Source organism: Acartia tonsa, chromosome 14, assembly GCF_053477335.1.
Source record: "Acartia tonsa isolate MP-2025a chromosome 14, ASM5347733v1, whole genome shotgun sequence".
Classification (NCBI taxonomy): Eukaryota; Metazoa; Arthropoda; class Copepoda; order Calanoida; family Acartiidae; genus Acartia; species Acartia tonsa.
The window spans coordinates 30050872-30122960 of record NC_137273.1 but is presented as its reverse complement, the minus strand read 5'-3'; the positions used below and the strand labels follow the sequence as shown (position 1 = coordinate 30122960).

At 32.9% G+C, this 72089-nt stretch overlaps 2 protein-coding genes and 1 long non-coding RNA gene across 3 annotated transcripts in view; 1 reads left to right on the top strand and 2 right to left on the bottom strand.

Moving 5' to 3' along the window:
• Positions 1–10710, top strand: part of LOC145306056 (uncharacterized) — a 14044-nt gene extending 3334 nt beyond the window's left edge. The window contains exons 6-19 of the mRNA XM_080147985.1: positions 92–242; positions 543–634; positions 1216–1299; positions 1555–1685; positions 3394–3431; positions 3598–3645; positions 4293–4393; positions 5137–5177; positions 5509–5614; positions 6073–6159; positions 6659–6718; positions 7273–7338; positions 7720–7773; positions 10517–10710. Of these exons, the coding sequence (XP_080004111.1) occupies positions 92–242; positions 543–634; positions 1216–1299; positions 1555–1685; positions 3394–3431; positions 3598–3645; positions 4293–4393; positions 5137–5177; positions 5509–5614; positions 6073–6159; positions 6659–6718; positions 7273–7338; positions 7720–7773; positions 10517–10633 (1176 nt within the window). The 3' untranslated portion in view covers positions 10634–10710. The remainder of the gene's footprint in view (positions 1–91; positions 243–542; positions 635–1215; positions 1300–1554; positions 1686–3393; positions 3432–3597; positions 3646–4292; positions 4394–5136; positions 5178–5508; positions 5615–6072; positions 6160–6658; positions 6719–7272; positions 7339–7719; positions 7774–10516) is intronic.
• Positions 10711–19923: 9213 nt separating this feature from the next.
• LOC145306002 (uncharacterized) lies at positions 19924–20954 on the bottom strand. The gene is made up of 3 exons (XR_013874865.1): positions 20828–20954; positions 20560–20666; positions 19924–20250 (listed from the first exon to the last, which is right to left on the bottom strand). It is a non-coding gene; the product is annotated as an uncharacterized LOC145306002 (long non-coding RNA).
• Positions 20955–21475: 521 nt separating this feature from the next.
• Positions 21476–59264, bottom strand: LOC145305404 (uncharacterized). Its single transcript, XM_080147022.1, has 16 exons — positions 59209–59264; positions 52566–52645; positions 52024–52086; positions 50277–50308; positions 47850–47903; positions 45972–46018; positions 45461–45530; positions 41528–41590; positions 40834–40889; positions 39686–39747; positions 37235–37294; positions 29942–29987; positions 28763–28810; positions 22604–22700; positions 22051–22146; positions 21476–21685 (listed from the first exon to the last, which is right to left on the bottom strand). The coding sequence occupies exons 2-16, from the start codon at positions 52642–52644 to the stop codon at positions 21476–21478; spliced, it is 1083 nt and encodes a 360-aa protein (XP_080003148.1). The 5' UTR covers position 52645; positions 59209–59264.
• Between the last annotated feature and the right edge of the window lie 12825 nt (positions 59265–72089).

The window sequence follows — 72089 nt, the reverse complement described above, 5'->3', positions numbered from 1 at the left end:
AAAAAATGAAATGACAATTGAAGATAAGGTTTAAAAAGATTATTATATACTTATTTTGTTAGGCATTTGTGGCATAAAATTAATTTTTCAGCCAAAATTTGTTGCCCTGCCTAAACATGAATCACCAATCAATGGCCACCATTCTAATACTAATAATGATCCCAGCAAAGCTGTTGCTGAGTGGATGGAGGCAACAAAGGGAGATCTTGTCTTCAATGCTCTGATTCAAAAATCTCTTGAAGGTCCAGGAAGCAACACATCATTGTACCAAGTTAAAATTAAAGCTTGAATAAGTACTATCAATAGTCTATGACATATTATCTAAGCAATGGTAAATAAGTAAATGAATATATTTGGAGACAAAGAAATAAAAAAATTAAAAACTAAAAGAGTTGGAGCTTTCAAAGACGAATAAGCCTTATTTGTTGGAGAGTAACATTTTTGAAGGAATGACAGACAGACAGAAGAACAATTATAAAAAAACTTTGTTCTACTTTCAAAAATTGTTTAACAATGAATGTATAGTGCCAATTTATAATCAGATGTTACAAGTCTTTATTTTACCCCAAGTCAATTTTTCTTCCAGTTTCATAAGAACAGGGGAACTACAGAGCTGGAAGCACCAGAGTGGCAGGTTCATATACTGGAGAGATTGTAACAACAACAATAAACTAATTTCTAGTATTCATTCGAATCCGGTGGATAGGAACCGGTTCTCATCCATACGAAAAACTATGTCTAGCATCGTATTATATCCAGCTTTCTACGAATATAAAAAAGTACAATCATAAGATTAAAATCAGATTTTATCTGGTGCCTTCGGCACCACCAGCTAAGGCTCTTGCAATCAGGGGCTCTATATTCATAGAGGGGGCATCAAATAGTCTAAGTCATCCCAAGACTTAAATTCAATTGCCTAAAACCATCCTGGGACCTGTGTGAAGCTTACCTAAAATGTATAATTTGATTTGTTCAGCAGATAGCAAAGCACAAATTTGTCCCAAAAGATCTCGAAAAAAGCTAAAACTCATTTTAGGATAACTTAACATTGGTCATATGCAGGATTTAATCTTCCCTTAATGTAAGGATAAATCCACACTTCTTCCCTCTTTTGACATAGCTTCTAGGGACTAGGAGTAAACATTTTCTAAACTAAAAAAAATAACATTATTTGTGTTACAATTGACTCCAGTACTTTTTCACTTTCATCATTAGAATTGTGGCTCGGGACAAGATAGAAAGAGAGATGTATCCTACAGGCTCAAAACAAATATTCCTGTTGGTCCCAAAACTAGCTTGGTGAGTCTCTATATAAGGATGACTAACATCTAAAATACTTGATTATAAATTCTTAATTGTATTTTACATATCAACATGATAACTGGCCAATGAGTTTTATTTCAGAATTATCTAAATACTAATAGTTTTAAATAAAAATATAAAAGATAAATTTTCTGTGTACTAAAAGTTGTAATAAAATAGGTATTAAATGAAAAGATGATGAGATAGCCCCGGGGTCTGACAATATTAAACTCTAAACTTATCATTGTTTAGGTGAAAGAAATCCAAACTGAACGAGCAAGTTCTAAGACAGGCGTGATCTATCTGACAGACATAGAAGCAACAAATCATGGATTTCCCTATGCTAATACATTCACTATCTTCTCTCATGTTTGTGCTCATAGGAATATTTATAACTTATCACAAATTTGATTCTTCTTATTTAAATTTTGTAGCAGAAAACTTGGGTTTTAACCCTTACAGATCGGGGGGGGGGGTCATATTGACCCCCCCCTCTAGTTTTTTCAATGTCATTTTTTTCGTAGATAAGATGGAGAGCTGTTACTTCATGACTTTTTAAGTTTAGTAATTATGCGTCGGCAAGAGTTGATTTTATTAGGATATCTGGTCTGTGTCGGTCGTGGTGTCCGGTCAAAGTCGGTTGGGTAGCACCAAAATTTAAAAAAAATTATAAATAAATCTTAATTTCTACATTATGACTTTTGTGTATAAGGTTGAAACTTAAAATTTTTTTGGTGAATACTGAGATATCAATGACCTTATGAGAAAAGTGGTGTTATGACCGTTTGACCGCACCCTGACCGACTTTATGACCGATTTTTGTCCGGCTTTTACCACAGACATATATCATGAATATCGTGGCTTCTATTACAGCTAGAGACCTATAAATTTTTTTGGTAAATTCTTGAGCAACAATAAACAGATAAAAATATTAATTGGCGCCGCCAACCGCCGTTTTACCGCCGTAACCGCCGAAAATGGCGGTTTCCGTTATTTGCCGTTTTTCGGCGATGATCAGAAAAAGTAATTTTTTTGTTATGGAAAATAAAAGTTCGTCCTAAAATTTGGTCATCCTAGCTGCAAAATTGGCCGCTCTACAGCTGTTTTAAAATTTAGCGGCTGGCCGCTAAAAAGCGGCTAAGGAGCGGCCTGACGGCTATGATTAGAAAAAGTAATTTTCTCTAAAAATACACATGAACCACCAGAAAAAAATTTTACGTCTTTATCTGTAACAGAAGCCGAGATAGAGGGGGGGGTCAATATGACCCCCCCCCCGATCTATTAAGGTGGGAATAGGGGCCCGATCTGTAAGGGTTAAAACCAAGAAAAGGGGGTAACAAATTGAACAAGGATGACAACATCCATAAGTAGCGAAGCTCAAATATTATGGATGGATATCCGAAAAAAATAACTATAGAGCAGTTTCATAAAAAAACATTAAACTAAAAAAAATACGAAACCTTGTACGATTTTTAACATGCAAACCTAGGAATCGATCTAGCACCTAATCCAATAAGCAAATCTTAATGAAAATTTGTGGGGATATGTAAATTGCGAACTTATTTAATCCCAAAAAATATCAGCCGTCTATCCCAAACAGGAAACAAGAAAACAAGAAAATAATGAAAACTTAAAAATCTAGGAATCGAACTAGCACCCCAACCAATTAGCAAATCTCGATCAAACTTTAAAAGTATGCAGAATATGAAAGTTTTAAATTCCTGAAAAATCCAGCCTTCTATCTAGAATAGGAGTTGAGAAAAATATGAAAACTTAAAAATGTAGGAATCGATCTAGCACCTCAACCAATTGACGAATCTTAATGAGACTTAGTGAAAATATGAAGAATGTTAACATTATTAATCCCTGAAAATTTCAACTCTATCTTTTATAGGCGCCGAGAAAATCGCGTTTCCCCCTTTCTGTCTCTGAGAGACGGACGGACGGACATAAAGACGGACATTTCGAATTATAAAGTAGCTTCGCTACTAAAAAAGGAATTGGATTGAAGGATTTCTTTATCAACATATCTCAACTTAGCCTCATAATAAGTAAAAGTTAATTTATCTGTTAAAAAGTAAATATTTTAAGAGAGACTATTACAAGCTGTAGACTTATGATCAAATTAGGTATTTTATATCTTAAATACAAAGTAGAATGATGTCTGCCTGTCTGTTTGTCTATTTGAAGCAAAATAAACTGAATCCACTGGATCAATTGAGCTTAGCTTTATTGGGAAGACTTTTTTGAAATGGAATGAAATTCATAATAAAATTTTACATGGTTTTTATTTAGAGATTGTTTACAAGAAGGATGTATGGGGATACATAAAAGGACAAATAGGTAAGAATTTATGTTATGTTTTAATTTATGGTAGATTTTTAAAACTCAAAGATATTCTTCAGATTTTTCTGAACTATTAATACGTAACAGTTCCAATATTGCGCTATGCAATATACTAATAAAGTTTCTATTCATTTAGAATTTTGCTACAAATCACAATAAATACAACTAGCGGCTACGCCCCCTAGAGGCCTCTAGGGGCACTTGAGGAAGGGGGAGTCGAATTAGATAACCCAATTTCTTATTTTAGATTTTAAAAGAGAAAGTAAAAAACAATTTTTGGGGGTGGAATTTTTTTTTAGGGGGGGGGGGGGTGCCCTCCCTCATTTTTTAAAATTTTAGTTAAAAAAATGCAATTTTTTTAGGGGGTAATTTTTCAATTTTCGGGGGGGTTTGGGGTGTCCCACCCTCCAAGAAAATAGTTATAAACCTTCCCGGGACCTATGAGAAGCTACCCTGTTAAGGAGAACCCGATAGGTTCAGCGGTTAGCGAGATCCTTCGGTACAAACAGACACACAAACACACAGACAAGCAGTCATCCTGTTACTTTAGTATATCCTTATACAATAATAGGTTTTGGGGAAAAATAATTATGGGCAGAAGTTTATTTTTGACATATTTTTGTACTATTTCTAAATAATTGTAGAGAGTAACACCGTGAATGGCACTAAAGGATTTTACACAGATGTATGTGATGCTCTCAACAAACATGGCAAAGAGAGTGACCAAAATTTGGAGCAGCATCAAGTAATGTTTTTACAATAGCTTCAATACAGACCCTATTATTAAAGTAACTGTGCTACTTATGGAACTTGGACAAAGTAGCCTCGGACAAAGTAGCCTCAGACAAATTAGCCTCGGACAAAGTAGCCTCCGGACATTTACTTAAGAAAAGTAGCCTCCTAAGGAAAATACATAGGTGTTTTAGAATTTCGTGGATTTTACAAAACTTTGTTGGTAGATTTTTACTATTTTTATTATTGTTTTTACAATGTTTAGGTGATGTCTGGTTAGGTTGTAGGCTAGGGGGCCGAGCGGCCGCGGCTAGGCAGTCCAGGTGGCCGAGCGCTGCGGCCATGACCTTTATTAACAGTGGGCCATGACCTTTATTAACAGTGGAGGCTACTTTCCTTAGAAGGCTTTTTTCCGTAGGAGGCTACTTTTCTTAAGTAAATGTCCTGAGGCTACTTTGTCCGAGGCTTCTTTGTCCGAGGCTACTTTGTCCAACATCCCTACTTATTACTCATAGGAGCCAAAGCCAAACTAAATAAGACTAAAATGACGATTTAAATATGTGGAAAAAAGGTTAAATAGTGATAAAAAATGAAGACTTATCATCAAAACAAAACTTTTTCAAAATCAAAATTTTAAAAAATTACAGATGTATTCATTAGAGAAATAACCCATTTGTAAATTTGGGATGGTTATTGTTAAGTGTTAGAAAAAGGCAATCTATGACTTATAAACAATTATATATAAATAAATTTTAGATTGCAATTTCTGATGGAGATCAAACTAAAGTTAGAGCAAGGTAAAATTTTTCTTTCAATGTAAGGAAGAATCATTTATCACAAATAAGAATAAAAAAGGGTGGGAGGGGATTCAGGTGAAGAAAAATAAAAAAAAAATAAATGGAGAGGCAAATAAAAGTTCTCTTACCAGAATTTGCATTTAATTGACAGTGCATCCCCCCTCATCCTTTTTTTATTTTTATTGTCACAGAATAATGGGGATGGAAGTTACAAGTGCTTCACTTGTCTATCAGAGGGGTATTAATTTTTATTAATTACTTATTTTATGTTTGATTTATACTTGTTGATTGTCAATGTATACTAACCAAATTAATTTTACTATTACCCTAGAAACAAAGCTGGCAAGAAGAACTTATCAAAGCCTGTGGAGCAAGATGGTGACAAAATGCAAATAAATTTTCGTGGGGTCCTATTTTTGCTAATTCTGCTTATGCTGGTGAGTTGAGGGTTTGGCCGGATACTTTTTTAGCCGGATACTGGATACCGAATCTATGATTTCTGTTGCCGGATATTGAAAATTACTGGTTATGTGGCCAGTTAACCGGATATCCAATATCTGAATAGTTCAAATAACCGGTATCTGGCCGGATATTGAAAATGGCCGGATATCCGGCCGAACCAAATATCCGGCCCAACCCTAGTTAAAATGTTCATACATGACTTGACACGCACACATGCCAAGACACAAAGGTGTCTAGACATTTGTATTTAGAGGATTAATGTTTCTGCAGTCCTGTTAGTCAGTAAGGGGTAAATGTGATTTTCTTGGCTGCTTTTCAATATAGATGCTAAAATGCCACCAACTATTCTGTATGATATCTTTGCAAATATAAAGCCGAGTTGTAGTTGAGAATCCATATTTTTCATTTCTAATTGAAATTCTTTAAATTTTAGTTTATAATGTGTGTAGTAAATGTTATCATTCTAACTAACATATTCTTGACCAAATCTTCCAACAATTATCAAGACGACATTTTAAAGGTAAAATATTAGACGCGGTAATTAATATTTGATTGAAGGCAGACATTAAACTGACTTAAATAAAGCAAAATTTCAAGTTGGTTTGTTTTTTTACTGTTAGTTTTCCAAAACTACTAAAAAAATTATCCGTTTTCTAATGAATTCCTACAGTTTTAAAGAGGTTGATAATGACTGTTTAGGGAAGGGGGGGAGGGGGTTCAAAAACACCGTTTGGATATTATAGCGAAAGTCTACTTCCAAATTTTTCTCTGTAAGATTTGTATTACTCGACCACAAAAAAACTCATCGACACGCCCCAAAGTTAAATTTTTCTCTTAGTGACTAGCGGGCACAGAACCCTACCCCTTCCTCCTATCTACAGTGCCCTAACCTAAATAAAAGAGACACATGAAAAAATACTTTAGAAATAGGGAGGGGGGGGGGGCGAGGGGAGGATTTATTGCTTAAACAAGCACTTTGAAGGAAACCGCTCAAACTTACCTACTATTGTTACTTTCAGGGAGTAAATGAGTACCCCAGCATAGACCAACTTTTAAGCATTGTGGATTCAGATCAGAAGGAAGTGTAATCATTAATCATTAAGTATTAATAAAGTAACAAGGATTAAACTGTAGGACAAACGATTATTAACACTTGTAGAGTGTCAGAACGGAATAATCAAAATATAAGTGTATAAAAATCGAAACAAATTGTATTTATATTGGTTGAAAAACTTGAAATACAGGATATTGTTTAAGGACATTCTTACATTTTCAGGACTTGATTATAGATATGCTTCGCTTATAACAGTGTGCTTTGTTGTCCTATAAATCAGTATTCCAAAAAACATTTAGAACAGATTATTATATCACATAAAAATTTGTTGTTAAAAAAGTTAAAATTCAACATGTTTGAAATAGAAGTACGGACATTCTGGTACCCATTTTAGAGTTGCTAAGGACTCTAAATTGTTCCTAGCTACTACAGGAATCTCCATGCTAAGTTTGACAAAAATAGGACAATTCTAACGTGACTAAATTAACGAAAAGAGCTAACTGTTCCGGACGGACGGACGGACGGACCGACCCAAATTATAGAAAAGCGTGGCTAATAAAAATGGTTACAAAATGATAGAATTCTGACCAGCAATACTTGGATCTTTTTCTCAAACATATGAACCAACAGCCTCAGGCTAGAAAGGTAAATACAATTTTTCAATTTACAAACTTTGGAATAGTTATTCATATTAGTGATAACAAGGATGACAACATATATAAAAGCGAAGCTCAGAAACAAACATTAACACTTGAAGAGTGTCAAACCTGAATAATAAGGATATAAAAGTATGATCAAAATTGTAAGTAAATTTGTTGCAAAACTGCTTAAATACCGGATATTGTTTAAAAACATACTTACATTTTTTGGACTTGATTGTAAAGATGCTTTGCTTATAACATCGTACTTTGTTGTCCTAGGAATCGTTATTTTAGCCCGCTATATAGAGGTCACTTTATTATAGAACATGATAATCTGGTGTAAGATCCAAGTAATAATACATCCATTATTTAATTTTGAATTTAGGAACTGGTCAACTCATTAACACTGATGATTTCATCACTCAAACAAACTGAACAAGTAAGCAGGGCCGGATCTTTAAATTATTTTAGTGGTGAGCCAGATCGGGGTGAGCCGAATCACAGCGCGGCACTTCATAAAATGCTGTGCTCTCATTGGTGAAAAGTTGGCTCACACCGATCTGGCTCACCACTAAAATGATTTAAAGATCAAGCTCAGAGATCTAAAGGAACAAGACAATGGACGATAAAATGATGTACATCTCCAATGATGATACACAAAATTACCCCTTCTGTACATTGAAATTAGTGTTTGAAACGTTAGAACACTCAACTTAATGCATCAGGCAATCAAATTCACTTAAGTCCCCAAATTTGCTGTGCTGACCAATAAGAAACATTATTATAAAATTTGGGGACTAGTGTAATAAACAGCCCATTGTCCCCTTTCTCTCTGACAAACACATAATCTTAAAATCTTACAAAAACATAATCATTAACTTTATATAAAAGTAACAGGTTGTCTCTTTGTAGCGAAGGATCTCGCTATTTGCTGAACCGATTTGGTTTACAGTGAAGCCTCTTGTAGGTCCAAGGAATATTTATAAATGGTTGGGGGTAAGATACCTCCAACCCCAAAGACATCCCCTAACCCTGCCCAAAGAAAAAAACGCTCTGATGTTTTTTGCTTTAACTTTTAAATTTAAAATTGAAAGTGGAATGTCAAATTATATCTCAAAAATAGATACAAAAACAAATTTTCTATTTTATTAGTTAAGTTTAGGATTGATTTTTTGCTAATTGGTGGGGTGTTAATTCAACCCCCTCTTATTTAGAACTAGCGGCTTCGCCCCTAGCCTCTAGGGGCTTTGCCCTAAGAGGTGATAAAAAAAGGACCAAGAAAATCTTTAGCAAAAAAACAAGTGGGGGGGGGGGATTTTTTTGTTTTTGGGAGTTGGGGTTGTCCCACCCCCCCAAAAAATAGACTAAAACCACCACAGGATCAGTAGGTATATTCCCTGAAGAGTAGAATCCAATCGGTTCAGTGGTTACCGAGATCTTAAGGGACGGACAGACGGACGGACAGACAGACGGACGGACAGACATCATTCTACTTTGTATTAAAGATATAGCCCTGTGAGAAAAAAAATAAAATTTGGAATACCCTGGGAGGAAAAACAAATTGAACTGTAAATTTTTCAGGTACCCAAAGGTTTATAAATATTTTCTCTCATTTGTTGGTTTTGGGTACTTTTTCATTAAAATCTTTAAGTACTATTATTTGATCTTGATTGGTTGGTTCAAACTTGCATTGTCTATGCTTATATACTATTTATCTACCTACTTGATGTACTGTCCAGGTCCTGGTCCAGCAATCCAGGAGACTAAGGATGACTGTTACGCACCCTTCTATGTCCAAACACCCATGGATATTAGATTAAGTAACATCCAACAGACAACCAACTCTCTGTGATGCACGACCTTTGTCTGAGAAGTCCCAACTGTGCATGGTAATGAGTTGCGCCTGTTTTGGGCCAAGGCATTCACCCTACTCTAACTATTTATGTCGCGCATCTGACATAGCAGCAGTAGGAATAAATTTAACGTCTTTAGTTATGACGATGTGTCGGCCCGAGATTCGAACCTATCACCTTCCAAACGACGAGCTGATGCGCTACATGTTGAGCCACGGTCGCGGGTTTATCCTGCTACTTACTTAACTATCTAATATACCTAGTGTGTTTTTTTTTATTGGAACAAAAGTATTGCTTTATTTAACCCACTTACCATTAACAGAAATTAATAATCAAAATCTTATTTTCTTCATTGACGTGGCACATTTTCTATAAGAAAAGAAAAACATTTCATTGTTTTTTTTGTTGACAAATTATGCCTTAAAAACCAAAGAGCATTTTTAGAGATCAATGGAAAATGACCAACTTAAAGGGTGTGCAAAAATGTGTTTATTTTAAGATTTCAAATTGCGCGGCTTGAGTTAATAGTTGAAAAATGTTATGCATATCGTTAGAATCATCGTAAACTTTAGTGCTACGTATTGTTTAGGAGCCAAGTGGTAAAATGTTACAACTAACGTAATTTTTTTTATCTTTCTCACATTTTTCAACGTAGCTCCTAAATTTCAAATAGCAAAAATATGATACACATATATTTCCAAAACCTATGACAATTCTAACGGTATGCATATCATTTTCTACTATTAAAATAAGCCGCGCAATTTAACTTTTAAAATGGTTCGCATTTTTGATCATGGTGAATTGATCTTCAAAAATTAGGCTAAATAAGGATGACAACATCCATAAAAGCGAAACTCTGAATCATTAACTCGTGTAGAGTGTCAGAACTGAATATACAAAATATAAATATGTAAGTTTTGACAAAATTATACGTAAATTTGTTGCAAAACTTCTTAAATACGGAGTACAGTTCAAGGACACACTGGCATTTTTAGGACTTAATTATATAGATGCTTCGCAAATAACATTATACCTTATTGTTTTAGGAATCAGTACACCAAAAATCAGATCAATTGGATAATTATATCACATAAAAAAATATTGTTAAAAACTAAAAATCAACATGTTTAAAATGGACGTACGGACATTCTTATGTTATAGATTTGCTACGCTTTCTAAATCGTACCAAACTACTACATGAATTATCATGCAAAGTTTAAAATCGATAGGACAAATACAATATTCTAAATTAACGGACGGACGTACGGACCAACCCTAATTATAGAAAAGCCTCGATTTTAAAAACACACTGTATTTATCCTTATCTAGATGTTAATGGAAGCTGGAGCAATATTCAGAGAATCAACAGAAGCTGAAAATTCAGAATCTATTGAATTTTTGCTAAGAAAAATTGCAGAGAGTAAACAAAATAATGTCAACTCATAATAAATTTTCACTTCGAAAATGATTTATATCCGGTGGATCAGAACCGGTTCTAATCCATACTAAAAAATTATATCTATTCTATTCACAACCTTTTCATACCCCCCCCCCCCCCCCCCACTCCTCCCACTTTTTTGTCTCCTCCCAGTTTTTTTCTGTCTCCGCCGTCAACCAAACTCACCATCCAAAACTCCGCCTATTTCCTAACCATCAAAAAAATTCCTTTAATAAAAACTATGCCCCGCCCCATAACTCAAACAAGGCCAAGAATTATTCCCTACTCCTCCTGTTTTAAAAAACTAATGTTTTAATCTTTTATTTCAAACTTTTTCAGTAGTCATCTGTATTCTATGGTGATACCTAAGATTCAAAATAATTTGTGACATTGTTCTATATAAATTTATGTTTAACATCTTTGATCATATTTGCTGTTATCTAATGTCTCATGCCTATATTTTTTAGACAAAATGAATTGAAAATGATTGCTAAAATCGAAATATATCTTCATGTCTTAGAATAGTGTAATTTTTTTAAAATAGGTTGAAAAACATACTAACTTTAAAATATTCTATTATTATCCAGTTTTCTACGAATTTAAAAATGTACAATCATAAGATTAAATCCATTTTTATAGCCCGTGACATCTCGGGGTAAAAAGAATTGTTTTAATCTTATGATTGTACCTTTTTATATCCACGGAAAGCTGTTTATGGTACAATGCGAGAAATAACTATTCTGATATGTTTTGTTTTCTGAATAAATGTATGTGTATGATAAATATGATTTAACATAAATAGAATGAATAACAAAAAGGTTATAAGTAAAACACTGTGGTTTTAGTTTTCTTATGATATTTTTCAGTAATCAAGTTTTAAATGGATTGTTAGAAAAAAGAATAAAAACTATATTTGATTTAAAAAGTACTTTTAATATCAAATTTGCATTAGGCCAGTAGTCAATTTAGCTATATCCTTTTCACAATAATAGTTATTTCTCGCATCGTATTATAAACGGCTTTCCGTGGATATAGAATGTACAATTATGAGATTAAAACTAGTTTTTTTTAGCCCCGAGGTGACGAAGTCACCGGCTAAAAAAACTAGTTTTAATCTTATGATTGTACATTTCTATATTCGTAGAAAGCTGGATATAATACGATGCTAGACATAGTTTTTTCGTATGGATGAGAACCGGTTCCTATCCACCGGATTCGAATGAATACGAGAAATATCTTTACTAAGGAACAATCCCCCCCCTCCCCCCCCCCTCTATTCTATAGTTTTACTCCTATGAGAAAATATATTTTAGAAATTTCTTTACCTTTCAAGCTAAAAAATCATATATTTAGCCTTCTACTTCTATAACTATTTCTATTGGATGCTGCCTATTTGATTTCTCAGACTCTTATCGAGGACTTAAAGTTTAAAATGTGTTCAAACATTATGTATTAGGATTTCGGGTATGTATGAAAATGAAAAAAGAGAAAGATTATTTACATGTAGAGTAAAGTTGTAATATAGTTAGACAAAGCTCGAATATTTTTCTTCTTGTAAAATGGTGATTCCTGAGTTAACAAGTACAATAAGAAGGGTGCTAAGTGATTTGCCAATTTGGAGTGGCCTACGAGGATTTTAAAGGGGAGTTTAGTTAATCAAATTCAGGAGGTAAATTGATATTTTGAGAGAAAATTTCACCAAAAATATTTTTAACCCCCAAAAAATCAGTTTTTTCCATTTTAACCAAAAACGGCCAGGAGGCCGCAGTTTTTGCAATAATGATATCAATATGTAACATGTATTGTGTATAAAACAGTTTTCACTATGTGAGGCATCCCGGCCGTTTTTGAGTAATTGAGCATTTTACATTGCAAGGTTTGAACAATTTTGTTCTTGTTAATTTCAAACTTTCCTCCGTTAGAGGGGGAGGGGTCATTTTAGAGCCCAAAGTCATGTCTGCAATATTTTAAAAATTTTGGAGGCGGATCTTTCTTTACTTCTGCATTATTTGCCTCCGGCGTGATTTTTAACTACTTTTGCTATTCTCGCGGTTTTAATGGACATTTAAGGGATAAATGAGTCATTAAATAAAGATGACTTATAAATACTTTTATTTTAGCAATTAAATTTGCTAAATATTTGCAAAAACCTTATATACAGGGTGGGGCACATAAATCCGGACTTTTTTTAAACGGCCATAGCGCCAAGACTACTCGACTAATCAGGACGTTTGACCCCACTATAAAAAGCTTAGGTAATAACCCTTTTACCCAGAAACATTTTTGAACGATGTAGGACGTGTACTCCAAGCTGGCCGCGCTTATGTTCAACAAGGTAAAATCGGACTGCGCCCGTTGCTCATGAAACTTGCTGAAGGTACTGTTAGATACATAAGTTAGGTACTAGAAATGACTAAAGCTCCCAATTCCAACTAGCTTGGCTTTTACCATACCAAATTTAAAGATTTTTTACAAAGTTTCAATTCTAGGTTGTTGATATAAACCTTAAATTTACCAAAACAATGGGGGCCGTCTTAACTATAACATATGAAGATTTCAGGTTTAAATCAACAACCTAGAATTAAAATTTTGTAAAAATCTTTAAAATTGGTATGGTACAAAAGCCTTAAATAAGCACTAAAAACAGGTCTTTTTGCAGATTTTTAAAACTTTGCAGTGCTTGTACCTTTGCAATTTTTGCATTACAGAAAAAATATTTTGCATGGGTCATTTTTTATATAAATCAACCATATTTTGGCTAAGGGCCAAAATTTTAACAAAATTTTTCATTACGGGACGGGGTAAATGCATTTTTATTTTCAACTTTTTTTTTTCAAATCAATAATAGGGCTAAAATCTACAAACAATGCATAACCTATTTTGACATTCAGGTACATTCATATCTTAACCTAACCTAATCTGCATAGAAATACTTAATTAAATTATATTGAACACTCCTGCGTTTGGGACTCCTGCGTTTCTCCTGGAACCATCTTTGCTGCTATTGTAGATAAACAGCTGAAATTTTCGGTAAAGATTCCTATGATATATGCACATATTTTGTCCGTCTGTATGTCTGAATGTCTGACTTCCATGCTTTAAAAGACATTAACCGTATTATTTTGAGGTTTGGTTATTTTCTTTCAGTTTTTGCATATCCCTCTTTCTTTTCTTTGTTATGACAACTGTACACCTGCATCATAACTCACTCTGGCCGTTTGTCATTCTTTGAGTTTTTGCGCTTCGCTACTGATGGATGTTGTCATTCTTGTTGAATATCTCTCTCTTACTCTCTTCCATTTATCACTTCTTTCTTTTTCTTAAAAATATCTATGAAAATAAATATAAGAAATAAGAAAATTTGCGAAAATATTTTGCTAAATTTGAAAATAAGTTTTCCCACAAACCCGCAAGATTATCGAGCAGTGGCGTGCGAAGCCCTTTGTCTAGGGGGGGGGGGCGTTTTGAAGATTTTGTAAAATTTTGCCCCCCCCCTAAATCAAAGTGCCCCGGGGGGGGGGGCACTTTGCTTTAGGGGGGGCATTTTGATTATATATACTAATTTTAAATAAGGGCGTTTTAAGGGGTGGGATTATTTGATTATGGGCCTTCTAGTCCTTATCCCTTCTTCCCCATCCCTTCCCCCCCCCCATCCCTTCTCCCCAATCTCTTCTCCCCACCCTGCAATGACCGAAGGGAAGGGAGCTAGAAAGCATCTTTGAAAAAAGTACAGAATATAATTTAACCTCCCCCCCCCCACCACAAAACATTTTTTATGGGTGGAAGGGGATGTTATAAAATCTCAGCAGGAAGGATGAATAACCCCATTAAAAAAAAATTTGGGGGGGAGGAGATAAAAACACTCATTGTGGAAATAATTTACCAAAAATTAACCTAATATGTAAAACTGATTTTAAATATTTCTTTATTGTATGACAACAAGGATGACAACATCTTTAAGTAGCAAAGCACAAAAAATCATTAATAAGAATACAGACAAGTAGATTTAAAGAGCATCTGTTGAAATAAATATATATTTTAGGTAGAAAAAGTCACAAATCCTTTTTCCTGCATATTTTGTGAAGACAGTCAAAGTAAATTACATACTGGATGCTCGAAACAGCGAGAAATTTTTTTTTTTTAATATTATAATCCACAAAAAATTTATTGTACCATAAAAACCAAAGATATAAAGAACTATGTAAAAAATAAGAAAAAATACTTGTCCTTTCATCTACAGATATAAAAATCTCTTAGAAATATGGAAAACTTTGGTGTATAGTCTCTTTTGTGGCAACGCCTCTTAAGGGGCATTTCGTCGTATTTTCATAGTAGCTTTTAATAGGTTATTCTAGGTTAAGTTAGGTCAGGTGATTTCCCCGCAGGGTTAGGCAATTGGCCCCACAGGAGCTATAAATAGGGGAAAAGCTACTGTGAAAATACGACGAAATGCACCTTAAGAGGCAATGTCACAAAAGGGAGTATACCCGAAATTTAAAAGATACAAAAATAGCCAAAAACGTCCTAAAAAGCAGTCTGACATCCATGAATTTTTCATAGTTAATTATACTCCATAATGATAGGAATGTTAACATTAAGTTTTAGCCTTTACATTAAAAATCACATTTCCCCCTCAGCCATAGTGAATTATATAGAAGCTAAAAAGTTATATCAACATATCCTACCCTCTTTAAATGGCACTTTAAAACTGTTAATTTTTCATTAAGTGGGAACACAGTAATAGTGTCTGACTGATTATGACGTAAAAAAAAATTAGCCAATGAGAGGCCACTATAAATTTTACCATTGATCAATAACGGCCTCTCATTGGCTAATTTTTTTTGTTACGTCATAATCAGTCAGACACTATTACTGTGTTCATTAAGTGGTGTTTCCAAGGATTTATAAGGGCGGTGCGTGAAGCGCACCAAAAAATATTTACTCCCCCTTTGAACTAAAATCAATTAAAGACAAAAAGAGTGGCGTATTTTATCAAGTTAGGAATATAGAGTGTAGTTAGTTTTAAGGGTTTTTAATGAAAATTCCCATAAAAAACATGTCTTTTTGTAAGGGTATGTAAACAAAAAAAAATGACAGACATACAGTGTTGAGAAAAAGGCTTAGATAAATATCAACGCTGTTTCTTTTTTATATAAAATAACTTTTTGATTAAATATTTGTTGTTTACAAATGTTACAAATAAACAATACATGTGATAAAAAGCAGAAACAATTTGGAAGTGCGCGCAGGGAAGGAGGGGTTTTTGGGCTATTTATTACACTAATCCCAAATAATTCATATAAAATTTTCTTATTTGTTGGCTCAACAACTTTGGGGACTTTAATGGAATTTTGATTGGTTGGTTCATTAAGTCGAGTTTCCATACATTTCATCCACTAATTGTAATCTATATCAGGGGTAATTTTGTGTATCATCATTGGGGATGTACACAATTTCTTTGGTAAAAAGTTTATATTATACCAAATAAAATACTTCATATTACCTGGCCTGGTTTATTATGTTCAGTGAAAAAAGATTATAACCTAATTTGTACACTAATTAAAAAATTTGGTAAGGTTAAATGAATAGTAACTGTCTGTTTGGCCCGAAGCGGCAAAAATTTTTTTTTAGTATTTCTTGATCTTTTTTTTGGAAACTGGGATAGTTTTGCTTTTTGTAGGGTAGGGGGCAAAAAGGGGCATTTTTGTTTATCAGGGGGGGGCAAAATGGGGCATTTTTCAACATTTAGGGGGGGGGGGGCAGGGGGGGGGCGGTGGCTAGGGGGGGGGCAAGGGGGGGGCGTTTTGGTCGCTAGGGGGGGGGGGGCGATTGCCCCAAATGCCCCCTTCGGTTCGCACGCCACTGTTATCGAGTATATAACTTTTTCAATTGTTTTAGGGAAAATTACGAGATTATTATAAGATTTCTCAACTAAAAACAGTATCATTTGAATGATAAAATAGTTAATTCCTATCGTATTATAGACAGCTTTCTAAGGATAAAATTAAAAATTATAACATTTTAAAAGGGTTAACAAAACTGGTATTTATTTCATGTTTTTTTATTTATTATTCGTAGGAAATTGTCTACAATATAATACAACACATGATTTTTAAGTATAGCTGAGAACAGGTTCTAAATCAGTGGATATTAATAGGTTTTGAAGCCATACTGGAAAACTGTTTCAACTATTAGAATACATAGGTTTTCTTTTGGACTTTAGGCACTAGAAATAACACTTTTTTGTTGCTTTCCAAAAAAAATATTGTTAAAGATTATCAGTAATGTCAGAACACCTTTTCAAATTTGAAAGGATAAAATGACTTGACAATTTAGCTCTTAAAAGATGAATTTTACCAAGGACCATCTGCTGATTTTCAACCGCTTTCTAGCCGCTTACCTTGTCAGCTGTTGTTTAATTTGAAAGTCTGGTTTTTAAAAGCAGCACAATTAGATTTATCTGTCCTTGTAATTTTTTTGACTTATTCTTATGTTTATTATTTTAAAGAAAATTATAAACTTATGTTTTAATAAATAGCAGCTACACACCTAGAGGTCTTTAGGTGTGTGATTATACCCCCTCTCTTTCAATCTTAGTCTCAATAAGAAAAAGGAAAATGGATTTTTTTTTATGAGCGATTTCAATTTGGAGGGTGGTATAACATTCCGCCAAAATAGTTAAAAACCTTCCCAATACCAGAACCATATTTTATGTTATACAGAATTATATAATTTCCCATAATCTGGCTTTCTCTGTCTTATTTGAAAACAAAAAATCTTTCAATTTCTTGCCGCCCATATAGCCCGATGGTTTCTTTACTGAGGTCATATTGGTCCAATTTACTGATTAGATCTTCTATAAGTATTCTTTAAATTTTCTTCTACTCATAATGTACTCTACTGTACTCTTTTTCCTGGATGTTGTTAAATAAATAGTTATTACTGTACTACTAATGGTCATTCTAGTCCTTGCTTTAAATTTGTTACATAGATGGAATACAACAGAAATATGCAGGGGTCTGAAGGAATAACCAAATGGCCGATAAATTAATTCAACTCCCCAATGATGATAAACAAAAATACCTTTTCTGTAGATTAATGGTTGAAAAATGTTAAAACTCAACCAATGAACCAACCAATCAATATTTAATAAAGACAACAAATAAGAAAACTTCAGGATTTAGTAAAATAAACAGCAAAATGTACCCTTCATCCCTGGGAATATGGAACTCAAGATAAAAATTTTGTTTTCAACTTTGGTGATAATATTTGCACTTCAAATTATGATATAACTAGCGCCTGTGACTCTAGCGTTTGAGAATATCTTTCTTCAAATTATGTTATCTCTAGCGCCTGTGACTCTAGCGTTTGAGGATATCAGAAGGACCAAGTAATTTATAGAATTTATAAATACTTGTTCTCAAAAACGGATAGGCATTAAGGCAAACAAAAAAAAACCTGTGCGCTTCGGATATGGAACATGTATATGCTTTAAAAATCACGAAACCTCTTGCTGAATGGAAATTTCTTTACATTGAAATTTCAGCTAATCCCCTAAACTAGCTGCTTCACCCCTGGCATCTAAGCTAGTGTGAAGGGGATAAAATCAAAAATAGCTTCCTTGAAAAGTGGATTAGGGTGAAGCTATTTGTAATTTAAAAAATTACAATAAGTTCCTTTTTTTTGACAACTTATGCCGTTTACGATATGTTAAAAGTCCCTAGCTAAAACAAACAGTCCTTTATCTAGTAAATTTGTAGCAGACAAACAAACAAACATCCCACTTCTTGGACAATGACATCATACCACTTCAATTAGAAAAATATTTTTATTCTTCAAATCATAAAGCTATGAAAATCGGACAAGATGGTTCGTTTTTTGAGGAAGGGAAGGGGTAAAGGTGGTGGGTAGCGGGTATCGTTATTTTAGCCAGCTGCGAGCATAACTTTATCAAAGTACATTAATAATTAATCCGGTGCAACATCCAAGTAATAAAATACCGATTTTTGTTGTCTACATTCAATCTGATGGATATTTTTAGTAAATAAAAAAAACATTAAATTTCATATAATATATTTAATAACAATATTGCTTTTTATGCAATTTTGAACATTTATGGATTATGTTATGAAAAAGTATAAAATTACTTAATAGTCATTTGTCGCATCGTATTATAGACATCTTTCCGCGGATAGCTAAATGGAAATTTATAAGATTAAACCAAACTGGTATTGATACTTATTTTATTATTCGTGGAAAATTGTCTATAACTAGATACGATACATTATTTTTCGGTATGGCTCAGAAAGAACGGACATCAATCAATTATGAAGCCATACTGGAATAGATAATACTTTGATATTACAATTATTAAAAAAAACGATGAGTAGAACATGGCAGACACAGATTCAAATTGCACATAAATCATTTCCATTAACCCTTATATGAGAGTAAGAGAATGTTTAACTGTCTGTGTGTGTGTGTCTGTCTGTATTCCGAAGGATCTCGCTAACCACTGATCCGATTTGGTTCTCCTTTACAATGTAGCTTGTAATAGGTCCTGGAAAGGTTTATAACAAGTGCCCCTAGAGGTCTCTAGGGACGTAGCCGCTAGTGACCAATATAAAGAAGTTTTTTAAATATTACATAGGTAAAATTTAAATATTAAAATGAATTTATATCTGTCATGTTCTTAGGCCTCTCGGGGCTAACAAAACTAGGGTTAATCTATTTTTTTTATTTAATATCCACGGAAAGCTGTTTATATGATGCGATAAATAACTTTTCTCAAATTATTTAGATGAGACTAATTTTTATTTTTTGGTGTCAACGTCAATAAATCACTTATCATAAAAAATATAGATTTAAAAGTTATTTATTCATACAGATTGTGACGGACCGACAATCGGACATTTTAGAGTTCTTTCGCTTATGAAAATACAAAAATTGAAATATAAATCTTTTTACATTTTACCTTTGTTAAAAACACAAAATGGAAATAGATATAAAATTTTTGTAAGTATTATTCAGGGTTAAATTCAAAGGAAAATTGAGGTTAATTTTGCCTGATGTTTACGGCGATATTATAAAATTGTGGTCTTGCCTTTCCTTTCCTCTCTATCTCTCTCTCTTTCTCCATTTTCTCACTCTCTCTCTCTCTCTCTCTCTCTCTCTCTCTCTCTCTCTCTCTCTCTCTCTCTCTCTATCTATCTATCTATCTATCTATCTATCTATCTATCTATCTATCTATCTCTTTCTCCATTTTCTCACTCTCTTTCTCTCTCTATCTATCTATATATCTCTATCTCTCTCAATACAGACTAAATCACGTTTATTTCATTGTTTCCACAATCTTTGCTACCTTTGGATATAATCGTCCTTTCCCTTCTATCCCTGCCAAAGTTAAGCTTAATCTTTTACTTTCAGAAATTGTACGAAAATTCTTTTAAATTTTACTTCTACTTTAAAATTATTTCAAATTCTAAAATGTGTTTAGTAAAGTAAAAATTACAAAAATTAATGATTTTATTTCTTGCTATCTTTGTGGATGTATTCTACTAGATGTCGATATCTTGGTCTTGATGTCCTCCAGTTGACATGACAACTTGGCCTCCAAGGTGATCCTGTTTCCATTTTGACAATTATTGTTAGAACCTTACATAGCTTTTTCCGTTAAATATTTTATAGAATAAATGATAGATATTCAGGGAAAAGATAATGAACGATACATTTCATTGGTTGAAATGTTGGGAAAGTACTAGTTTTGAATCAACCAATCAAAATTCATTAAAATGTACCCAAAGATTTTTATCCAGCGAAAAAAATAACTTTGGGTACCTGTGTAATTTTTCTTTTGAGTCAAATGTCTTTTTCCCTATCTGAGAATAAATGAAACCTCTTTTGGGTAGCAGGAGTCATAAAAATTGCCATTCCTTGTAAGGTGACACAACCGCCATCTTGGAACAGCTGGTTGGCAGGGTTGCCACCTCAGAATTGCATCCTGTTGTGGACAGGGTTCCCAACTTCTTTGTACCATCATCACTAGATATTATAGACTGTTCATCAATCTTTATTTGTCACAAAGTTCTCCTTTTTATCTATCTTCTATTTATCAATCTATCTATCTATATATAAATCTATACAATCTATCTAACAATATATATGTATAATAATGAACAATTATTCAGTTTATAACTAAATACCTGATTGGTGGAAGTCTGGCAACCCTGGCCTTAAAATCTGGCGGGAGCGAGGCAGCACCATTTTGGCGGGAATTCTCATTCCATTCTCTGCAGCAATTTATTCAAGTGTTTATTAATTTGATTGTTTAACATTTTGCTGGATGTCCTGTTGTAAACTGTGTACAGTTTACTATCTATGATACACGTCTGATATAGCAACACTAGGACATAACTTTAAGCAATCATGTTCTTAAGTAGAACAGCAATAATAAGTTGACAAAATTTTATAGATAGAGAACAATAAGGAATTATACAGTAATAGTTATTTCTCGCATCGTATTATAAACGGCTTTCCGCGGATATAGAATGTACCATTATGAGATTAAAACTAGTTTTTTTAGCCCCGAGGTGACGAAGTCACCGGCTAAAAAACTAGTTTTAATCTTATGATTGTACATTTCTATATTCGTAGAAAGCTGGATATAATACGATGCTAGACATAGTTTTTTCGTATGGATGAGAACCGGTTCCTATCCACCGGATTCGAATGAATACGAGAAAAAGTATTATATTGATTTATAAAATCTTACGTTATATACATTTAATTTAAGTTCAAGCAATATCTAAGTTGTTTTAAAAGTGACACATAGACAGACGAATGAGCATTCTCTATTTGATAGTAGCAACGGTTCTACCTATCACTTGAATAAACACTTCCCTGCTTTGGGGTCCCCAGCCCCCTCCTCCATTATTCCCCACCCTTCCTCCACCCCCTCCATACCAAGCTATAGAGGATGGAGGGTTGGAGTGTGAGTAGAGAGATGAGGAGCGTATCTCACTTGGCGTGGAGGACAACCGGGCGTACAGCTCACTTATATCCTGAAAATAGAATAGTAAATTATGGGATAGCAAAAATCTGTTTAGTATGCCCTTTTTGATAAAAAGCTCATTTGATTTCAAGCATATGGATTTATTTAGCGTTCTATCCATCAATCCACCAATTCATTATTTATAAATCTATCTATATATATATCACTCTATCCATCCATCTATCTATCCTTTTATCAATCTATAAATATATCAATCAAATCATCAATTCATTATTCATATATAATACATATATATCCATTAAGTCATATATCCAAAAATCTATTTAGCCATCAATAAATCTATCCAACTCTATCTAGCTATCTAGCATCCAAACAACCAACCATCTATTTATTCATCCATCCATGTATGCTTACCTCTCCTGGAAACCTGGAGCCCCCAGCATCCAGTGACAGCCGTGTAACCGGTCCATTTGCATAACTCTTGTCCTTGTTTGTAGATTTATCATCAATCTACAATAGAAAACGTAGCTGATTTTATTGCCCTAGGAAAATGGGGAAAGATGTCACAGCTTTTGGCCTACCTATTCAATTGACCTCATAGTAGAGGGAAAGAAAAAGAGAAGGGGGAAAGAAATCCCCTAGAAAAGAGATGGGGTATAAGGGTATATCCTGAGGTCAATAGAATAGGTAGGTCAAAAACAATGACATCTATCCCCATTTTGTTAGGGCGCCACAGGCAGCTACATGCAAAACACAAGGATGACAACGTTCATAAGTAGTAAAGCTCAAAAAACATGGAACAGGCAAAAAGACAAATTTAGTTGTATACCAGATGTTCTTATTCATTTTTGTAATAAGAAAAGAAAGTGAGAGAATATGCAACAGCTCAAAGAAAATCCCGAAACCTTTAAAAATAAGGTCTTTTAAACTTTAAACCATGGCCGAAAGACGGATTATTATTTTTTACCTTTATATGATGTCTAAAAACAGCTGATCTCCTGGCATTTTTAGCCTCCTCTGACTTCATGTCATATTTGTCTAGGTTACGTGGCTTACCACCTTCTAAATTTACACAATATATCATGTCTGTCTGTCTGTTTGTTTTTCATATTTGTCTAGGTTACGTGGTTTACCACCTTCTAAATTTACACAATATATCATGTCTGTCTGTCTGTTTGTTTTTCATATTTGTCTAGGTTACGTGGTTTACCACCTTCTAAATTTACACAATATATCATGTCTGTCTGCCTGTCTGTCATATTCGTCTAGGTTACGTGGTTTACCACCTTCTAAATTTACACAATATATCAGGTCTGTCTGTCTGTTTGTCTGTCATATTTCTCTAGGTTTCGTGTCTTACCACCTTCTAAATTTACACAATATATCATGTCTGTCTTATTTGTCTAGTTTACGTGGCTTACCACCTTCTAAATTTACACAATATATCCTTCTATCAATTAGGTAGCAAAGCATATCTATAATTAGGGTCGGTCCGTATGGCTTGGTGATTCTTGTAATAGTTAGGTAATATTTTAGGTGAATCATCTCTATAATTAGTTTCTAAAAATTAAGTATGTCCTTAAACAGCATACTGTATTTACGCAATTTCAATTCAGGGGGAAAATGATATAATCTCTAATGTTTATCAACCTTTATCGAAAAGCAGAACTCAGGGGCGTCCAAGCTTTTTTTTTGGGGGGGGGGTAAAAAATTTTAGGGGGGGGGGGTAATTCGTGTTTGGGGGGGGGGGGGTAAAATGGCGCGCGAAACGCGCCGAAATTTTTTTTTACCCCCCCCAAAATTTTTACCACGGGGGTAAAATTTGATTAGGGGGGGTAATTACCCCCCCTAAAGTCTGTTGGGGGGGGGGTAAATACTCCCCCAAAATCTGTTGGGGGGGGTAATTACCCCCCCCCAAACTAATTTACCCCGGGGGTAAAATTTTTTTGGGGGGGGTAATTTAATTATGTAAAAAAAGCACCTACCTAATCTATTAAGTTAATAAGTACTATCCTATAACATAAAGTAGTAAGTAAGGTTTATTTGACTATAGCTTCAGATTTCATTACTTTTAATACTGAGTTCTCCTTTTTAGGAAAGCTTCACATAGATCCCATGATGGTTCCACACTATTATAGGTCAATCCTTTGAGTGGTTTTAGGCTATTTTTCTCCTCCCTTTTTACCCTTTAGAAAACACGAGTTCTTAGATGCAAAGGGCGCCACTACTATTCAAATATATAGTAGTATCTCATTCTTTAGAACATAAAAATACAATAATTAACTCACTAACCAATGAACTAATATGATTATACTTTAAAGTGAAGCGTCTTATAGGTCCTGGTAAGTTTTATAACTAGTTTTGAGACACCCTGACATCCTCCCAAAAGAAATCGCCTATAGAAATTCTTTTTCATTATTTAATGAAATATTTAATTTAGTTAGGTATCTATTTTATGGAATCTTCAGTGCTTTACAATTACATCATAGATCCCCGGGATGGTTTTAGCCCTTATAAAGGCCCAAGCAAATAAAACATGATCAAACTATTAAATTTTTTGTTATCATGGTTAAGAACTGTTTTAACTGGTTGGACTATATTGGGGTATAGTCCCTTTTGTGGCAACGCTCTTTAAGGGGCGTTTCTTCGTTTTTTTCACACAAGCTTCTCTCCTATTTCTAGCCCCTGCGGGGGGCCAATTGCTTAACCATGTGGGGCAATCACCTAAACCAATATAACCTATCCTAAAATAAACTATCAAAAGCCATTTAGGATATACTTTTCATTAACTATTAGGAGACCAAACGAGGAACATAAAATATATTACACCTCAAGGCTCGAGTCACACTATGACTTTTTTTAGGGGGGGGGGGGGAAGGCGGGGATTACTCCCTCCCCCCCGAAAAAAAAATTTTCAGTAAAATTTTTGTTTAAGAACACTCAATTTGGGGGGGGGGGGTAAATACCCCCCCCCCAAAAAAATTTTTTTTAAAGAACATTTATTTTGGGGGGGGTAATTACCCCCCCCCCCCCCCCCCCAAAATCGTTGGGGGTGCCTACGGCACCCCCAAGGTAGGGGTAATTTTTTTTGGGGGGGGGTATTGTTCACAAAATTTTGGGGGTGCCAAATGGCCCATTACCCCCCCCCTTGGACGCCTATGGCAGAACTGAATGAGTTTTAGCGGTTACTGAGATCTTTTGGTACAGATAGGAACATATTATCTATATTAGGATTATCCCTTAATGTAACTCTAATCCCCACCCACAATTATTTAATGTAGCAAAGATTAATTCATCAAAATTTTGCAGTAAATTTTAGCAGTAAAAGTTAAAATTCATCTTTATATTTATGTTCTAGAGATGATTTAATATTTTTACTTGTATAAAATTATAATATATAGATAGATAGAGGGATATTTTATGGAATAAATGGATAGATAATTATTCGACTTATTATATATTATATTCTACTATATGGTATAAACAATATGGTATGAATTTTGGTTCATCAAGCTAAGTGCTAAAGGGTTAATTTTGTATATCATCATTTCAGATGTATATAAATTTATTGGCCATTGTCTTATCCCTCTAGATCCCTGATATGGATAACATATTATCGACAATTTACTGCAGTCTTTTGTTGTTATGCATCAGAAAAATTAGGTTTATCCTATTATGTAAAGTTATATTTTTATGTCTGCAGCTTAAGATTTTTTGATTACTCTTGATTACTACTGAACATATCGAGTTCTCCATTTTAAATAAGGTCCAAGTATGGTTTTAAGCTATTCTAATTTTAGTTTTTGTGATGGCTTTAGGCTACGTTTTATACCTATCCCCACCCCTTTCTTTGCAAATCCCTTAGATGCTAAAGGCTAAGAAATTAAAAAGCTTAAAGATAATTTCGCAGAATTTTTTTTTTGGGGGGGGGGGAGGCCAGGGTTTTTTTGATTGTCAGGGTTCTTAAAAAAACCTTTATGCTGATTATAAAGTATTTTTTCTTCTAACAGGAAATGTAAAACCAATATTGATACCAGAAAATTGTACTTTTACATTTTACCCAAAAAACTTAGAGTCCAAATTATTGTAAAAAAAAACAATGATGATAACATCAATAACAAACGAAGAACATAATTATTATTACCACAATTATGATGGACTGACAGGCTGCCATAGAAATAACCTTGAATCAAAAGAGAATGTTGTCTGTTGGCAGGTTTTAGGCCGTTTTTAAGTAGGTTAATGTAGTCCAAAATATAAATGGCATTAGTATAAAGCAATGTTGAAACAAATTCTGCCGTTACAAATTTTATTTTAAGATAAAACTTGAAAAGCCTTGCTTTGCTTTCATGGGATTCTTAGCATTGATACAAATAAGGTTTAATGCTATATTAGACAAAATTATCAGTACTGAAAGCTAAAGTATTTTTTTGCAACATAGAATGAATAACAAAAAAATAGAAAAGTGAAACCAAATAGCATCCTAAAAAGATAAAATTTCTCAAAAAAGAAATGTTTGATGGGTCCTTTAAAAATCTTATTAATTCCTGTGGCCGCCAAGATGGACAGAATCCCATTTCCAAAGTTGTCTATAATTACTAAACTTAAAAGCTCAGCTAATTTAAGCCATTTATATTTATCCTACAGAAAATTAGATAAAAAAAAAGACGGGAGGACCTACAACCCTTCCCCTCCCCCCTCCACTAAGATTTTTAGGGAAATTTTCTTACTCCAAAGGGCGTGCACTAGGGGGTGTGAGGGTGTGTCAATACCCTTCCCTCTTAAAATTGAAATAAAGAAGGCCTCTTCCCCTTATTTTCATTCCCTGAGGGTTTCAACCCCCCCCCCCCCTCCCTGGTGAATCGCTGCGCACGCCACTTCAAAGCCCCCTCCAGAACAAACAATTTATTCTTTAGAATATCTATTTCTATTTCAGCTAGAGAAAAGTACCCATAAATTTTGTGCATCTGTTAATTCTACATTTTTCTTCTTATCACTCACAGAAGGAGGGATATAGTAATGGAATTTAGATTATTTACAGGGATATATTTATAGGGATTTACAGATTTATAAAGGGATAGGACAATTGGATATAAATGATACAGGGATAACCAGAATGAGACAAGATCATACCATAATCTAAACCAAATCTAAGTCTTATGAAGTGCATAATAAATTGCGCCTGTTTTGGGCTAAGGTATTCCCCCCTACACTAACTATTGAATTTCTTCTTTATTGATACCAAGCGACTAGGCCCCTAGAGGTCCATAAGTTCCAAAATTGTTTTAAACCTTCTATAGACCTATCAGGTGATACATTGTAAAGGAGAACCATAAGGGTTTAGCGGTTAGCGAGATCCCTTTGTACAGACGGACAAACATCCTGTTACTTTTATTTAATGATTATCCATAATATATTGTTAAAATAGTATAATGTGCAAAAAATGATATTACTTTTAGTTACATATTACGAAGGATATTTCAATCGCGTAATAATATACTATTAGGAATTATAACGTAGTTTCATATCTAGAGAGTTTAAATATCAAAATCATTTATTTTAACAATTTTAATTTATACAAATATCCATCTCTAAGTTATGTTTATGCATATAAAGGACAGAAATTCTAAATATTCTACCCAAAAAAGGTTAAAGAAATTATTTAATCTTTATTGAAAAATTATGTTAAAGTATTTCATATACCACGGAATTTCTCAATTTTTAAGATCAAAGTTGTTATAAAAGTTCAGTAAAGCAAGGACAATTACGTTAAATCTGGTATCTATAGGGATAAGACAATGGTCGATTAATTGAAATACATCCCCTATGATGATACACAAAATTACCCCTTCTTTAGATTACAATTAGTTGTTGAAACATTTGGACACTCGACATAATGAACCAACCAATCCTGCGAATATTAAACACCAAATTGGAAAGTAAAGAATTTCTACCTTTAAAACTAAAATCGGTAACGCACTAACATTACGGACAGACAGAAGGAAAGACATAAACACTTATAGAAAAGCTCTGCTAAAAGTGTTTAAAGTATTTTTATTGTCAGTATTTTTGTCTATCCTCTAAAATCTCGCTATCCCTAGACCCTTTCCAGGAAAGTTATCTAGAAAAAGAGTCATTAAATAATTCAACCCTCCCCCATGCAAGGCATTTTTTACTGATAATTTAAGGGGCAAAGATGTTCATTGAATTTTAGAAAAGTTGATAAATATTTTATCACTTTTATATGAATACTTTTGGGATTATCGAATAATGTGAAATCATCAATCTTACTGTCAATTCCTTTTCAAATTTTAGACTAATTTCTTTATATCTATCCATATATCTATCTATTTGTCTATTTATCTATCTATCTATCTACTAAATAATGTGAAATCATCACTCTTAATGTCATTTCCTTACAAATTTTAGACATTTTTTTCTACCAATACATTTATTTATCTATCTATCTATCTATAAATCTATTCATCTATCCACCTATCTCATCTATCTCATCTATCTCATCTATCTCATCTATCTCATCTATCTCATCTATCTCATCTATCTCATCTATCTCATCTATCTCATCTATCTCATCTATCTCATCTATCTCATCTATCTCATCTATCTCATCTATCTCATCTATCTCATCTATCTCATCTATCTCATCTATCTCATCTATCTCATCTATCTCATCTATCTATCTATCTATCTATCTATCTATCTATCAATTTATCTACAATCTATCTATCTATCTATCTATCTATCTATCTATCTATCTATCTATCTATCTATCTATCTATCTATCTATCTATCTATCTATCTATCTATCTATCTATCTATCTATCTATCTATCTATCTATCTATCTATCTATCTATCTATCTATCTATCTATCTATCTATCTATCTATCTATCTATCTATCTATCTATCTATCTATCTATCTATCTATCTATCTATCTATCTATCTATCTATCTATTTATCTATCTATCTATCTATCTATCTACCAAATAATGTGTAATCATCACTCTTACTGTCAATTCCTTACAAGTTTTAGACTAATTTCTTTTATATATATGTACCTATCTATCTATCTATAATTTATATGGATATTTATGTGTAAATTCCTGACGCATGTCTGACTAATTTCCTGCCAGGATCAGTTTTTCTTACAATCCTGCAAATAAATTGATGATTACTAGCAGCTGCCACGCCCCTAGAGACCTCTAGAGGTACTTGATTAGGAGTGTGGGTGGGGGGAAAGTCGACAATTCTCCTTGTTAATTTTAGTTTAGTTAGAGGGAAAAGTAAAAAAAATATTTTCCGGGGCCGGGGGGGGGGGGGGTTTGATTTTTTTCTAGAGGCGATTTTCTCTTGGGAGGATGGTGGTACCCTCCCCCAAAATATTTATAAAGCTTCCCTGTACCTATGAGAAGCTACATTGTAAAGGAGAACCATATCAGTTCAGCGGTTAGTGAAATCCTTCTCTACACACAGACAGACAGACACATTACCTGTTACTTTTTGCATTTGGGGTTTACATTTTAAACAACCCTATGTTTTTTACTATTGAGTTTTAAGCGGTTAATCCTTAGGCGGCTATAGTATCATCTTAAAATATTACTATGATTATATCAATCAATGATTAGATTATTAACAGCGAAAATTAATTGATAACGTTCGTTTGTCCGCTTGTCTGATTAGTTACAAAAGCTTCCAAACACGTGTTAAACGGGAGACAGTGAAAGAGGGGGTTATCAATCTGTCGAAATTTAAGAGATTCTACCAAACAAATCTCATTCATTGAACAATTACCATTTATTGGTCAAGAATCATTTATGTCCAAAAGAGGAAATAATAGTATGAGAGGAAAAAAAATCTTTTGCAAAAGGAAGTATGTAATAAAAAAAGGAAAAAATATAACATGTATTTAAAAAGAGAGAAAAGCAAAAATGACAACATCCATAATTAGCAAAGCACAAAATATCATGCTGGGAATACGTACAAGCACATCTAAAGAGCATTTTCATATTGGATGCTCATTGGTATAGAAAATGTTAATAAAGAAATTCTGCTGTATATCTTGAATAGCAGCTGAGAAATAATTTTTTTACCCATAGCTTTACGGACTTAACGACGGACGTACAGACAAAATGAATTACTGAGTAACTTTGATATTGAAAATAGGTAGGGAAAATAGATGACATGTTGACTAAAATCTAACTGTAAGGGATTAGGCACAAAAAATACATCTTAAAATAAGTGATAATATTTTATTGGCCATTCCCTTTAACAAAATTTTTATTACCTTAGAGAATCTGTTCTGCTTTGCAATGAGAAATCTTCACTATCACCTAAATAAAAACATAAGATAATATTTTATTGTTATAAAGTAGCTTATCATTCATTTAAAACTAACAGCTTCCTAGATGCCTTCAGAGGCACCTGAGAAATAGGGTAAAGTCGACTCCCCCCCCCCACTTCCAATTTTAGTTGAAAAATAATTTTTTTTTGTGGGAATAATTTTTTTCTACAGACGATTTTTCTTGGGAGGTTGGTGGTTATAGTTACGGTTTCCCTGGATCTCTGAGAAGCTTCACTGTAAAGGAGAACAAATATCGGTTCAGTGGTTAACGAGATCATTTGGTACAGACAGATATACACAATTTACAAATACTGTAATTTTTGTATAAGGATATTGAAAATTGCCGGATATCCGGCCTAACCCAAGTTTCTATACAGGCAACTATTAAGAACAATGGTGGGTACTAGGAAAGTAAATTTTTTTTGGCGTTACCCACCCCCATTTTAGGTTAGGTTTTAGGCTTGGGAGCCGAGCGCTGCGGCTAGGCAGGCAAGGGGGCCGAGCGAAGAGGCTAGGCAGGCAAGGGTTTCAATTTTTTCTCTCCTATTGCAAATATTACTGCAAACGAATTTGCAAGTTCACATATCTGTAATTGAATTGGCAAAGATAAGTTAGTAGGCCTTTCATATTAGTTATTTATCGCATCGTATTATAGACACCTTTCCGCGGATATTTAAAAGAGAAATTATAAGATTAAAACCAGCTTTGTTAGCCCCGAGGGGCTAAAGGTCCGGGCTAATAAAACTGGCATTAATCTTATGATTTTTATTTTAATATTCATGAAAAATTGTCTGTAATACGCTACTTAATATGAATTTTTGGTATTTAGTAAAACCAGTTTTAATCCAGCGGATATTAATCGGTTTCGAAGTCATACTGGAAAATATATAACTTTCATTTTGATGGTAATTTGACAATAAATTGAATTGAATAAGTATTAAGAACATTGTCTTAACTCCAGAGAAGAAGTGGAAATGGGGCTGTTTATTACACTGTTCCACAAAGTTTAATATAAAGTTTTTTTTATTCATTAGCTTAACAACATTGGGGACTCTTATTGAGTTTTGACTGCCTGGTTCATTGAGTTGAGTACTAATTCAACCGGTAATTGTAATCTACAGAAGGAGTAATTTTGTCTGTCATCATTTTATTGGCCATTGTCTTATCCTTTTAGATCCCTGTCTTAATTCTCCTTCATTTGAGTGAAACCAATTTCAAGTTAGCTTTTGTTCATTTGTAGATATTATTGGATTTGAGAGGGAAAATATTGCTTTAGAATTTGATTTTTTAAAGAAGGATGATACATTTGAGATATATGAAGTCTTATATAATTTATCTACAAGCGGCTACGCTCCTAAAGGCCTCTAGGGACACTTGAATTAAAGTGTGAGGGAGGGGGACCTTCTTTCGATTTTAAAAAGAAAAAGTAAAATTTTTTGTTTTGTTTAAAAGTTTGCTATTGTTCATTTGTAGATTTATTAGAAAAATATTAATATAGAAACTAATTTTGAAAACAAGGATGATAACATTAATATACATTCTTGAAGTTTTACATTTGATTATATCAATATATTCTTATTCTATACTTATAACTATACTTGCAATAAACAGAATTGAATATCAAAATTAGAAATACTTTTAAAGTAATAGAAAAACAGTGTAATATTTGAATTCAACTAGGTAATGCAAATTTATTTCAAACAACAAACATATCTTCTTGATAGGGATTTAACTGCCGACAAGTCTTAATAAATCTCATATAAATTTTTCTTATTGTATAATCAACTGATAACATATATTTCTATATGTCTGTTTCAAGAAACTTTCATGGAACAAGATGTTAACTATTGTAATCTTCAAACAAGAGGAAAACTGTTTTGCCACAGATAAAAGATATAAATATGAATTTCAGGTAATGAAAGTGGAAAGGTAAATATATTCTTGTATCATATATTCAACTGTACATAGTACACATAAATGTATTTAATACTTTAATTTCAGAGTTAAAGGAATGAATAAGTCAAATCCATTGATAATATCTGAATATTTTCCATGAAACATATATCAATCTATATATTTATTGATCCATCTCTTGGTTTATCTCTTGATTCATCTAATGATCCATTGATAGATCCATCTATTGATCAATCAATTGATTCATCTATTGATCCATCTATTGATCCATCTATTGATCCATCTATTGATCCATCTATTGATCCATCTATTGATCCATCTATTGATCCATCTATTGATCCATCTATTGATCCAACTATTATAACATTATTGATTCATCTATAGATCAAACCATTGATACTTCTTTTGCTACAAATAGTTATCTATCTATTGACCCATTAATAAATTAACCAGTAGATCTATTGATCCATCAATTGATTGGTTTGTGTGTTATTTTGTCTAAAAATCAATCTAACCTTGTATCAATCAATTATTCAATCATTTGAGAAATTTTTTCTCATCACCTCACCCCTGACTTACATGCCTTTGAATTTAATATGCTTCAATAATTCTCTCAAATTCAATATACTTGACTTGAGAACAAATTTTCATAAAATTGTCATTGCCTTTGCTGTGTGTGTGTGTGTGTGTGTACACTTTAGTTTCAAAGTAATACTAAACAAATAAGATTATTATGTGGATAAATGGCTTAGTAGATGTTTTGGATCACGTTTTATCCAATTCTAATGATTTGTGAACCTAGCCTGTGCACTGTGCACGTGCAGCCTTCTTTTGGTAAGCAGCCTTCAAAGTTACCTACCAAATGACAATCATGAATCTAAATTAATCCAGTATTTTTGTTTATGTATGTGTATTTCAATCTGATAGATATATCCAGTAGATGGATAATTCCAATAGATTTTTAGATTGAGAGAAAATGATCCATGGTAGATGTGTAATAAATAGATGAAGAGATGGATGTATGCATTATAGTTATCTGGGTAGATTTGGGTAGATTGATAAATAGTATATTAATAAATTGATCAAGAGATGGATGAAGAGATAGATTAAATAGATGAAACCATAAATAAACCAATAGATGAAACTATAAATGAACCAATAATAAATTAATAGATGAACCATTAGATGAAACCATAGATGAATTCCATAGATGAATCCATAGATGAATCCATAGATGAATCCATAGATGAATCCATAGATGAATCCATAGATGAATCCATAGATGAATCCATAGATGAATCCTTAGATGAATCCATAGATGAATCCATAGATGAATCCATAGATGAATCCATAGATGATTCCATAGATGAATCCATAGATGAATCCATAGATGAATCCATAGATGAATCCATAGATGAATCCATAGATGAATCCATAGATGAATCCATAGATGAATCCATAGATGAATCCATAGATGAATCCATAGATGAATCCATAGATGAATCCATAGATGAATCATAGATGAATCCATAGATGAATCCATAGATGAATCCATAGATGAATCCATAGATGAATCCATAGATGAATCCATAGATGAATCCATAGATGAATCCATAGATGAATCCATAGATGAATCTATAGATGAATCCATAGATGAATCCATAGATGAATCCATAGATGAATCCATAGATGAATCCATAGATGAATCCATAGATGAATCTATAGATGAATCCATAGATGAATCCATAGATGAATCCATAGATGAATCCATAGATGAATCCATAGATGAATCCATAGATGAATCCATAGATGAATCAATAGATGAATCCATAGATGAATCCATAGATGAATCCATAGATAAATCCATTGATGAATCCATAGATGAATCCATAAATGAATCCATAAAAAAAATGATAGATTGATTTGATAACTATAGATTAATTAGTATTTCAAGACATCTGAAGAAAACAAACATGTTCAAAACAATTTGTAATGTCCAAATGAATATGTAAAATTATTTTTTGTTTGTGAGTTAGCCTTTACAGATGAATTACTATTGTATTTATGCTATAATACAACTTGTATGAACAAACTTTGAAATTCTTACTTTGTATGGGCAGAATATATAGCAGTACAAAATTATGTTTTTCCAATGCTACAAAATATTTTTTTTGTGATTTCTTGATAATTAAATATTAAGAAACTTTTTGATTAACATTATTAGTAAGTTTAAGAAGTTTATTTTATGGTATTTTAAACAGGTCTTGGTCAATGGCTTTTAAATCCTTTCCATTCCAAAATATTTTCAAGGTACCAAAGGCATCATCTGATCTTTATTAAGACAGCTGAACTTATTGACTGTGCTTTAAACAAAACATGAAATAAATCTTAATGACTCTCCTTTTATAAAAGTAACAGGATCTGTGTTGTATGTGTCTGAACAAAATAATCTCGCTAACCGCTGGACCGAAATGGTTCTCCTTAACAATGTAGCTTCTCATAGGTCCTGGTATTTATTATTTTTCGAGAGGGGGGGGCAACACCCTCTTTAAAAAATTGCCCCCCCCCCAAAAAAAAACGCAGTCATAGAAATTTTTTTAATCAAAAATATGCTGCTAGAGGCCTTCAATTGCACTGGAAACATTTTAAAGTGCCGCTAGAGGCCTCTAGTTGAACAAGTTTTGTTGTTTTAAGAAACATTGCATAGAAGATATTTTTCTCTATGACTATGTAAGTTATATTTATTTGTCCAGATTCTAAATTAAATAGATTTATAGATAGATAGATAGTATGATAGTATGGTTAGATGGATATAGATTAATGGATAGATAGATAATTCTTAAGGGTTGAAATCTACATGTATTTATCAAAATTTCAAATTAAATACATTGATTTATAAATAGACTAGCAGCTACGCCACTAGAAGTCTCTAGTGGTACTTAAACCTTCTTTAAAACCTTCCCTGGACCTAGAAGAAGCTTCACTGTAAAGTAGAACCATATTTGTTCATCGGTTAGCGAGATCCTTCGCTACAGATAAAAAAGCTTACTATTTCATTTAACTAGCGGCTTCGCCCTAGCATCTAGGGGCTTTGCTCCAAACCAATTTTAATTTTAGTTTTAAAAAGAATAAATTTATTTGGGGGGGGGGGGTATTTTTAATTTTTTGGAGGGGTTGGGAGTGTCCAACCTTCCAAGAAAATAGTTATAAACATTCCCGGGACCTATGAGAAGCTACCCTGTAAAGGAGAACCCGATCGGTTAAGCGGTTAGCGAGATCCTTCGCTACAAACAGACACACAGACAAACAAACAGACAGACATCGTTCTACTTTGTATTATAGACTAGCGGCTACGCCCCTAGAGGCCTCTAGTGGCACTTTGAATGTTTTTTTTATTTAAAATATCTAATTACAGAAATAATTGGTTTATGTTTCGTTGGAGTCTCTTTTTCGAGAGGGGTAATTTTTTTCTAGGGGCGATTTCTCCTGATAGGGTGGTGGTACCCTCCCCAAAAATAGCTATAAACCTTCCCGGGACTTATGAGAAGCTACCCTGTTAAGGAGAACCCGATCGGTTCAGCGGTTAGCGAGATCCTTCGCTACAAACAGACAAACACACAAACACACAAACACACAGACAGACATCGTTCTACTTTGTATTATAGATAGGATAGATAGATAGTAGATGCACTACTTATGGTTTACAGTAAAATGATATATGAAGTAAAACTCGTAACATGTATCATATAGTGCAGTAGCAAAATCTTCTATTTCGACAATAAATCAATAATAGTTATTTCTTTCATCGTATTATAAACTGCTTTCCGCGGATATAGAATGTACACTTATAAGATTAAAACCAGTTTTTTTAGCCCTAGGGTGCCGAAGGCACCGGCTAAAAAAAACGGGTTTTAATCTTATAAGTGTACATTTTTATATTCGTAGAAAGCTGGATATAATACGATGCTAGACATAGTTTTTTCGTATGGATGAGAACCGGTTCTTATCCACCGGATTCGAATAAATACGAGAAAATAATATAAATTTTCAGTAACGCAGCTACTTTATAATTATAGTTTATCTATCTTTACAACATTATGTCCATTTGTTGGCTTAAAAACGTGCTGTGAAAGGTAAAATCAAAGTTATTTTGTAAATTGTAACAGTGTTAAAACTTTTGAACCAATAATTTGAATCTAAATAAGAATTGTAGGATTACATAATTTAATAACAATTATCCTATCTCCTTATTAGATGGTTTTTAATATGTGGATATGGGATTATCACATACATTCATAATATCTGTTCATCTATCAAAAACTTTTCTCATTAATTTATAAACATTCATTTTTCTCTACTTTATAACATTATTATTTGGTTATGGTTATTAAGCTATAAAAATTGGAAAGAATTTTAATGAATATAGTAGATTTGAAATCTGCATAAAAACAAAATTTTAAGGATTTTTTTATAGAATTCGTTTTTTTATATAATTCATTATTTAAAAGCGCAAATCTAATTTAAGTTAATAATTTTTAACCAATAGGATAGGTGGATTGGAAACTACCTGCGCTCTAATTGGTTGAATGATGTACGTCACTTAAGCTTCTCCAATCAGGGCGCAGATTGTTTTCAATCCACCAATCACAGATGTCAAAATTATTTAACTTAATTTGTATTTGCGCTTATAGATAAAGAATTATACAAAAAACGAATTTTATAAAAATTCCTTAAAATTTTATGCAGATTTCAAATCTATTATATTCATTAAAATTCTTTCCAATTTTTATAGCTTAATGGTTATGGCTTCGCATAAAGGAGGGGGGTGGAGTACCCCCTCCCCTCCCCCCTCAACATGAATCCATTTTCTCAAAATTTGTAACATCTTTTTCTCAGGTGACTTATATAGTTGTTGAAGAAAATATCCTGACTCCCTCACCCCCCCCCCCTTAAAAAAATAGCCACAAACTTGCAATGGACCTTTACCAGATTAGTATATCTACAATTTCTACATAACTGTTACCGGAACTATCGCCCCATGTTTGAAATGTATATGACAATTCTAAGATGCCTAAATTAACAGTAAGTTCTACCCATTAATGGCATACAGACTGACTCTACTTTCAGAAAAGCTTCGTTAAGAATTATTAGAGGTGGGTTGGGTTAATTTTTTTCTAAATAAATAGAAAATAGTTAAAAACCTTCCCTGGATCTATAAGAATAATACTGTAAAGGAGAACCATATTAGATCAGCTGTAAAGATTATACATAAGAACAAACACACAAACAGACGGACAACCTATTACTTTTTAAAAGGATTACCTATTGAAGATGTGCCATTACTACTTATACTTTTCCAATCTTCTTCTAAACTCGGTAAACCTAAAAAATACAATTATTTATATTTATTTTTACGTCAATCTATTTATCAATCTAGTAGTTTTAATTCATCTTTTAAAGTGAAGCTTTTCTACAATCAGGGTTAGTTCGTCCGTCCGTATTCTGCTTATTAAGTTATGATCCTATACAAGTTTTCATGTTGGTTTGATCTACAGTTAGATTTACGCTTTTATGGGTGTTGCTTTATTCTTTTCTTCATCACGGTTAGACCCTCAGATGTCAAAACTTTATTTTAGTGTTTGGCCAAAATGACTTAGCAATTGTATCTGTAAGTACGTCTAATAACACCCTTTGCTATTTTTAAAATCCTAGAAAATTTTTTTTGCAAGAAAATTGCATAAATTCGCAACCTTTTTTAGAACCACTACATAACTCGAGTTTTAAAACTTTTTATATAAAATCCTTTTTACAAAAAATATCAATAATTACTTAAAATTAAACCTGAAAGAAAAAAAATCTCATTACACGTGTTAATTTTAATGTTTTAGGTCTTTTTTTGAGGAAAGTATAACTTCAACATTTTTGACAATAATATATTTTTTTAACATTTCAAAGTAAAATATAATAAAACTTAAACGATTTTTCTTGAATTATCAGTTGAAAATTTCATCAAACATGCAATTTAAGTGATGAAAATTTAATAAAATCATTTTTTGAATGTTTAGAATTACCAATTTTCTACATTTAAAACAAAATGTTAACAAAATTTAAAAACATTCTAATATATAACTTTAAAAATCAATAACATTTTATAAAATGATGTTTTAAAAAATAAATCATTAAAAGTTATTAAAATGCATTTTAAGTTGCTTAAAATTAAAACGAGAATATCTTTTTACACTTTATTCTTTGTAATAGAGATTAATCGTCATTTGCTGAAAATGAAACATTTAATAAACTAATTGAATCTTTTTGTGACCATGTTTAAACTTTTTAATTTTTACACTAAGGTATTTTTTAATGAAAATCTTTGTTGAATTCTCTTTTGCGACAAAAAAAGAAAGGGGATTTTTTACTATTTCTAGGTTATCTTATGTAATTTAAACTATATAATATGAAATAATTTTTAATTGTCTTTCTTTTGAGCCACAAAACACTGTAAAATGTAACATATATGCAAAAATAACAATTTTTTTAATGAATATTATAATATCCTTATATGACATTGTGTCAGAGCTTATTCTTTAGATCATATGTTCATGAAAAGTAGTCATAAACTTGGAGGGTTGCGCTATTTATTAGAATATTAAATAAACTTGAATGGTAAAAATATTAGCATAGCCTTTGTCAATTCAAATGCTTTATTATTATTCGGAAAGTTAGTTAAAAAAGAGATAATTTGCTGTGTATACTATGTGTAAGACTTTCAAAAATGTAAATTACAAAGCAATCCTAAAAGATCGGGTCGTAGGCGAGTCTTAGTCGGGGGTTTTCTGATAGCAAATATTGCGTTATTGGTATACAATGTACAAAAAAAAACATTTTAAAGAAATTCTTTAAATAAAACCCAACGTGTATTGACAGTACAAACATCTTAATGCTAGCAGACGTATGTTTATCAACATTTGCAGAAAACTATTTCCACAAGAAAAATTATTCAGGTTTCTACTTCACAATTTTAAATATTTCTTTCTGATAAAATGTTTGACATATATCGTATAATCATTTACCAAAAAAAATATTTTGATAATTTAGATTTCAGAGAAGATTAATCCTTTTAAAAAACTAGGACGACATTTTGCATCTTCTGTCATGACATTTTAGAAAAAATATAAAAAACCAAAATTTAGTATGAAAACTATTTTCATCGATTTTTCTGAAGGTATTATCTTATTCTGTGGCTTTGTTATTATCATTTACTTATATCGAAAGTGCCAAACATTGTACCCTAACTTATTCATTTAATAAAAAACCAGCCGTGTCATATAGCAGAAATCAAACTATGTGTATGATTTATTATTGTTCTTCTATCTAACTATCTACATATAATACAAAGCAGAATGTCTGTCCGTCTGACCGTCCGTCAGGCTGCCTGTCCCTTAAGATCTCGGTAACCACTGAACCGATCGGATTCTACTCTTTAGGGAATATACCTGCTTGTCCTTTGGTGGTTTTAGGCTATTTTCTTGGGGGTGGGACACCCCCCCCAAAAAAACATAAAAAATCACCCAGCCATTTTTTTTGCTGATGCATCTACAATAAAACATTGGTGCTGCACCACCACTACTACCTGTGTTTTTTTTAGACAGATACTTAAAGCATTGCCCCTAGAGGCTAGGGGCGAAGCCGCTAGTCTATCTATATATCAAACTAACTATCTATATAACAATCTATCCAACTATCTATCTAACTAATTATCCATCTATGTATTACCTGGTGACCTAGCCCGCCTAGAAATATCCTGGATTTTCTCGTAGTTTTCTACAGTACCATTTCTGAAAAATGTAGTTGATGTAGTTTGAAGACAGACGGTGTAACATACGGTCCTATTTTAGAGTAGAAGCACTAATAAAAATGAAGTGGGTCAATTATAATTGATTTTTCAATATACAGTTCAATTTTCAGCAATTTCCCACAATTCAATTTTAATCCCCATTAAAAAATTTAATAATAAGCAAAGAACAAAAAATCTTGGATAGACAAGCGGACAAAGTGAGTTATAGAGCACATGATTCATTGTCAAAAAAATAAAATAAAAAAAAGAGAAAATATGCCAATACCAAAACCTTTATAAAGAAAATAAGTATTTCACTTTTATAGCATGACCGACGATTCAAATGAATGACAATCCCCAATGGCGTTACGGACGGCCAGACTGAAGGACAGACAAAGTGAATTATAGCGTAACTTAACCTCGCTAGTGAAAAAACAATATGTAATAAAAATACAATAGGAAAAGCTGTTTTCGAGCCCTTAAGAGACACAAGCTTATTTATAGTTTAGTGGTTAATAATGTTTTGTTATTCATTATTTTTGGGGGTTAATCTGAGGTTAATAGTGAATAAAAAAGGATAATGATTTTAAATTTAGTCAATCTATAATTGATTGAATGGTGTCGTCAATGTCTACATACAGTACACATTACAAATATAATTAAATATTAATATTACTCATAATTAATAGCGCAGTTACTCTATGAGTTGGGTCTTTTCGGACGTTTATCTGTTCGTATGAAACTTTGGATATTCTTTGAATACACGTATAGGTTGTCTTATTTGTGCATAGTAGTGAGTTGCTCCTGTTTTGAGCTAAGGCATTTCCCCCTACTCTAAATATTCATGTCACGAATCTAACATAGCAGCTGTAGGAACCATTTTAAACATCTTTGGCTATCTATGAGCATCAAAAAAACCAACTAACCGACTGTGGAATCTTCATAATAATTTTTAGCCTTTAAACTTTAAATAGCCTATCTTTATCAGAAGCTGAGTAAATCACCGCTTTCCTTCATGATGGACGGACTGATAAGGCGAGTTATAGAGTAGTATGGTGTAACTAAAAAAATGTAAAAAATCACTTACTTGTATAATTGTTCAATTTTGGCTTTCAATTTTACTACATCTACCTCGACTAGCACCTAAAATAGTTTTCGCATCGGATTATATACAGCTTTCCGCGGATATTAAAAAAATAATATTCATTCCAGTGTTTTTAACCCCAAAGGGCCGAAGGCCCGGGCTAACAAAGCTGGTATTTAATATTTATCTTATGGTTATTTGGTGTGATATTCATGGAAAATTGTCTGTAATTCGATGCTATACGTGATTTTTCAGTAAGGTTGGCAACCGGTTCCAATCCAGTGGATATTAATCGGTTTTAAGTATAAATTATGACAACATTTAGAACTTTTTTGTATTAAGCAGCAGCTCACAGTCAGACATACGGTCGGACATTTGTTAATTATTTGTTAAAATAAACTTCAAAAACACTTTAAATGCAATGCTAAATTCAGGTATAATCGTCCGGGGAATCACCATTCTAAAATTAAAGCTAAGCGTCAACTATTATAACAATTTTTGAAAATGCACTCTTTTTGCTTAATTATATTACTAAGGAGGGTGATGTAACTCCCTATCCCAATAGACTTAAACCTGTCTTAGACAAATATAAAACTTCCCTAAAAATGGAATGTGATATGTTCAGACTATCCATTCAAGAGACCTTAGCGGACATACAGATAACAACCTGTTACTTCATCTAATATATATAGAATACCTGTTTCTTTAAATTTTCAATTTTCTGGTCTTTTTCTTGGCATTTTTGTGATAGGACTTCTATCTAAAATGGATAGAAAAAGGTCAACATACAAGAAATACTGAAATATGGCCAATTCAACAACTTTTGAAATAAAAAGCTAAAAATTAATATATTTTGTCTCAATTATGATCAAAGACGGGAAAGGACAATAGAATACATATTAAATTAGATTTAAATATCTCCCTTTTTATTAACTTCTCTATTACTAGCGGCTACGCCTCTACTTTAAGTGGCACTTTAAATGTTTTTTCTTTATTGAAGTCTCTGCGATACCTAGGTATTTATTTGGCGCTCAAGTCTCTAAGATACATCATTATGTTGTGTAGAAGTCTCTAGGCGAAATTTTTTCTCTCTCGATTTTTTTGTGATTTCTCTTGGGAGGGGGGTACCTCCCCCAAAATAGTTATAAACCTTCCCAGGACCTATTAGAAGCAACCCTGTTAAGGACAACCCGATCGGTTCAGCGGTTAGCGAGATTTGGTACAGACAGACACGCATCTTGTTAGTTTATTATAAAGAGCTAGCAGCTTCGCCGCTAGCCTCCAGGGGCTTTGCCCCATGAGGTAATTAAAAAATTTAAAATTGGAGGTGCTCCCACTATATTTGATTTTAAAAAATTGAGAGGATTTTTTTGTTTTTTTTTGGGGGGGGGTTGGGGGATAGCCAAAAACCACCACAGGACCAGTAGGGATATTCCCTAAAGAGTAGAATCCGATCAGTTCAGTGGTTACCGAGATCTTAAGGGACAGACAGATAGACATCAAGCTACTTTGTATTATTAGATTAACTTTTTTAGACCGTTAGTCAGTTAGTCAGACAGTTCGTTATGCTAAGAGAGTTTCTCGGCTGCTATTAAAGATCAACAGCTTTAATTTTCAGTGAAGATTCCTGTGACAATGTGTCTATACAATTTTTGTCTGTCTGTCTTATAATCATGCTTCAAAAGACATAAACCTTATTTTCTTTGAGGTTTTGCATATTCACTTTCTTTATTTTCTTTAACATGAGAACTGAATATCTGCTTTATAACTCACTTTGTCCGTGTGTCCATTTCATGATTTTTTTGTGTACCACTATTTTAAGATTTTGTCATCCTTGTTTTTTTTTTATTTGTTTCCAAACTGCTGTTATGTCTGGTGCGTGACTCCAACCATAAGATGAATGAATTTTTAAATATTGAAAAAGGAAAAAAAACTATTTTGAATACAGCTGATTAAGATTTTGAAATATTTTCAAAGATTTATCAAAAAAACTGCATTTTTCAGTCAGGGTGTCGAGAAAGGCAAATTTTCAATTGTTGTAGACCTAGGTTTGTAAAACAGAACGGAAAAAGTGCCTAGTCAAGAACAGATTACCCCCCCCCCCATATGGTACTATAAATGATTTAAAAATTAGGAGGTGGGGTAGTTTTTGTTCGTTAGTGTTTTTTTCAGGCTAGGTTAGGTCATATTGGGTACAGTGTAGCCCTTTAGGGTTATGGAACCGCACAAATAGACCATGCAGGGTTAGCCCCCCCTCCCACCTCCAGGAGCTTGATGTGTTCACTTTTATTCCATGACATATTTTCAACATAAACCTATAACATTGCTACCATTATTATATAAACTTTTAATGCAACAAAAATGAGGGTTTTGCACGAACTTTAATGATTAAATCTTAGTCTGCCCACCCCTATTTTTTATTTCATTTTAATATGAGTGTGCACATTTTAGAAAAAGGTGTCTTCATAAAATATATCAAAATAATTATTAGCATATTTTTTTCAAAATGGATATATAACGTCAGGACGTTCAAGCTTTTTTGAGAGGGGAAAATTGAGAGTTTCAAAGGCTTGCCGGGGCTAATCTAATAACTTTTCTGATTTGAGAGGGGTAAAATGAGAGTTTCAAAGTTTGTAGGGGGGTAAACAACCTCATACCACTCCCTCTGTTTAACATCTATGGTATGAGGTAAAACGACGGATAAGGAGGTTTATTATAAAGTAATTGTGCTTCCCAAAATGTCTTTTTCACCTTTAGATAAACTTGTAAAACAATGGCGTGAAAAGAGTTTTTCTAGGGGGGACTGTAAACCTTCAGAAGAGGAAAAAAGGGAGGATAGTCCTACTGGAGTAAAATTTTAAGGGTAATGTTGACACCCCTTCATAAACCCACAGAAGATGTTTAGAGCCGTTTTAGATGTCTTAAGAAACAAACAAAAATCCCCAGATACTTATCATGTTTGGCATAGACGTCCAAGCTATTTTTTTTTGGGGGGGGGGGTAAAAAAAATTTTAAGGGGGGGGTAATTCGTATTTGGGGGGGGGGTAAAATGAAAAAAAAAAATTGGGGGGGGGGGTAATCGCCCCATTACCCCCCCCCCCCCCTTGGACGTCTATGATGTTTGGCTAAAACTTTTTAGGTAATATTTAACAAAATTGTTTCAACATAAAATTTGAAAAAGAAATTTATGATCAAACAGAAGGAACGGGGTAATTTAAAATATCTATCTATCTATCTATCTATCTATCTATCTATCATGTATATGCAAGCAACCTTGAATAAAATAAATGCTTCATCTAATATTATTCTCTATCTAGCTATCTAATGACTTTTTAAGATTTTTGTAATTTTTGTATTTGTGTGTTTTTAGCTCTATTTTGTAATCCATCTTATTATCTAACATTCGATTTATCCTAATATAAAAGTAACACGATGTATGTCTGTCTGTTCGCACCTACTTAAGAATCTTGCTAAATGCTGAACCGATTTTGTTCTCCTTTACATTGAAGCTCCTTATATAAACATGAAAGGTTTTTAATTATTTTGGGGTAAGGAATTTCCACCATCCCAAGAGGAATCGCCCCTATGAAAATACCCTCCTTTAAAAAATCTCTTTTAAGTACATAATGCATCTATAATAATTATTTATTTATCTATCTTTACCTTTATAGCTATCTATCTAATTAGCTATATCTAATCCACTATCTATCTATCGGTCCTACCCCAAACGTAGGAGTCCTAAACGTCGGAGTGGACAAACGCAGGAGTCCCAAACGCAGGAGTCCCAAACGCAGGAGTCCCAAACGTCGGAGTGGACAAACATAGGAGTGGGAAAAACGTCGGAGTGGACAAACATAGGAGTGGACATTGCTTAAGTAAAACGCAGGAGTGTCCGCTATTTTAATAATATGACAATTTTGAAATTTTTTTACACACCTGTCTAAAAATAATGGTTATGGCCGCAGCGCTCGGCCCCCTTGCCTGCCTAGCCACAGCGCTCGGCCCCCTGGCCTATAACCTAACCTAACCTAACTAAGAAAAATAAGGGGACCGAGGGAGGGGGGGGGGGGGGGGGTTGTACAAAAAATTTCAAAATTGAAAAAAAAATCTAAATTGAAAAAAAATTCAAAATTGAAAAAAAATTCAAAATGGAAAAAAAATCAAAATTAAAAAAAAATCAAAAATAAAAGAAAAATTCAAATTGAAAAAAAAAAATTTGGGACTCCTGCGTTTGTCCACTCCGACGTTTGTCCCAAAAATCCTGCGTTTGTCCACTACGACGTTTGTCCCACTCCTGCGTTTGTCCCACTCCGACGTTTGGCACTCCTGCGTTTGTCCACTCCGATGTTTTTCCACTCCTACGTTTGGGACTCCTACGTTTGTCGTGGAACCTATCTATCTACCTATCTGACTAACCAACTTATAGATCTATATATATTTAACTATCTATCTATCTACCTATCTATATCTATTCAACTATCTATCTATCTAACTATTTATATCTATTCAAATATCTATCTATCTATCTATCTATCTATCTATCTATCTATCTATCTATCTATCTATCTATCTATCTATCTATCTATCTATCTATCTATCTATCTATCTATCTATCTATCTATCTATCTACCTGATTATCTGACTGCAAAGTTTCCCAAGCTCTCTGTTCTATAAACTCTTTTTCCCTGTCTTGGCACAACCTATAGTGTGAAAACATGGATGTTAAGTCAGACGCGTGAAGTGGGCACAGGAATTGGCTTTTCATTTCTCTTTCCCTTTATACTGAATGAAATATTTAAGGAAAAACGTATTTCTTATGCAGAGTTTGGATTAGCTTAAACACATTTTTTTAAATTTAAAATTTAAAGTGACTCTAACAGACGGACGGGCTAACCAAAGGGCCATGGGTAAATTATCAGCTTATATATTATAAAAAGTTTCAGCTCCTTAGCTTTAATAGAAGCCAAGATAACTTTAAATATACAGATAGACAAAACAATGTATAGACAAGATGCGCATCTTCAATTTATATTTCAGCTTTGTATCTTAAATAGGAGTCGAGAAAATAACATTACCCCAAAGTCATACACACGGACAAAGTGAATTATAGAGTAGCTTAGCTACTAATGCACTGTACCAACCTTAATTCTTCAGAAAGTATTTCAATGTATTTGTCTTTTTCCTCATTCTAAAAGTATATTTCATTTTAATAGCGAGATAGGACAATGGAAAATTAATAATGACTTCTGCTGATTAAATTACACCTTATGTAAATATTAAATTATTGGTGTATTGTTTGGAAAGTGTTACTTTGAAAGATCCCCCCCCCCCCCCCGAAATCTTTGACCTATCAAGCATAAGAACTTTGGTAGGCTGCATCATTTAAAAATAATTGTCCCCTATATCTCTCTTTCTATACAGTTCTTTGTCCATCTGTCAGTGACGCTACCCAGCAAGATATTTCGCCATGGAATCGCCATCGAGCTCGCGCAATTTATGTACCGAGTCTCATGCTACCTCCAATCCCCTTCGCAATGAATTACCACCTAATTTTTTGGCGATAAACGTTGGAAAATCGTCCTTTCAAGCAAAAGGTAGCATGCTAGCATGCTAGCATGCCAACGATATCGAACAAAGTAGCATGCTACCTTTTTTTAAAAAAAGTTTTGCTTGGTACATAGTAAATAGATTTTATCACCTGTTTTCAAAAGCGAAGCTTTTCTATAATTATGGTCGATCCGTCCGTCCCTGCGGTTAGCTTTTTTCATTAAAAGGCATGTTAGAATTGTCCTATCAATTTCAAACTTTGCATGATGATTCTTGTAGAAGTAAGATACGATTTAGAAAGCGTAGCAACTCTATAATCTTTACCAGAATGTCCATATTTCCATTTTAAACATGTTGATTTTTAACTTTTTTAACAACAAAATTTTTATGTGATATAATCATCCGATTGATCTGATTTTTGGAGTACTGATTCCTATTACAATAAGGTACAACATTATAAGCAAACCTCTCTATAATCAAGTCCTAGAAATGTCAGCATGTCCTTAAACAGTATTCTGTATTTAAGAAGTTTTGCAACGTCAATTTTTTTCAAAACCACAGGGTGTTTTTTTTTAATAAGTTAAAAGTATTGCTTAATTTAACCCACTTGCCATTGACAGAAAGTAATAATCTATACTTAATTTCTTCATTGATGTGGGACATTTTGTATGAGAAAAAAAATTTGGCGATTTTCAACAAATTCTGCCTTAAAAACCGGGTTTTCCAAAGTACCTATTTTTGGATGATTTTTGGATCATGACGAATTTAAAGAGTGTGCAAAAAAGGGTACATTTTAAAAAATCAAATTGCGCGGCTTGTGTTAATAGTAGAAAAATGGTACGCATACCGTTAGAATTTTCATAAACTCTAGTTTTTGGAAATATATGTAACACATACAGGGTATTTGTAGTAAAGAAGCTACATTGGAAAATGTGAGAAGTGTTGAAAATTTTAAGTAAGTTGGGACATTTTACCACGTAGCTCCTAAACTATACGTAGCACAGGAATAGTTCTTAAACACCTAAAAACTAGAGTTTATGACGATTCTAACGATATGCAGAACATTTTTCTACTTTTAACACAAGCCGCGCTATTTGATTTTTAAAAATGTACGCATTTTTGCAAACCCTTAAAAATAGTCATGATCGAAAAATCTTCCAAAAATAGGTACTTTCCAAATTAAGCAATACTTTTAACTTATTAAAAAAACACCCTGTATTTATCTATATTTGCATATTTTGTTCTGACACTCTACAAGAGTTGATGTTCTTCTGTCATAACGATTCAGAGCTACGCTTTTATGGATTTGTCATCCTTGTTTTATAATAACTAATTATTATATAAATTACAGCGGAATGAACGGACTGCCAAAAATACCGAAATATATAGGTTCAGTAGACGGACAAATAGACAGACAGACAGTAAGATAAATAGTCAGACGCAAATAAGATTGACAGAAATTGAAGATCTACCTGTATTTTGAGCGTTGCTAATTTTTCTAATAAAATTTGTTCTGTATTCGCAGCCTAAGAACAAAAATATTTTAAATAATCATATAGTATTACATATCCAGGATTCGACAGCCGCGCGTAAGCTGCCAATATGAATCCGCTAGGGTTTGGACATAAAAATTTCCCTGTGGGCCTTGAGCCGTGTCTAAGCGCGGCTGCCGATCACTTCGATAACTAGAAAAAAATAATTAAACATGCATAAAAAATAAATTGAACAAATAGTCTAGCTTTACATAAACAAGGATAAAAATATCAAAGTGCAAAAAAACGAAACAAACAAGAATAGAATATTTATAAGTAGCGCAGCAATAAGAAAGGGAAATGACACTTTTATAATTTAGGAAACTAGTTATAGAGTAGCTGTATCCATATGTCTAATATGAAAACTACATATATATAGAATACGGGGGTATTGTGACACGGGAATTTTAGTCGTCAATTTAGGTTGCTGATATAGTACCTTAGTCAGAGGAAAAGTCATACGGAGGAGGGTATTGTTATTAGGGTTGGGCCGGATACTTTTTTGGCCGGATACCGGATATGAGGCAGATTTCTAATGCCGGATATCTGGTTCCGGCCGGATATCTGGCCAACGTTCGATATCCGGCAATTTACCGGATATCCGGCCTGATAACCAGATATTCGGCGTCAAAAATCAGCCGGATATCATGTAACCGGATAGTTTTAATATCCGGTATCCGGCCGGATATTGAAAATGGCCGGATATCCGGCTAGACCGGATATCCGGCTCAACCCTAATTGTTAAATTAGCCAACTGGAAAAAAATTTATCAGGGTATGTGAGAATCTCTCACAATATCCACGTATTCTATATCCATTAATGTGCATAAACTAAAATAAGAGAAAGGAAATGAGGGGAAGGCAAATGAAAAGAAATATAGAGATGCTACGATTATAAAAACGGTGAACTTTCAATATATATGGTAAAATCTTTTATATGTGTTACTTGTGGAAAATATCCCTCATTTCAATATACTAGTGGCTGCGTAGCGGGACAAAGTGCCTCAAAATCAGCCATTTGACGTCATAAGAATGAGGGATTATACATATCTTTTTTAAGGGTTTTCTTTCCCACTTCTCCTAACATCTCGCGCATTTTTATGACGTCACATGGCTGATTTTGAGACACTTTGTCCCGCTACGTGGCTGTACTATTCACGCAACTCCCCCTCCTCCCTCCCTCCCTTGATTCACGTAAACCCCTAGCCAACGGAATATTTTTAGGTTAAAATAAAAAAAAAATGTTGAAGGGGGTGAGAAAAGAGAACGCTCCAACATCCCTGTCCTGGATAAAATGTTTATTTCAAAAACCTGCGCATTCAGTTTTTTTCATTTCCTGATAGATTTTTGTTCTCTAATTCCAAATTTGCAATTTTTGGAGATCTTATAGAACAGCTAGGATTTCAGGAGAGATATATTTGGAATTAGGGGACAAAAATATATCAGGAAATATAAAAAACTGAATGCGCGTGTTTTTTTAAAAAAAACATTTTATCCAGGACAGGGGTGCCAATTACAAAATACTGGAAAGAGCCAAATATCCTATAAATTTCATCTACACATAAAATTGACAATGTTTTTACTTAAAGTGTTGAAATTTATAGCCGATGAAAAAGAATTACAATAAAATGTACATACTTGTACATAAAAAAAGCGGCTTTGCCCCTATTCACTTCGTTTTAAATAAAAATAGAGATGGGGGATATCCAAGAAAGAGTCGCGTAATCTTTGCAAAATAGTATAAAACTTGCCCTAAATAGATGGAGCCTTCACTGAGCATTTTAGAGGGATTGATTACCAAGATCTTAATGGTTAGAAACATACGTTGTTGAGGGGGAGGGACGAGGGTGGGGGAAGATTACCCCCAAACTAATTTATCACTCCCCCTAAAAAGTAAGAACTTGATTTTTTTATATATGGGTCTACAGAATCATTTTAAGCGTAGCATCTCTATATATATATCAGGAACATTTATATTTCAATTTATAATTTTTAGATAGTCATTTTAAAAGGATAAACAAAAAATTAAAATTAACAAAATGACAACAACACACAAGGACAAATATTGCTTAAGCAAGAAAAAGAAAATGGGAAAGAGAAGCACAGATTAAAAAGGTAAAGGTAGAAAGATATTCAAGAAAACCTTAAAGGGGTATAGGAGAAAAAGGTTAGGAAAGAAATATAAAGATTTAGTAATTCTAGAATTACCAAACCTTAAAAACAGTTAAAAAGCTAAACTAAATTTTGATGGCCTTTTTATTTATATTAAAAGATATATAGTTTGTATACTTTACATTATTTTGAAATTTGTTACCCTAATTTTTATTCTGCGCTCTCGAAACAATCTTTCTCTATACTGAGAACAAACCTTTGTTTGAAGAGCTACGGAAAACTGTAATTCTGAAACAAAACATAAATTAATCTTTCCCTAAATAAACTTTATGAACTTACTGGTGAACATATCAATGTAACTATTGATGAACCTATCAATGAATTTATCGATGAATCTATTGATGAACCTATTAATTAAACTATCAATGAGCCTATTGATGAATCTATTGATGAATATATCGCTGAATCTATCGATGAACCTATCAATGTAACTATTGATGAACCTATCAATGAACCTATCGCTGAATCTATTGATGAATCTAATGATTAACCTAACATGAACCTATCAATGAATCTATCGATGAATCTATTGATGAACCTATTAAGGAAACTATCAATGAGCCTATTAATAAACCTACCAATTAACCTATTGATGAATCTATTGATGAAACTATTGATGAATCTATTGATGAATCTATTGATAAATCCATTGATGAATCTATCAATGAATCTATTGATGAATCCATCGATGAATCCATTGATGAATCCATCGATGAATCTATTGATGAATCTATCGATGAATTTATTGTTGAAACTATCAATGAATCTATTGATGAATCTATCAATGAATCTATCAATGAATCTATAGATGAAACTATCAATAAACCCAATAATGAACCTATCGATGAACCTATTGATGAACCTATTGATGATTATATTGATAAAACAATTGATGAACCTATTGATGAATCTAGATGAACCTATGAAAGAATATATATGGATGAAATTAATTAAAGAATTAATTGATAATGTAATTCTTTCTGAAATAAATATTTAGGTTTTAATAGGTATCTTTTATATTTATGATGGTCCTACCCCAAACGTCGGAGTGGACAAACGCAAGAGTCCCAAACGTCGGAGTGGACAAACATAGGAGTGGGAAAAACGTCGGAGTGGACAAACATCGGAGTGGACATTGCTGAAGTAAAACGCAGGAGTGTCCGCTATTTTAATAATATGACAATTTTGAAAGTTTTTTATACCACTGTCTACAAAATAATGGTTATGGCCGCAGCGCTCGGCCCCCTAGCCTGCCTAGCCGCAGCGCTCGGCCCCCTGGCCTATAACCTAACCTAACCTAACTAAGAAAAATAAGGGGACCGAATAAAGGGGGGGGGGAGGGTGGATAAAAAAATTCAAAATTGAAAAAAAAATAAAAATTGAAAAAAATTTCAAAATTGAAAAAAAAATCAAAATTGAAAAAAAAATAAAAAATTAAAGAAAAATTCAAAATTGAAAAAAAAATTTTGGGACTCCTGCGTTTGTCGACTCCGACGTTTGTCCCAAAAATCCTGCGTTTGTCCACTCCGACATTTGTCCCACTCCTGCGTTTGTCCCACTCCGACGTTTGGAACTCCTGCGTTTGTCCACTCCGATTTTTTTCCACTCCTACGTTTGGGACTCCTACGTTTGTCGTGGAACCTTTATGAACTAGAGGCAAAGAAACCCCAAGCATGTAACCATCCCTACTGATTTTATAAAATTTTTCTGAAAGTTTGGTTTGCCTCTACTCTTACTATAGATATCACGCATATGACAGAGACGCAATATGTATCTCTTTAATGTCTTTAGTATGACTCAACTCTACGAGAAAAAGAAAAAAAGATTTAATTCCTTTAGATAGACAGTTAGGTAACTGTATATTTATTGATGGATAGATAGATAGATAGATAAACAGATAAATATACAGACAGATAGATAGATATACAGAGAGATAAGTATACCTGAGCATTTTTGAGTAAGTTTTTCTATTTCTTGATGTAGTCCAGTTAATGTTTTATCATGCTCTGAAATATATATTTCTATATACTACTAAATATCAAGGTAAATAATATTCTTAGGTAGCGATCCTTATAACAAACTTACATTTAATATATAGACCATGAATATTTTCAATTTAAAAAAATCATCGTTGGAGGGTATTGTCCATAAATATACTAAAAATTACATTTTTGCTTCATCATTCATTTTTTATCATGCTCTTTGATTACAAGACCTTTTTATAAAAAGTTTTATCTGCACATGCATAGTATAGAGTTACCTCTTTTTATTGGCCAATATATTTCCACCCACCCTTTTCATTACAACTAGTAACTTCGCCCCTCCCCCATTTTTTTGTACTTTGAAACCAAAAAATGATTTTGAAAGGTTTAAAAAGGGCGTAATAAGGTACTAATTTTATTTTTAATATCTTCTTTAGTTATGCATGACAAAGATTTAGGGGAGTTTAAAATCCATCAGACAACTAGCGGAGGTTATTTCTAACCTGACTTTAGAAAGTTGAGTGCTGAGTTGGCTATGGCCAGATCTCGTTCCAGTCTGTCCTCGGTTTTGATTACAGACATCCTAGATAGATAGATAGAAAGATAGATGGATAGAAAGATAGATAGACAGATAGAAAGATAGATAGAAAGATAGATGGATATATTGATGGATAGATAGATAAATAGATAGATAGACATATGATTGAAGGAATCAAATCTACATTTTTTTCTTTCCCCAAATAATTGTAAGTTACCAAAGACAGATTTTCACACAAAAGGTTTGTATACAGTACATTGTCCTATTTGTGTATACCTGATTTTAAAAACAAACAATTATATTTCCCATTTATCTATCCCTGCTTCCCTGGATAAATTGCAAATTTATTTTATCTGAGAAATTATCGGAGTTGTGTAAATTGTCAGGAATAACGGGATAGGACAACGGAGAGTATATCAATCTTCCCCCAGGGAGGAGGTAGGAGACATTAGGCTGTTTACTACACTAGTCTTCAATGTTTTATAGTAATGTTTTCTTAATCATTGGCTTAACAACTTTGGGGAATTTTATTGAATTTTTTCCACCACTAATTATAGTCCACAGAAGAGGTAATTTTTTTATATCATTTAGATGTACATCAATTTATCGGCCATTGTCTCTTTGGCCATATTTGACCTTTCCCCTAAATATTTATTGGATTAGGGGTAATTTTTTATGCCATTGTATTATCCCTCTGTCCCTGAGAATTTCCAAAATTATTCAACCAGAGAATTGCAAGCATGCCAACTTGATAGGTAGATAGATAGATAGTTGAATAGATATAGATAGGTAGATAGATAGCTAGTTGAATAGATATAGATAGGTAGATAGATAGCTAGTTGAATAGATATAGATAGGTAGATAGATAGATAGTTGAATAGATATAGATAGGTAGATAGATAGATAGTTGAATAGATATAGATAGGTAGATAGTTCAATATAGATAGATAGGTAGTAGATAGATAGTTGAATAGATATAGCTTCGTATAAAGATAGATAGATAGATAGTTGAATAGATTTAGATCTATAAGTTGGTTAGTCAGATAGATAGATAGATAATTAGATAGATAGATAGTTGAATAGATATCGGTTCAGCGTTGAGCAAGATTCTTGAGCAGGTGCGAACAGACAGACATATATCGTGTTACTTTTTTATTAGGATAAATCGAATGTTAGATAATAAGATAGATTAAGAAATAGAGATAATGTAAAAACACACAAATACAAAAATTATAAAAATTTACAAAGTCATTAAATAGCTAGATAGAGAATAATATTACATGAAGCATTTCTTTATTTAAGGTTGCTTGCATATCATGAACCCATGGATAAGACATGGAATACATTTTTCCACCAATTAAAAAGATCGCTAAGCTATTTTATTATTGGAGGAAGAGGCAATTGAAAAATTAGTTTTGTAGCTAATGCCCAAAGGTTTATTTCCAGGGATCTAAAGGGATAAGCTAATAGCCGATAAATTGATGTTCATCCAAAATGATGTACACAAAATCATCCCTCCTGTAGATTACAATTAGGGGTTGAAACGTTTGAACACAAAACTTAATAAACCAACCAATCAAAATTTAATAAAAGTTGTTAAGCAAAGGAATAAGAAATAGGTATTTTAAAACTTTGAGGACTTATGCAATAAACAGTAAAGTGTTCTAACTCTCCCCGGTTTAATTTGCGAATTTATTGAAAGCGAGACATCATCCATAAGTAGCGAAGTTAAAATTGATCATGGAATTAGCCAAAAGACAAAGTGAGTTAAAACTTTTAAAAATAAGTTTATGTCTATAAAGTATGACTGACATAAAGACAAACAAAATATAAACTATGTCATAGGAATCTTCACTGAAATTTTCATCTGTCTATCTACAAAAGTATTCAATAATTTACATTTTCCTCAAAGCATTACTGACTAACTAAGGGAAAGACAATGTGAATCATAGAGTAGCTTCGCAACTAAAAAATAAAAGAAATAATATAATTAAGTATCTAAGTTTACTCTAATGTCGGAATTTTCTTTCTCAATATTAACGACAAATCGATTGGAACAAAAAATTTGTGTTTTGTCACTTTGATAAATATATTTTGTAGGGTTCGCCAGCCGCAACTGTTTTTTGTCACTATGATTGTGAGAATAAATGCAGGGAGCAAGGGAGGGGACAAAGGATCGAATATTCAATTTTTAGGAGTCTCAGACTTTGGGTACTGGCTTAAAAAGAATGTGCAAGAATTTAGGAGGTTCTGACTGACTTTAGAAACTAGCGCATCATTGCCGCTAACTGGCTGAGTCAGTTTTGAATATAGCAGCCAAGTATTAATAAACTTAAATTCTAGCAGACAGAAAAATTTGTTATGAGATGGCTGGTTTTACCGATTTTTTTCTCCAAAAATATCATTTCATAGATAAATACTTTATTGTGATATTTGTGTAATAAACAATCTAAGAACCGTTAAATTTAATTCTTGTATATTGTAATTTTAAAATTTAGGAATATGGGATGAACGAGTTCCACACTAGTAAAATATAGGTTTTTTAGTCAAAAAGAAGAATACTCTGGAAATTCGACCTGATATCAATTATTTATACCTATATAGAGGGCCCCACGTCTTTGTTTAAATCATAAGTGCATAGCCTAAAAAATAAACTGCATTCGAACTTGAGTATATTTTTTTCTTGGAAAAAGGTATAAATTCATGTTTTTAACATAAGTAATTTATAAAAAAAAATCCACGAGTCAAAAAATGAAAAATCCGGGAAGCTTATTAGTAATAAAATTCATACTTAGTGTGATTGATTCATTAATATCAAACTACCATATTTTGCAATAGATCATTTAAAAGCTTGAAAAATAATTTGTGTAGCTTGTGGAAGAAGACAAGAATTGCCAAGATATAGTGAAAATTAAGCTTGTAAAATCTGGTGCAAAGGAAGGCTTAGATTTTATAAATCTGAAGGAACCAACCTGTCTTTGTAATTATTGTAAAACATATTTGTAATTATGAATTATAAATTTAAAGTGATGTGTTTATTAAAAGTGAAACTTTTCTATAATTAGGGTCAGTCCATTCAGAGCTTTTTCCCGTTAATTTAGACATGTTAGAATTGTCTTATCGATTTCAAACTTTCCATGGTGATTCCTGTAGTAGTTTAGCTTTGGTGGGTATAACTTAGAAACCGTAGCAACTGTAATGTTGTTACCAGAATGTCCTTACGTCAAGATTTTCAACAAATTTATTCAATTTTGTTTCAACTTTTAGACATTTATATATATTATGATTATTCTGTAAGTGTTAATGTTTGTTTGTCCTAGTGACCTATTCCAGTATGAGGATCTGAATTGCTATTATAATTTAGTTGAAATCTTCATATACTTTGAAATTTTTTTAAAATTTTGAATGCCATCTTAGTTTATTAAATTTATTTCTATACAAAACAAATGTTTTTTTTCTTAGAACATTTTTTATTTTACATTGTTCTTAATTTGATTAACATACCCTTTACAATTTTCTACAAATTTTCTGGATAAATCTGGATTTCTTGGCCTTTCAGCTAAAACTCTTAAAATAGAATTAATTGCCCATTGTCCCCTCCCTTACTCCCTGGAATAGATGAGTATGGGAGTGGATATTGTGGAATTTTTGCTAGAAGATTGCTCATATAGTCCTCATATTATGGGCATTAAGATCCTCCATGGTCAGAGGAGGTGTTGGGGTAAAGTCACAAGGAGTTGATGGAGGGTATCGTTTTATTAGCCAGCTGAGAGAAATATTTTATCAGGGCATGCCAGAATATTTCACAAAATCCATGTATTCTATATCCATTGAGAAATATGAAGGTATGACAATTTAATAGTCATCCGAAGAGATGCAATAATTTTGGAAAGTAAATTCGCAGTTGAATTACCTTGAAAAATTTGTAGCTTTTGAACCCTTACTCTTAGAATTTCTTAAAATAAGAGCCTAATCGGACATCGCTCTATATTATATTACAGATTTTAAAATTAATTTCAAATTAATTTTGCTGCGATACGGGTAACCGTACTCTTTCTTGTTGTTATTTTGACAAAAAAATGCAAATGAAAAATAACTTTAATTTTTCACACTTTCATATTGATTTTAGCAGCATAAGTTTTATTATTTTTTGTAGCGAAGCAATTCAATTGTTCGTCAGTCCGTCCGTGCAATAGGGAGGTGACGGAATTGATTTTAGGAAGCTCTTTATAGTGCATAAAAAAGGGATGAATTAAAAAACTGTTGAACAAAGAATCCCGAATGACGTCATATCAAAATAGTCCATTATTCTAATATAACGTCATTGGGTATTTTTCGGACAAAAGATTTTAAATGTATGCCCTTGTTTATAGGCACTATAAAAAGCTTCGAATAGACCACTAGTGATACATGTAATTTAGACAATAATTGTATTGCAAAATATTTTTATTATTGTCTTATACATCATAAAAATTTTATATCGTATCTATAATACAAAGTAGAACGGTGTCTGTCTGTTTGTTTGTACCGAAGGATCTCACTTACTACTCGACTAACCCCCTCCCCCCCCCAAAAAAAAAAAAATCCTCTCCACCAAAAAAAAACTTAAAAAAAAATTTTCTTTTAAATCTAAAATACGAAAAATTAGGTTGATCAAACCTCTTGGGGCATAGCCCCTAGAGGCTAGGGACGAAGCCGCTAGTCCTATTATATAAAGTAGTAAAGTTTTATTTTTGTCTGGAGCCTAAAATCTCAGTCACTTCTGAATCGATTGAGTTCTCAATTTTACTAGGAGCGCAGCTGATGCTGAAAACATGTTTTAGCTTTTAGATTTGTAGCTTTAGATTTTGATAACTACAGGACCGATTGAGTTCTCCATTTTTGGGAAACTTTACATTGTTTCTAGGGGTTGATTTAGGCTTAGTTTTGGGATGGTTTTATGTCAATTTTAAGTTCTTTCCTACCCATCGACTTGATAATACTTATGTTGTTCATATAAAAATTTTATAGGTTTTTTAAAAGAGAGACTGTAATTTATGCAAAAAAATTAGGGTCGCTTAGTGAGGCAAAAAGATTTTTGTGAAAAAATTCTCCAAAATCACATAGAAAATGTACAAAAATTAAATAAAACCATAAAAGATTTTTATGTGATTTTGGAGGATTTTTTACAAAAATAATTTTGCCTAACTAAGCGATCCTATCTATAATACAAAGTAGAATGATGTCTGTCTTCCTGTCCGTCTGTTTGTCCGTCCGTCTGAAGCTTAAGATCTCGGTAACCACTGAACTGATTGGATTCTACTCTTCAGGGTATATACCTACTGGTCCTGTGGTGGTTTTGGGCTATTTTCTTGGGGGGTGAGACACCACCCCCAAAACAACCCCCCCCCCCCATTTTTTTTGCTGAAGATTTCCCTGGTCCTTTTACGAATTTCACCTTAATTTTTGTTTATCACCTCTTGGGGCAAAGCCCCTAGAGGCTAGGGGCGAAACCGCTAGTTTTTAAAAAAAGAATCCACCTCAGGTATTCAAAGTTTTTTAAACACATTCTCCTATCCGTTGGCTTATCAATTATGGGTATTAAATATTGATAGTGCCAAAACAATAATTAATCTACAAAAGTGTAATTTTGTTTTTCGTAATTGGGGGACGTGTACTAATTTATCATCCACTGTCTTATCCTCCAGCTTCGCTACTTTTGAACATAATTGATTCTGTTATTTTTGTCTGTTTCATCAATTTTGTCAGATAAAGAGAAAAATATTTATAATGAAGATAATTACAAAAATTTTCTTCATTGTTTTATCTATTTTTCTATCATTAGATAAATAGAAAAATAGATATATAGAAAGATAGATAAATATATGGTTTGGAAACTGATAAATAAATCGATAGGTTTGAGCAAGAGGGATGGGACTTTATTGGTTGCTTTAAACTAGCTTCAAAGCTTTTTTACACATTATTTTTCTTATTTATAAAAATAGATGGGTTAAAAATAGATCTATGGATGGATCGGTTTTAGCAGGGTATCCAAATTATAATAATCCAGGCTCTCTTATTCGCTGGCATAATAACTTTTAGTATATTTATCAAATCTTGATTGTTTGCTAAAAACTTTTCAATCAATAATCCTCATAATTAAGTAACAGGATGTCTATTTGTCTGTCTGTTTGTCTGTACCGAAGGATCTCGCTAACCGCTGAACCGATCGGGTTCTCCTTAAATGGTAGCTTTTGATTTAGGTTTATAACTATTTTTGTTACGTATAGAGACTTGAACGCAACATAGAAAGGTAACATATAATTTAAAAAAAAACATTAAAAGTGCCACTAGAGGCCTCTGGGGGGCATAGCCGCTTGTTTTAAAATAAAGAAGTAATTTGGGATTTTCTATATATTTCGTAGCATTACAAAGGAGCAAAGGAACATTATGAGTTAGCTGCCAATAGATAAGGAGAATCTAAACAAACAAAAAAACAGCCGTCTAGATTGAGAAGTAGGCGAGAAATTAATTGTCAAAGAATTTGGAAATAAAAATGTTACTGGCAGATTAACCGACAAAAGTTATAAAATAGCTTCGCTAGTAAATATAAAAATAAATAGGCCTACCTTTCATATATTATTAAAAATTGTTCTAAATTAAAGTTTTAATTATCATCATTGTTGGAGATGCGATCCTCAATTTTCAAATTCTTTGAACGTACATATGAGACTTTTACAGAAATGCTTCGCATCCACAACTATCTATCTATGCTTGATATAAAGTCAACACTTTATAGATCATATTATGAACCTTTGATTGACACGTGCCCTGCAATTATCTAGTAGCACTCAGGGGCAAGACACAATTACTTTAGCTAGGCCCAAGGCATTATTTGTATCAATTTATGCATTCATAGGCCTATCTTTACCTATATAACACCATATATGGGTAACGCTAGCCTATTCATGGTAATCTGTATGTGATTTGCTAATAGTATATGTTTATTAAAGATATTATGTTTATAGTTAATGTAATCATATAAACTACCAGTTCAAATATGTATGCCTACAACCATGCCTGATTTACGTCACATATTAACACACAGATATTTAATTGCACAGACAAACACTAAAATCCTGGTCCAGAGCTAATGTTATAGCATGTACCTCTTGAATTTATTCAGTTATTTATTAACTCTCCTACCATCAACTTCTCTTTCTGGCTTTAAAAGGTAATGACTTAGTTGTTTGGCATGCATTGTAGTTTAAATTTAGGCCCCTTAGTACTTAGCATGAATTGAGCTCAGGCCTTATGTTAGAACTCTAACACTTAGCACAATTCACTGCTTGGGACTTAGGGCACATTTCTGTCCTACTCTACTTATAATTTTAACACTTATCCTGTAAATATTTTCATACTTAACTTATGCACTTGTAATATAAATACACTTTATAAAAACATTTTCCTTCCTTAATACTTAATATACTTATATAATTCTGATCGAATATCAAAACCAACCATTTATTCTTAGGTTAAAGCAACATAATACTTCGCGTGGGTCTTTTGTTGAGCTTCCACCAGCTCAACCAAATTCGTATTATACTTGTGGGAATAGAGGGTTAAGCATTCTAAACAAACGAACCGACGATGAGAATGTCTATGTGTATTGCATTAAAATTAGGTTTTAGTAGTACTCATAGAAGAGCGGTCTCCATACCTAAAATTTGGACAAACGCCCCATTCGCACACACAATGGTGCAACTTACCGGTTGTATCTTGGAAAAATTTTACTTCATAAATTTTTTTTCTTTTTTTTCCTTACCGTACCCGAACCGCCTAAGGCAGGTATTTTTACCAAAATCGAATAATTGTAGTTATGGCAAGATCGGATTTACCAAAACCTGTAATACTATTTGAGAGCAAGGTTAGGACTATGAGGCGTTTGAAGAGATAGGGACTGAAAGGCACGACACAAATGCAATTGAGAGCCTCGTGTACGAGCAGTTGCACTAGCTGACACTCTAGAGGCCCTAGAGAATGCTAGCATATTTGTGGCCATTGGTCGCCGCCCTATAAGGACACTCGCACTGGTTGACACTCTAGAGGCCCTAGAGAATACCAGCACACCGGCACCTCCATGTCCGCCTCTCTTTAGTAAAACACTTGGGTTGGAACAATCTATGATTAAGCTATGTGCAAAATTTTGATTTTTGGACTTAGTCAGAATTTTGAAATTTAGGAGTTGTGCTAGGTGGCGGAGTATATATATAAATCTTCGGACTTAGTATGATTTTTACTTATTCGGAAATTCTCTAAGTGTTGAAATACTTGAATCTTTGATACTTAAACCAGAACTTATTAAGAATCAAGCATGGAGTAACTTTTCATTTATAAGCTATCAAAATACTATTTGTAAAGGACCATTTTGAACTGTCTTATTAAATGAAAACTTAGGAGCAAATCCTATAGAACACGGGAAACGCTGTTAGTTGGGATACATATTGTCTTTGGAGCCATGTTTCTGAAACAATATGCCGAAAGCAGTTAGTACTCTTGAGTCGTAGTAAAGGGCCAAAAGATTATTACAAACTTGTAGCATTTATACTCAAGTTAAACTGTACTAATACTTTGGTGCCGTTAGAACCGATTTTCTGAGATTTGCACTTACTTATACATGCCTAGGACTTATATTCTTAATGCAATTCTGATTTATATGCGGATGTATCAAAATAACTATTGCCTCTAAAAATTTTGAGTTAGACAAAATATTTCAAAGTCTCAAAGATATTCTCAACATCGATCGGTTGGAATGATATAAGTATAAACAAATTGCTGTATGCAATCAGCAATAATTCCAGAGACTTCCTGATGCTCTGAGCAAAATACTCCACTTTTGGACTTAGCACCGATCTATTTCTTTTGTTACAGAGAGAATTTCGAATCTCTGGACTTACAGTAATTTTTATGAAATTGTGAACTTGGTTGGAAATTTACCAAAATTCGGACTTGTAATAATTGCAATTTTTCCAACTAGATTAACAAATTTCATTTTCCACACTTAAAAGAAAAATTTTGTTTTAGAGTACTTCTGTCTTAGCCAAAATATTCCAATTATGGACTTAGAGAGATTCTATTTCTTTTGGTGAAGGATAATTCCAACACTCTAATACTTTATGATTTTAAATCCTTAACATAGCGAGATTTGCACTTAGTCAAAATACCCCAATATTGGACTTAGAGTGATTCTATTTCTTTTGACTTAAGGACAATCTCTAAAGTAGCTTTGTGAATGGACTGTTAGGAAATTTCATCTCGGACAAAATATTCCACATCTGGACTTAGAGTGATTCTATTTCTTTTGTCCTAAGATAAATTTGTTAATTTTTGTACTTAGCATAATTCCATTGAAAAAAAAAAAAAAATTTTTTTTGGACTTAGTCAAAATTCACTAACTTTGTACTTAAGATATTTTCAGAATTTTTTTCCCTAAGCCGAAATTTATTGATTTTGTACTTAGAATAATTTCATTAGAAACTTTTTGGACTTAGTCAAAATTTTCCAACCTTGGACTTAGAGTGATTCTATTTTATTTTGACTTAGAAAGTTTTAATTCAATCTTAACTTAGAAAACTTTTGTTTGTATGCTCCTTACAAATACATACATAAGTACAATAAACAGTTCACTCAACAATAAGTAGGACATGAAAACTAAATTTTTACTTACTTTGTTAATGCTAACATTTCTATTTCATGTACCACCAGGATTCAGCAGTGAAAGTGAAGACAAGTTAATTACTAGTGATAGTGACCATTAGTGATATAAAAGTATAGTCAACAATATAGGCCCTATATGTACTGAATAGCACACTTTAAGAGACAAAGTTCTATAAACCAAACGCAGCAGGAGGTTGCAGCAGCCTACCTTGGGAGAGTAGGGCGTCTCTAAAAGAAGTAGCAGAAGTACTACGGAAAAGTACCCTACTGTCTTTAAATATACGGAATCATAAATTTTTTTACATATCGAGAAACGTATGTTTACTTAGGCTTACTAGCACATAGACTATAACCAAGTAACATAAAGGTGTGTCTACATATAGCCCAGAGCTTTTATAACCTAACAGATTACTTTTAGATAAGTTAGAAAAAAAAAGTGCACTAAAATCAGTTAGATTAGTTTTCAAAAAGAATAAGTATTGTTTAATTCAAAGTTGATAGGCTCCTTTGAAGTTTGATTGACAACCTCCACATTATAGGTTGGCCACCTAGTGTAGGATCTCACACTTCCTCAGAGTAAACTTGCACTTGAATACTGTATTACTACTAATTATAATTAGATTACATCCGGTCAGATAATTTTGAAAACAATCTTTACATATATAAATATAGGTATATCTAAATTGTATATCTTACTACAGTTATAAGAATTGAAGTCATAAGTGAAGCCCCAATTTTGCGCAAATTACGTTATAGGATTGGAAGGAAACCCCTAATACAACTATAAGTAAGAGGTGGCGAGATCTTTGACATTCAGGCAAAATTGTTGCAATATTATTAGAATATAGACGATCCTTTGGGAGTGAACCTTAGTAAGTTATATTCATAATAGCCTTACAGGAATAAGCAGATCGTAGGCTATAAACACATATCCTTAGAGTGAAGTAAGAGTTCAACAAGGATTATAAATTGCTGTTTTCTTTTCTCGACAACCATAATTTGCTAGGAAAGTCGACTCCTGAGCAAACTAAAAGTTAATTTGCGATAGTATATAAGCATACCCAAATTAACTCCGCTGCAAACATTACTTAACTTAATAACCAATTTGAATAGCTAACTAGCTCAAATTGACTCCATAAATAAACCTATATAAAAGTTAAGTAGGAGTGTTTCTACAGTTGAGCTTAATTAAGGATAAGGGTGCATTAGCGCACATTTTTAGAATATCAATCAAAAGCTCACACGCACGTATATACGACGTAGAAACAACTATAGGTGAAGCATATCACATCCATCTATAGCTAAACACATTTTAAAGCAAAGAATTGTTAACTTAAACAGATTCTTGATTGTTTTAAACTATACCCATTATTTGTACTCCTCTCGAACTTCCGCTATTTTTATCATAAAAATAGTACAACATTCCACTGGCATCTAAAAGAACTTACAATTAGTTCTAAGACTTTACAACTATTATCATGTCATCTGCCCGCAAGCAAGGCCAGCAGGATGATGAAGCTGATAAGGAAACCACTCCTTGTCGGGGACGCTCGACAACACCTGGTATAAACACCCCTTCAGCTAATACAGATATTAGAGATTCCGATGCTTATGAGGAAATACAAATATCCAATCTAGAAGAATCAGAACAAATTGGCAAGAGGAATATGAGCCCTGAATTGAATGCGATATCTCTGGCCTCACTATCAACTCAAGCTAACTTATCAGACTCGTGGAAAACTGTTTCCCGCAGGCGGACAAAAGTAGCAGAACCAGTAGAAGAACTTCTACTCTCACAGAAACTGAACACAATACAACTTGGTAGACCTAACACGAGTGGTTCAATTGAAGTTGGAAGGAATCTCTGCACAAACTGTACAATGAGTGTAGAACACAAGAGAACCCACAACACCAACACTTCAAAATCTAAAGAGAGAAGAGCTAACTACAGAGACAGACAAATTGCCAAAATAGAGGCCATCTCAAATTATCATAGAAGAAAATCCACCGTTAAAGAAATGGCTACAAAATCACCCAATCCCAAACCTTATCACAGGGATAACAGGGACAGGCATTTTCAAAGGAATACCAAGCGGGATTATCAGGCTTCTTATAGGCTATCACCTGGACGCTACTGTGTAGCATGTGGACAATATTCTCACAACATATCTGATGGATGTAGATTATTATGTGATGATACAGGGCGGTTATACCCAACTGTATTGACATCAGCTTTCTGTACAAACTGTTATAAGACATATGGTAAAGAGTTATACCATTCTCGACACTTATGTCCTGGAAGGCCAGCCATGATGGAATTATACCATAGTGGTAAGGTGAAGCCTAGTGGTGTCTTCAGGCAAACATATGAAGACTGGGCTAAAGCCAATGCTGAGGAATCATCTAGAGATTGTAACCTCAGTGGAATCAAAGCTGCCACAGCGGAAATAATTCCCAATGAGCCTAAAGATCAAGTAAGAGATAACATTACACCAGCAAAGGAGGAAGAAAGAAAATTGTACCTTCATTGCTCTGGTTGTATGCCAGAAGAAATAGATTGTAAATATGACTATGACGTACGCATGACAGCCTTACTTGACTCAGCAACAGATAAAAACATCATATCAGCCAGCTGAAGACCATGAGGATGTCGCACCTATGATAATTGGACTGAATGGTATTAGAAGCCTACAGCTAACATGGACGCCTGTCACAGACAAATACCGGTTAGCACCGTGTTTGTATTCTATTCTTCACCCTGAAGGACCGCTGAGCAGTATCTTCTGTTCTGAACTTGAGCTCCAGCTCTGTACAGGAGTAGTTAAAAAGATCAAAGCTAAAGAAACCCAAGTGATAGTAATGAATATCAACCACTTTTTCAACCTAGCACCTGGAACACAAGTGATCCTCAGCGACGATCATATTTCAAACGAAAATGCAGGAATTAAGATCTTACCTGGACAAACACAACTCATTATCAATGATGATGGACAACTCAGTGGCAGAGCTTTAATAATCAATAACTCCAATCATACTATCACCAACACAGTTATCACTGGTTACATAGAGTCCAGCGACCAATCTATTGTCAGAGAGGTAGTCGTTGATTTTGACTTCTCAGGATCATTCATATATGGACTACCTATGCTACCAGAAGTAGACGAATCTGATGACGAATTGGATCAACTTGCCATAGCCCGAAACACGCCAGCTATTAATTAGATCACTCTAATTACTAGTAACCAACCCAATAATACTCTTATACCAATCTGAAACACAAAATCAATAATTACATTGATTAACTTATTAAGCTGATAGATACACTTTAATTCATACAGCTATCGAACAGGGCACTCACATATCATGAGTGATCTTAATCTGATTATCATCTTAATGCTAAATAAAAATTCCAGTCTCATCTACTCCTGAATACAGTAAATTCATTGAACACATAGATGATGTTGTAGAAATTAGGTTAAGGTGTATGGTCAAGATTGAAAATTTCACACACTACTATTTCAAAAAAAAAAAAAGAGAAACTTGAATAGTAATATAGCTAATGTTTTATGGCATAATTCTAAAATCTTCATACATTCACATGTAGACAGAAAAGTCCTGAACAATCAACAGTGCCAAAATACCACTGGGACTTTGCCTAAAGACTATCATTACTTGTGAAGCAAATCTTACACTAAAACTCAACCTAAGACAGACAAGACAAAATTGTATAAAACAAAAATATATATATTAGGACATGACCTAGATAGTACACTCCACCCCAGGAGCCCAGTATACTTAGGGAGTATCATTAAATTGATTGAACTATCTAAAACCGAAGTCAGAATTATTGAGCATACATTTTGAATATTCTGAAGAAAGTTGTGGAGAATACGCACATAAAAGATAGAAAATTTAGTTTGAGAAAATTTCACTTACCTTGAAAAGTTGTAACTTTTCCTTGGTTCTAGGTTTACATGTCTATCGCAGTATAAATTGAAAACAAGCATAGCAGTTTTCAAAAGATATATGGACTTACAGATTTTACTGAAAGAAGACTTTTTATGCGCATATTCACAACAATAGGCATAAATGAACCAATAGCACATTCGATCTCACTTATACTTTCGGGTTGGATGAACTTTTGTCTCAATCCTAGCACAAAGGTGAAACTTAGAGGACACTAAGAAAGTTTGGCAATTGGACCAATTTTGGTAGAATTAACTAGCACATGGACATGTAAAATAACCCTGTCAAATAAAGCTGGTACCACCTCTAGCTTTTATGTAATAGTCTTATTATAAACTGCATTGTCAGAACTCACAGACCACTTTTATCACCTGATCTAATCTTTATATGAGCATACAATACTATATCATTCCTGGTGATAAGATACCAAGCTTATCGTTGCATTTGCAAGCTAGGGAAAACGGTATTGAATCGCTTGAATTTAATTTTTGATTATCTTGAAAACCCTATGAATTATAATTCCTAAGTAACCTTGCAGTTAACATTAAGTCTAAGAAACACATCTCGGATACTTAACCCATCAGCCTTTAATAATGCCTGAAATATGTACCCAAAACCATGTTGCGGCAAAAGTGCATCTAATTTGTATATAATTGTGATAAAGACAAAAACTATCGATTAGGATCTGTACGAACAAAAACTATATCTTTAATGCTCTTATTATAAGAACACAGCAACAGTATACATTGTGATATGCCACAATTTCACCCATCAATGATTTTATTTAAAGATCTAGTAATTAAGCAAAAACCATTGCCTACCCTCAAAGAAAATTTCAATCAAAACAAGATTAAGTTTTTTTTTCTTGCATATTGTACTCAGACTTCTTTAAAAACTTTAAACTTCAGAACTATAATATAACCCAAATACCAATGCATCTTGTCAACAAATGATTAACAGGTATATTACAGTTCTAACCAAATTAGATTTGAACTGCTATAACAACAACACAACTAATAATAATGCCATAAAATATTTAAGTTATAAACCATATGAACTAATTATAGCTCATACTATAAGAAGGGAACACTTTTGCTCTTCTTTCCTTACGCGATATTATATGCTGTACGCAATTTTTGATAAAACAGGGATATTTAAAAGTTTAAATAATAAAACTCCCCTATATCTATTTTAAAAGATGCCAAAACCTGTTTTAATTGCTAATTAAAGATAAGATTACAACTAAAAATCACATAAAAATAAAAGGTAAACTTACAGAAAATTCATGGAATTAATTAAATACTTTCCACGTAAGACCAATCCTAATATCACACATATCCTCTCACAGTATTAATAAATTGCAAGTTTTCAAAATAAACATGGTTGAAAGGAGATCTGATATAAATACAGACAAGTTAAATACCCTTTCAAAATCAAAGAGTTTCAAACCAATTGGCTAATATTTTGACACTTTCATAGAGAATACAAAAGAGTAATTATAAAGTCTTACAATAAAGTCATGGACTAAAGATAATTAACTAAACGGAACTAAACTAAATTTCCGCTTATAATTCTGGCCAAAGCAAAATCTGCGACCAGAAATATGTGCACAGTCATCTCTTTATGCACAAATAAGCAGCGGAATGATTACCATTATAACAAAATGCAAATTTAATTAATACAAAACCTATAATTCTGCACACGTACAGAATTCATATCTATAAAACATTGAACATAAATTATAATATCAGATTTCAAGAGATATAAATCCAGTCCAATAACAATCACTTGCATTTCCGTTTACCCTGTAAACTCGGGAACAATATAATAGTATGTTATTCTAATCTGATAACAGAGATATCATAATTTATGTAGAATTTTCCCACTCAAGGTTATATATCCAGTGGTAAAATTTACGTCTTCTCTCTTGACAGGGGGAGACCAACCATATACAATACACGTCGACTAAATAAGTCGATCCCTTCAAAAATATTTATACACAAAAATATATAAAAGGAAAATTGTATATGTATAAGTTTTGAATCTGTATAATCTAAACAGAGTCAAACGAGTAATACAAACTGTACAAATATACGCATGTCACTGCGTAACCCAATATATACAAAATTGAGTTAAAAGTTAAAATATCTAATACAAACTATGTAAATCACACAAGCATAAAAATATTATTAGACAACCTATATATAAATGCCTTGAATTGAGATGAACTTGATTAGTTATTAAGCTTATAACCAATCTACATACAAAAAAAATATGTCAAAAACTTTAATTATAGTTAGAAACCGGAAACCCCCACTCAGGATCTAGCAGTAGCGAAAGTGGGATAATAAATAGATTTTGGAAAAATAAGTTAGTTTATCATAGAACTCCAAGCAGTGAAGACCTTATCTATTAGTGTAAGTGTATCAGTCAGAAAAGTAACTTTTGATTGTGGATATAAGCATCTATTAAATAAACTTAACTGTTTAACAATGTATTCTAAGATAATATTAATAATACTAAGTACGTACTACTATAGTACAACAGCAAACACAATGACAGACTTGATACCCACTCACTATCAAAGTGGAGAGTATATAGGCTACACTGCTGTAGCAATTCAATCCATTCAAGTTGATATATCTGTAGGCAATACAGCGCCTGAAATAGCAATCTATGATGGCCTGAAGACTCAATTAGACATTAGCTACGATGGACGCACATTCACTTCAGCACAAACTAAACTTATAGGCAAGTTATATACCAAAAAGATTAAGGACTTGCTTATTGAAGTAATAAAACTTATCCGCAAAATCAAGGAAGCTATTGAAACAGTAACTCCTTTAATAAGTTCTAACCGCATTGAAGTGACTAATAACGTAAATAAACTTTCTTATAAGCTAGATCATGATAAGTTTGATTTTACACAGTTATTGCTTGCGGAGATAGTACCACAAATTGTAAGTGGTATAACTCTTCATGCCAAAGCAGCTAACTTTGTGCAAACAGCAGAATACTCTTATGTTGATAGCTTGAGCAACTTAGCCATCACGAACTTAGAAGAGCTTAAAGCAGACTTAAACTTCAGACTTACTCTAATTCAAGATCTTGCAAAGACGGACATCACAGACTCTATTAAAACTTTTGTAAGGCAAGAACTTAACTTGGACTATACTCATAATCTTGGATTGGAAGTCCAAAGTCGTTTAAGTGGTGGTACAACATCATTCACCACTATCCTATCCATGGAATTAAGTTCTGAGCCAATAAAAATCTACAGATACGCACCGATTCCTTTTGATGAATGCTATATCGATTCCATTTATTACTTGGATAAAACCAAAAGAGTATACAGACAATCTTACTATAACGCTTATCTACCGGTTGAAGCTGACCAGTGCCTTAAGGGACTACTTAGCGTTAATGAAACATTGATAACCAAGCACTGCCCTTTGGCGAAACAAACGTATCCCTACGCTTATGTACAAGATGGAATTGTCTTTACTAGCTTGAGTGAGAATACTAATCGCAGTCTAGAGAATGCATCAATAACTATTACATCCACTCCTTTTATTATAACAGGAGGATCATATAATCTCACATTGGGAGATACGATCACACAATTCGCATTAGGCTATGACCGACAGACCACGGCACGAACTTTACCATTTGCGTCAGAATCACTGTGCCCACCTAAACCTAAAGAACCATTGACCATTAGAACTATCTTCGCTCATATAGAAGAAATAGCTATATACGTGACAATAACAATTATCATGGTCATAATATTAGACAGGATCACTACATTCCTAGTCAGACTCTTGAAAAGAATATTAAGAGTATTTCAGAGGAGTTTGCGTATACGCGGTAGAACGCTTATCCCTCAACGACCAGATGCACATCATCATAACCTAACGGTAATCTACGGCAGGAGAGGTCACCCCGCCGCAACTACCGCTAGTTATCGACCTAGAAACTCAAACAGAATAGTCAGATAAATATACAAGTTAACATGATTCCTATGACTTAACTTCTAATGCATCCAGATGGAAAGACTTACGGACATTCCCAATGATATAAAAGATTTTGCCAATCGGAAAAATATAATACTCTCGTACTTACCTATACAATATTGTACTTATATTCTTGTACGTTCTTATAAAAATCTCCACGTTATTATTATATGATTTATCTAAAAGGGTAATGATAGAAACGGTAAGAAAATAAACCACATATATAGTAACTATGATACCAAAAGAACATAGTAGGTAATGTTATTACTCATTTAATCGTTATAAAATAAGCGAACTTTAAAACTAGGCTAAACGCTTCATAAAGGTAACAATTTAATTTAATTATTATCACTACTAACGTGACAAACGAACAAGTAACGCTTATAGAGTAGCTACGTAAATAGAATTTTACACAACATATATTAAACCAGTAATTAACAAGTATATATGTAACTTAAAATCTCTATATTTATTTTAACAAAAGTAGATAATCTTTAGAAAAAGGTATAAAAATTTGACAAATATTTCTCTTTGGTGAAAATTATAAAGTTAAGACAATTTCGAAAACAGAATATAAACTTTCATTTAACAAAATCTTTGGAAAACAAAATTGTGATAATAAGAAAGATTTCTGACAAGTTTTAACAAATTTAGTTAATATATCTCTTTTTTTTTGGACTTAAGCTGTATACTGGCACATAAGAAAAATTCCGAGATCATTAAAAACAATTGAGCAATAAATGCAAAAACTTATATATATATATATAGGCACACAGCCTATCAACGACTCTACTTGAATCAGGAAAATTCTATTTGGTGGAAATAAAAATTTAGATTTAACTTTAATGACAGGCCTAAGAAAATTTTACCCCAAAACTTAAGTTTTACGGCTATTGTAGTAAGAATTAAAGGGATGTAAAGTTCTATAGCTTTGAAGAAGAATGATATATACTCTAAACCTTAATAAGTTAAACAATTCTTCCTTAATGAAATTACCCGATCAATGATACTACTTTAATTGCTCAAATATTAAAATTTACAAACAGTCTTTACATATCTCTCTTACAAGTACTTGAATAAGCATATTTAAATAGCTTTGTCTAACGTCAGTCTTTCAGTCTACTTAGATATTGGTTACAAAAAAAATATATGCTATTTACAGGTCCTCTATATATATCACAGCACAATTAAAATTCACGATTAATGCACAGGGATGGATATAAATGAAAGATCAGAGAAAAGGTACTGAGGCGCAAGTTCGACTAAATATCTATATACATAACCCTTAAAAGCTAACAAGAATGAATAAATTGTGATATAAGGCTGAAATTAAAATTGTTAATATAATATTGAGAAAAGAAATTTAGTTCAACTATGACGAAAGTAATTGAGATTACACGAAGTTTTAAATTAGGGGAAAAGAAAATACAACCTTATACCATTATTTCCTTACATACTAAGTTCCTTACAAGCTAACATGTAATGATATAACAAAATAACAATGGCGTAAATTATTTGGTCTTGTACAGTATGAAAGTCATAACGTCTAATATTTTACTAAATAGTAATCACTATTTTGACTAGTTACATAGATTAAGAATTTTGTCACACGTGTCTGAGCAGTCCTTGTCTAATAAAAATTACAATGTCTATGACCAAGCTAACATTCGCCACTTCAACGCGTACGCTTAGGGCCGGCAGAACCCCGTCGCCGAGGGACACCTTCAGCATCGGACTCCTCCCTGCTGTTATCCGACGAACGCGCAACTGAAGTCAGGCTAGCCGTCTCTGAGGCAGTCTCTGGCGGAAGAGAT

Excerpts from the sequence above, each read along its gene's own strand:
- LOC145305404 (XM_080147022.1), bottom strand. The coding sequence starts at position 52,644 with ATGTCTGTAATCAAAACCGAGGACAGACTGGAACGAGATCTGGCCATA. Across the intron at positions 50,309-52,023 it reads ACTTACTCAAAAATGCTCAG|AATTACAGTTTTCCGTAGCT; the intron begins GTATACTTATCT and ends GTTTTGTTTCAG. Across the intron at positions 21,686-22,050 it reads GCTCCAGGTTTCCAGGAGAG|GATATAAGTGAGCTGTACGC; the intron begins GTAAGCATACAT and ends TTCTATTTTCAG.